Raw genomic sequence first — 72,089 nt, 5'->3', positions numbered from 1 at the left:
TAATTTATGTTATTCTGCATATATTTACAAATAAATAAATTAATTATATAATTTATTTACATATGTATATGTACATTAGGATGAGCCCATATTTATTGAGCCAGAAAAAAGTTGTCAATGTTTGAAACTGAAAGGTAGGTAAAAGTTTTAAAATTAAAAACTAGCTTTAAAACTTCAAAGATTTTTTTTCATTAAATTGATATCTGTACTCACAGCTGTACTTTAACTTAAAGAAATTGTGTTAATAATTTGTTGGAGGAAAGTTATATATGGAACCGAAATTTACCGATTTTTTAAATTGTTCAGTTTTTTAATAGATCGTGTAACTTTTACGACTTTTTTGTCATAAATGTCTGATTTATGTAGGTATCTACGAAAGCGCTGTTAGAGCCAACATCAATAGTATTGCCAGTGTATTCTGGTAAATTTTAAAGTGTGTGTATTAAAATAGAGTGACTATTTAAATTGTTGTGTAAATTTAAATAAAGAGTCGTTACAATTTTTATACACAGCGCCATTTTCTAGAAGTCTCATGAATAATTTAACATACAAAACTCCACAATTATTTATAAGTTAATGTTGTCATACTTATAAACAATGTTAACAACTGAAAGTCGGTATTTTTTGGATCCATCCTAATTATACATAGATAAATAAATGTATAAATAAATATATTCTATGCAGTAACACAATGCACCATCTGTGGTTCTCTTTTATATATGAACACAAGTATTTAAACATGTTTATGCGTATTTGTATGTTGTAAATATTATTGTAATTATAAATTAATTTAAAAATAATGGGTATCAATATGCAAAATGTGTGTGTATGTGTGTTTTGTGTTGTACCTATTATTTCGCACTGTTTTGAATATAATTTTGTTTAAATATCAATATTTATGGATTTGGATTTATATTTAATTGTATCAGCTCGTTTATCATATTTGATTGTATCCGTGTGTGCGTACATATGTTTATGTATTTCTGTGTACATGTGAATATTGGGATCCTGTTTTATTTGTGAATTATATTAAAATGCTACGCAATAACAAATTTACTATTACACAAAATTAAACACTGATTATTTATTTTAGCAGCGGCTACAAATGCGACAAACAAAATAAAGAGCTGTGTTAAAAAAACAAAAAAAAAAACATAGAAAAAAGGCCATAATCGAATTATTAACAAGTCCTTTTCGATTAAAATTCATTTGTAGGCAGTGGTGGACAAACAAATGGTACCTTTGGTAGATCTCTTGTAAGTTCAATCCGACGACATCAAGCTGGGGACAAGCTCGATTTTTGGATTACTAAGTCATTAATAAGACAGTATTTCAAAGTCCTTTGCAACGACGTCTATAAGGTCATAGTAAGTTGGACATACAATGGGCCAAAATCGGAATTTTTGACCCGAATTTTTTAACGAACAAATTTTTTTGTCGTAAATTTTTTTTCACTAAAAAATTTTTAAAAAGTTTTGAAAAAAAATTAAAAAAAACAATAATCATACATAGAGCCAGTTGTCGGAAAGCAAAATGTGTTCCAAATTCGGCTTCATAATTTAGCGGACTTTTTCCCTTCCCAATTTTGCTTATTTATTCAGTGTAGGGTATCATATGGTCGGACTTGACCTACCTATACTTTCTTACTAGTTTTCACTTCGAAACACAAAAGAAATACAAGCTATCTGAAATCAGATTCAACGCTTTTCCAAAATTTTTGATTTTCCTCATATGCCAACATATGTATGTAAATTTAACATACATGATATCGTCTGTATAACACTTAAATACATCAGATTTGAGCTGTTGTGTATGTGTTAGATTATTAAGGATACAATCAAACACACATTTACATTTATACAAATACACATGAATGTGTATGTAAATTCATATATAAAATATAAATAAACGTTGAACGCAACATAAATCATCATTTAACAAATAATTTATGTGGGAATTATTGCGTATTTTTAGTTTGTTTGTTATTTGTTTGTTTTTATTTTATTTTATTGTTGTTTTTATTATAATAGTTTTGGTTATTTTTATACACATTAATAAATTTTGTATGCGTGTTGAAAATTTACAAATAAAAAAAAGTAGATTTTTCCAGTTAACATTTAAAGCTATTCAACACAGTGGCATGAATTTAATGAAAAAGTTCATTTGCAAAAATGTATAATAGAATTCAAATTCGATAACCAATATCTCATTCAAAATGTCGTTAATGTTAATTTAATTTGCCAAAGACAATAAGTGTGTTCGCGTACTTTCCAGTAAAAATTATCCAGTAACTTTAATTTAGAGCGTAAAAATACATTTACTCTCAATCTAAAAAAATATCCAAAAAAGTACGCGAACAACAATTTGTAAAAGTAAATTGTATTTTATTATAAATCAATTTAAAATGTTTGTTTTATGTTATTTTACTTCTTTTCATTGCAAGACTTGTAAATTGTGTTAATCTTCAACTTTCATGTTTTGTTTACATTTGCAACAATATGTTTTAAACATATTTTTTATGTTGATATTTTTTACTGGACAAAAAATGTCCAGCAAAAAATATCATGTTCTCTATCTACGAACTGTCACTTTTAACACTCTTTTGCTCTCCCATTACAAGTTTTTAAAAGTAAACGAACGGAATCCAGTAACTTCCAGTGATAATTTGTACAAATTATCAAGTACGCGAATACAACTAATGTCTTTACCATGATTTAGTTTATTAGGATTATAAAAATAAAAACTGCATGTTAAGAACAGTTTTGGTAAAATATATTAATTTGTTTCGATGTTGTTTGATATTTTATTTCATAACTTTTTTCTGTTATTTGTTGAATTTATTCGTTATGTAAACCCGTCCACTGTGCTTTGTAGTAATAAAACTACTTGCACATTCATGTGCATTTAAATGTCAGCAGTTTTATTTATTTTATCAACTATTTAAATTATATTCTCATTTAATGCACTTAATAAAATAAACACATTTAGATCAGTGGTGCGGTGCGCGTTCATATTGTTCAGGTTACGAAAATTTTCGTCAATTTACAAGTACACAACCCGAATGCAAACAAAAGATTTCATGTCAAGTTCAACCAAATTTTGAAAAAGATGTCTACCGATCCACAGTGGGGCAGAATCGAAATTTTTTGGAAATAAATCTGGCATTTATAAACGGCTGGTCCGATCGGGATAAAATTTGAATTGGGCGTAGCCAAGGAATATTCGAGTTTAAGTTATTAAAATGGGCCCTACAAATAATGGCACATGTTTAAAAATTTTACATGTCGAAGGTACCCTACTTTGAGCCCCCATTATTTGTAGGGCCCATTTTAATAACTTAAACTCGATTACTCCTTGGCTATACCCAACTCAAATTTTATCCCTATCGGAGCAGCCGTTTAGAAATGCCAGATTTATTTCCAAAATTTCGATTCTCCCCCACTGTGCATTGGCTTGACATACTGGTTACATAGCCTCAGTTGCCTTACTAGATTTGTAACTGGTTACTTGATTAGCTACTACACGTGCATGTCCTAAGCTGGGGGTCAATTGACCCTTTTGATTATAATATGACTATCTGATAGCTGATCCAAAGTAGTCAACGTGGGTAGTCTGGTGGGTAAATAAAGTGCAGTACAAAAAAAAATCTGCAGTGACTTCACTATAGGTTACTAAGAGACACTAACGTGACTATTGACTTCATGCTATGTTACATGGGATATCAGTATACTTAAGCAAAAATTAAAATAAACTGTATGAGAATTATATCAACACAATTTGCATAAAACCAGTTTGTACGAATTACTCACAAAACGTTTAAAATGACTACACCCCAGATTACTTAGAGACACTTAAGTGTAAATTGTCTTCACGATAGATTACTTGGGATGTATAAAGTAACCAATTGTCTTCTCTCAGCACTACAGATAGCACATACCTGTCAAATGATCAAAATATATAAATTGGAGTCAGCCAAGTGATAAGACATTTGTGACAATTACTGTCTTTAAGGGATACATTGACTACTTGCTTAACTGCTGGGAAAAGTAATTCCTTTATTAAAAGCAAGGATGTTGATAAAAGTTTTATTTGAAATTATGTTACAAAAGAGTATTAAACTTGAGGTGTTACTAATTGTAGTTTTTCGTTGAACTATGAAATTTCAACATCATGCAAATAGTAATTTCAAAAGTGTACAAAATATATGTATAAAAACTAATTTTCATAAATAATTAAATAGTTTATAATTACAATAATTATATGTACAATGTATGTATTTATGTATGTGTTTAGTATGTGTCATGTAGTTGGTTGTTGAAGTTTTATATAGAGATGACTTTAATGTGGCATAAGCAGTTTTTAATTTAAATAATCAACGTAAATCTGTAATATTTACCAAACTAACATGTGTAATAATACCAAATACATATAGAACTTATTTAAAATAACAACAACAACAAAAAACGAAACTAATTACCATGTTTTTAAACAAACAAATAAACATTTTTTAATTAGCTTTGTAAAAATTAATTTGGAATTTGTTTAAAACCATTTTAAAATTATATACATACATACATACATTTTATGTAATGAATTTTATTCCAGCTTTTTTTATTTTATTTAATGTATAAATGTTGCAATATTTAAAAATTCGAGGTTATAATTATGTTGTAATAAGCTTTAATGTTGTATTGAGTTCTTCCAACTAAAGCAATAAATGTTGCATGGCAAATAATTGGCAGTCATTGCTTAGAAAAGGGGAAAATAACATCTATATTTATTTTCTTTTGCTTTGTATACACTTTTATTTATGTTAGAAGCCGCAGTGTTGGAAATTTATGGTAGAATTTCTTAAAAACTTTAACTTACAGTGAGAGAAATATTTAAACTTTTTCAAAATGTTGTTTTTAAACATACATTTTAAAAAAATATATCGGCATATTCATCGCCTCTTCAATAGCCAGTATACATATTGCGATTCCTATTCCTATATATTCTACGATTTCCGAAGTTATCACAAATGATCGTGTGCCGATTTCCACTGCACAGTGGGGCAGATTCAACATTTTTTGGAAATAAATCTGGCATTTCTAAATGGCTCATCCGATCGGGATAAGATTTGACATGGGCGTAGCCAAGGAGTATTCGAGTTTAAGTTATTAAAATTAGCCCTACAAATGATCCAGGGCCGGCGCTATGGGGGCTCAACGTAAGGTACCTTCGACATGTAAAATGTTTAAACACGTGCCATTTTTTGTTTCCCATCCGATTTCAAAGATTTTTATACGTTAGGAAAGCGATCGGCTAGGTCTTAAAAAACTTGCTTGCATATTCTATTTATCTCTTATAATTTCCGCGTTATAGGCATTTCAAAATTTAAATTTAAAAATTTTGCCATAAAAAATCCGCTTTTTTAAAAATATAAGTCGGATTTTTGGACCGAATGGACTCGAATTTATTTTGTTGGTTAGACAACTAAATTATTAATAACATACAAAAGATTTCAGAGCAATATCAAATATGGATCCAAAAATAAACGATTTTCAATTTAAGTATTAAAAAACAAGTAAGAAAGTATGGTCGGTCAAACCCGACCATATAATACCCTACACTAAGTAAAAGAGCAAAAAAAATGTTTCTTTTAAAATTTCAATAATTTATATTTTTGAGTGATTTTTGGAAGTGGGCCTTATATGGGGACTATGACCAATTATGGACCGATCACCATGAAATTAGGTCATGTGATTTATGTCTATATTAAAGTTAACTATCTTGAATTTTGTGTGTTTACCAACATTTTTAAGCGATTTATGCACGTTAAAGTGATTTTCGGAAGCGGGTCTATATGGGAGCTATGACTAATTATGGACCGATCGTAACAAAATTTGGTGACATGAATTTTGTATATATAAAACTTATTTGGAGCGGTATTTGTGGAGATACATATATAAATTAAACATTTATGACCGATAAAGTCCAATTTCGGGAGGACATTTGTATGGGGGCTAGGTGAAATAATGGACCGATTTCAGCCAGTTTCAATAGGCTTGGTCCTTGGGCCGAACAAATAATATGTACCAAATTTGATCGAAATATCTTCAAAATTGCGAAATATCTGTACTCTGCGCACAAGGTTTACATGGACAGCCAACCGACCAGACGGACGGACGGACGGACATCGCTTAATCGACTCAGAAAGTGATTCTAAGTCGATCGGTATAGACTAATATTTTTGGGCGTTACAAACATCTGCACAAATGCATAATACCCTCCCCAATATGGTGGTGTAGGGTATAAAAATAGTTGATTTTTGCTGTTTTTTTGGTCGAAAAGGTGACTTAACTCTATTTTTATTAAAAATAAACTTTCTTTATGAATATATAACAATTTTATTTTTTCTGTAAGGTATATTTACGAGGAACATTTCGGTATATAAAATACGTCCTACTTTTCTAGTATGTCGCCCCTACGCCCTTCGGAATGTGACCTATTTTTTATAAAAATTTCATCTTTAGGCCACATGTTCTAAAATCCCAAAGCTGGGATCAAAAAACGCGAAGCAGTTTTAGAAACCTTGGTGTGTTCCCCATTTATACCCAAAGTATTTTCCCAGCCCCGAAGGAAATGTGGACCCTATGGGCGAAATTGTAAAAAATACTATTTTTGGGAGTTTTTCTCAAATTTTTAGGAATTGTAACTGGAGGGGTATCACTCTTTTGAATATGCTGTTTAAGGTTATTGCCCACATTATCAAGAAAAGGGTTTGTGATGCAATCTCTCCCGGTATGAGGAGGGAACAAGCCGGTTTCCGCCGTGGAAAATCCTGTGTTGACCATGTCAACAGTCTCAGGATAATAGTCGAGCAGTCCGTTGAATGGAGATCCCCATTATATCTCCTTTTTATAGATTTTGAAAAGGCGTTTGACACGCTCAACCATACAGCAATTTGGAACGCGTTAGCCTGTAAGGGAGTGCCACAACAGCTGATCTCTCTCATAAAATCTATTTATGCTAATGCAACATGCAGAATATTGCATGAAAATGAACTATCTGATAAGATAAACATCGGTAAAGGAGTCCGCCAGGGATATGTGCTCTCGCCACTTCTCTTTAATATTGTGCTAGATGTCATTATGCAACAAGCTACAACATCAAGAAATGGAATTGTGTGGGGCCTTCAAGATAGACTTGAAGACCTTGACTATGCTGACGATATTTGTCTCCTCACACATACACATGCTGGTATGGAACACAAGTTGCGCAAAATTGTCGAACATGCCCTGACTGCTGGTCTGAGAATAAACATCGGTAAAACGAAAATAATGCGCATTTTTACCCTTTTCACATTGGTGGCACACAACTTGAGGAGGTAGAATCCTTTTGTTACCTTGGAAGCATAATTGACAGGCAGGGCGGCTCCAGCGCAGATATTTCGGCGCGCGTAAAGAAAGCAAGGCAAGCATTTGGAATGTTGACTAACGTGTGGAAATCGTCCAATTATTTCACAAAGGACGAAGCTCAAAATCTTTAACTCCAACGTAAAGTCAGTTCTACTATATGGTTGTGAAACATGGAATGCCGCCAGCTCTGATGTTCAATCTATGCAAGTTTTCACCAACAACTGTCTTCGTAGACTTCTTAAAATATATTGGCCAAATACAATATCCAACTCTCGTCTTTGGGAAACAACTCACCAAATTCCAATACAAACGGAAATATGTAAACGCAAATGGAAGTGGATAGGTCACACACTTCGTAAAGATGATAATGATATTGCTAAGCAGGCAACCGAATGGAATCCCCAGGGAAGCAGGCGTAGAGGTCGACCTGCTCATACATGGAAGCGGCAGATTGATGTGGAATTGACGAGAATTCGTAAAAGCTGGAGGGAAACTAAAGCCATTGCATACGACAGATCCGAATGGAACGAACTAGTTACGGCCCTATGCTCCTTATAGGAACAACAGGAATTAATATATATATATATATTTAGAATGACAAATTTAAAAAAAGTTGAAAATTGCATTGAGTTTCGTTAATAAATAAAGATTTTATTACATAATATATATTTATTGAGATTCTAAAACTTAAATTTGTATCAAAATTTGAATAGGATTGCAAATATTAGGAACAATTTGATCCACATTTATTCCGAGTTATATTTTTTTGTTTAGATAAGTTAATTTTTGGTCTTACAAAAACAAATTTCAAGTCAATATCTCAATTACATTCAAAAATATGCCACTTTAAAAATCCGTTCATCAAAAATATTGCACTTTTTCGTACTAAAAAATTTGTATAAATTTTCTTAATATTTTATTCAACACAAGCCATTCAGTTAGTCACATTAAGAAAATTTATAAAAAATTTTTAGTACGAAAAAGTGCAATATTTCTGAGTGACGGAGTTTTAAAGTGGCATATTTTTGAATGTAATTGAGATATTGACTTGAATTTTTTTTGTAAGACCAAAAATTTCTTATCTAAACAAAAAAATATAGCTCGGAATAAATATGGATCAAATTGTTCCTAATATTTGCAATCCTATTTAAATTTTGATATAAATTTAAGTTTTTAAAAAAGGTATAACGAAATTATAAAATTTAAATTTTAAAATGGCTATCACTCGGAAATTATTAGAGATAAATAGCACACGCAACCTAGCCGAGCGCATTCCAAAAATATAAAGGTCTTTGAAATCGGATAGGAAACAAAAAAATTGCACGTGTTTAAAAATCTTACATGTCGAAGGTACCCTACTTTTAGCCCCCATAGCGCCGCCCCTGGATCATTTATATGGCCCATTTTAATAATACTCCTTGGCTACGCCCACGTCAAATTTTATACCGATCGGACCAGCCGTTTAGAAATGCCAGATTTATTTCCAAAACATTTTGATTCTGCCCCACTGTGCATTGTCAAATATTAGGACAATATGACATGACAGGAGACTTTGTAAATTGATCAGCTGTATTTTATTTTAAAAATTTATCAAAAACCAATAAATACACCTTAATTATATTATAATCGACCCTATTTTTGTTGCAGTGTAGCCTATATAGAGAATAAATATATACACACATACAATATTGTTGCAGTTTATAAATATTTGACAGCTAAAATATTACCTTGTTACTACTAAATATACATGCAACATACAACTACTCTTCTACACACTATTTCTTAGCAGACTTCTTTGCAAAAGCTTATTAGCATTTTTATAACTTTCTTATACTTACTACGAGTATTTACAAAAACAAAAATGCAACAGCAACACTTTTGTGGCAATCTCCCCAATATCAATATGTCGGTTTGTAGAAAATATATATTGTACTTTCTTACAGTACATATTTTCTATTATTGTATGTATTTCAAGTTAAACCATAAACTTTTACAAGATTTTACTATAAATTCTGGTAAAAAAAAAAAACAGAATTTATAGTAAAAGAAATAAAACTTACAGAACGAGTAGGTACTCGTAAAATACTTAAGAAAACCAATGGTCCAAAGCCTATATATAAATGTACTCGTATTTTTTGAAATTCAAAACAAATATGGGCATTTCCACGCAAAGGTGACCGAAAATAAAAATGTTCACAAAAATATGTTTATTTATAAAAAAAAACAAGTAAGAAAATATGATCGGTCAAGCCCGACCATATAATACCCTACACTAAGTAAAAGTGCAAAAACATTTTTCTTTTAAAATTTCAATAATTTATATTTTTGAGTGATTTTCGGAAGTGGGCCTAACATGGGAGCTATGGCCAATTATGGACCGATCACCATGAAATTAGGTCGTGTGATTTATGTCTATATGAAAGTTTACTATGTTGAATTTTGTGAGTATACCATCATTTTTAAGCGATTTATGCATGTTAAAGTGATTTTCGGAAGCGGATCTATATGGGAGCTATGACTAATTATGGACCGATCGTAACAAAATTTGGTGACATGAATTTTGTATATATAAAACTTATTTGGAGCGGAATTGCGACCTGTACTCTACGCACAAGGTTTACATGGACAGCCAGCCAGCCAGACGGACCGACGGACATCGCGATGCATCGTTTAATCGACTCAGAAAGTGATTTTAAGTCGATCGGTATACTTTAAGGTGTTAGACTAATATTTTTGGGCGTTACAAACATCTGCACAAACGCATTATACCCTCCCCACTATTGTTGTGTAGGGTATAATTATAATATAATGTATTTTTAGATAATCTTAGTTGTTATCATGAGAAAATTGGACTGAAAACTGAAAATAATAACATCTTCTCTTTATGAATGCACTCATCCCACTTAATCAATCAATAAGAAATTATTACACAAAAATAAAAGAGACCGAACAAAGCTCGATCAACAGTTTGATTCTGCTCATATTCCAATGTCGCGTTCCGAAACCTAAATCATCTTTTATTAGCAGTACTCCGAGATCGTTCTTATAAAGTGGCTGAAAACTTCAATTCGAATAAAACATTAGTGGTTTTAACTAAAGAAACATGTTACAGGATGTAAAAATTACACTAAACATTTTATTTTGATTTTCAGGTTGTAAATTTTCTCAAAAATAAATATTTTTATTATTTTAATATTTATATTTAGCAGAGCAGTAAATGAATCATTCTTTTTTTTGATTTTAATTCATTATGAATTAGCTAAAGTTTGAATTAATTCTTTTCACGACAAAAACTAATTGAATGAAATTTGAATCAATTCAAACGAATTAAGCAGAAATGAATTTCAATTCATTTCCAATTCATTTGAATTGAATTGATTTTGAATTCATTCAAATGAATTAGAACAATGCAAAAATAAAAATTTAAGTTTCTTTTAGCAAATAAACAAACTTGATAAGAAGTTTCGCCGATACCAAATAATTCAGTTCCTATTCTGCCGCCATCTGACAATTCCAGTATATCATGGAAATTTCATATCTAAGAATCAATTCAAATGAGTTAGAAATTAATTGCTAATTCTTTTTATACCCTCCACTACCACAAGTGGTGAATGAGGGTATATATAAGTTTGTCATTCCGTGTGTAACATTGAGAAATATTCATCTGAAACCCAACAAAGTATATATTTTCTTGATCCTTATGAAATTCTAAGTCGATTGAGCCATGTCCGTCTGTCTGTCCGTCTGTGTAAAACACGCTCACGTCCAAAATACGCAAACAAAATTTGTAGACTTGCTAAAAATATGTTTATTGTTGTCCTAAGCAGTTTGGTATTGAAAATCAGCAAAATCGGTTCTGTAGATCCAAAGCTATGAACCAAAATGTGAGACAACCTAAAAAAAAAATTGACAATTTTCACATATTTTTGGTTATTTGTGTAAATATATTGCAGATAATACCATTAAACTTTACACACGTTATTTTTATAATTAAAGCACTAACTCTGGTGAAAATTATAAGAATCGGTTCATGATTTATCCTAGCCCCCATACAAATTTCTTCCCGAAATATGGTGCTATGGTCTATAAATGCCTTCAGAATTGCAGTATCCATACAAAATTCGGCAAAAATAAGTTTCGTGCTAAAAGAAATCACAACACTAAATTTTTTGTGAATCGGCCCATATTTGACCATAGCCCCATATAACGTTCACTTCCAAAAATCTCTTAAATTAGCATAAATATCTTATAAATATCGCTATTAAGTTGAAATTCGTCATAAATAATCCCCATATATACCAAAATCGCTATAGCTAATTATATGATGATCGGCCTATAATTGGTTATAGCTCCCATATATGTATATCAACCTAAAAAATATGTATGTAGGTGGAGGGTATTTAAGATTCGGCAAAGCCGAATATACCGCACTAATTTGTTTCTAATTCATTTGAATTAATTCAAAATCAATTCAAATCAAATGAATTGGAAATGAATTTTAATTCACTTTGACGAATTCATTTGAATTAGAAACGAATTCTTTAATTCATTTGAATAGGAAACGAATTGCAATTCATTTTTACCAAATTCATTTGAATTGACTCAAATTTCATTCAATTAATGAATGATTCGCGAATTAATTTAAAAATTAATGATTCATTTACAGCTCTGGTATTTAAATGGGTAAAATATATGCCGAATAAAAGAGCCAGACAACATTACGGTACTAGATAATGAACAAAGAATATATTTCGATAAAAGGGCTGTGAATCGCATGATTTTCTTTTTGATATATTATTTCAAATAGCTTTGACATGCAAAGAAGTAAGCTAATAGATCTATAGGTACTGTCAAAAATGTTTAATAGGAAGACAAAAATGTTCTGATTTCTTTATTTTTTTTCACTTCAAATGCGTACGAATGTCACGTTCGGTATTGTGGAAATTCCCATATAACTCTAGTGCTGTAACTACTGTTACCTTATAATTTATTTTCAATATACATACATATTTATTTAAGCAACAAAAAGTGGTAATAATACTTTACAGAACAGAAGAAAAAAAAAACTAAAGTAATAAAAACAAGCAATATATTTATGTATAAATTAGTTTGTGGGGACAAATGTGTACGAAATAAAACTAAATTACAAAAAAAAATTGTGTTCATTTTCCCACAGAAAAAAAACAAATATTTTACTTAAACTACAGTAAATATTTCAAAGGGATTTTCAAAATGAAAAACAACACTTTTTAGTAGCATTAATATTATTTATTTGATTTCCGCTTCCGGAGGTGTTTGCAAAAAATGCAAGTTTGTTGTTTATTTGTAATTGCAAAAAACCAAACTTCTTTTGCAATTTAAATAATAATGATGAGGGTGGCTGTATGTGTGTGTGTTTGCATTTATGTTAATTTAGTTTTAAAAATGTTTATAGAAGTTTATTTCGCCTCAATACAATTCCCAAACTCTTACATAGCCAACTCGTATTTGCACTTATTCTTTATTTTTTCGTGTAAATTTTCATTCAATTTTTCAAGCATTTTATTTTGTTGTTTTTGCTCAATAATAAATAAAAGTCAAACAAGCCGCCAACCACCCAGTGTGCAATTTTCGTTAGTTTTAATAGAGTTTTGGTACTTTAATTTGTTTACAACTGGAGACTTTGGAAATTGAGTTAAAATAACAACAATCTCTTCGGCAACCAAACAACAGCAGGCAACAAACAACTATGTACATGCAACTTGGTGCACGAATAGTTAGTTATTGTACTTGCTACACTGATTGTTACTTCGAGCACTGCGAAAACGAGGAGTACTTTTACTAACGACTTTAAACAATGTGCAATAGGCTGGCACTTATTTTGCAATTTTTCCATTGTCGATGCTCACAAGACCTAAAAAATCGAATAACATTCAAAGGTTGCATATTTTATTTCAAATTTCGTGTATTCCAAAAAGTTATTACATACATATCCATCATTTATTGTAGGCATTACTCCATGAAGATTGTTGTAAAACTCAACAAGAGCATGCAAAATCATTGGCAGCAATTTCAAAACGTTTGCGTGCAGCAGGATTAACCAAAAGCATGTAAATTGGGTAACACACGAATTGAAGCCGAGATACATTCCTTGAAAGGCGATTTTGTATTTCAGAAATGCAGCTTGAACGCCGACCAACCAGCCAAATCGAAGCCAAAGTAAAATATCCATGGCACTAAGCTAATGCTCTGTATTTGGTGGGACCAAAAGTGTCATATCTATTATGAGCTGCTGAAATCTGGCCAAACCATCACAGGGAAACTTTACCGAACCCAACTGATTCATTTGAAGCGAGAAATGGTGGAAAAACGCCCAGAATATGTGGCCAAACGCTAGGCCACATGTTGCAATATCAGTTAAAAGGTATTTAGAATTAAGTGGTTGGTAAGTTTTGCCTCACCCGCCATATAGAACAACCCTACACTTCAGTATCTGAGTATCCAAAATTGAAATTTTTTTTCAAAACAAATACACCCAGAGTATCTGGCGGGAATCGAACCCGCAACACTCAGATTAATAGTTCTTGGCCTCAAATAATGGCGCGGAATGCATATGCTGCCAAAAGGTTGGGAAAAGGTCATAGCTAACAATTGCCATTACTTTGAATAAATTTTTTATTGTACAAATGTTTCAAAATAATATCTACAAATTTGAAAAAAAAACTCGCTTTTTAACGTTATTCCATTGTATTTTACACAATTAATTTTTATTTTTTTTATGTTGCTGCTTGACCGAAAACTTGAAACATCAAATAAAATGTGCAACCTCTTAACGTTATTAGATTTTGCTCAAACAATTTAAGATCTTGGATGCATAGAAAATCCAAAAAGTGCATAATAAGAGCCACCCTAATGTGGAACCTCAGGAAAAAATATACAGCTGAAAATAAAATTAACATAAACATTACATTGCGTTTTACATTACATTTTCCATACAATTTTTATGTGTATGACATACACCAATACACACATATACTCTCACACATATATACATCCAACCTGATTAAAATAATAGCAGAGGCTTAACAAGTTCTTGCATCTTTATTATCCTTTCACACTGTTTCCAAAGGAAAATAAATACAAACAATTTTACAAAAACTTCACTCCAAATATTTAAGTACCAATTCACTCACATTGTGTTTGAAGAGAAGACTTTAGAAATTCTTTATACCGAAATAACCAATCATATGCGATGGAATGGAAATTTATGTTAAATCTGGACTTAAGTTAAAATATGCTGCACTAGCATAGTTTGAAATACGTTTATTTCGTCCAACTACAATAATATTTATCCATTAACAAATATTATTTCTTGTAGCATTTGCAAAACTCCAATTTATAGAATTCTTCAAATTGTTTGAAGAATTCATAGAAAAATACACATAGAGCGGAAACTAGAAAAAAACTCTATCAAAAATATTACTCAAAATAATCACACATACGAGTATTGCTTTCATATCGACCTCTTTGCGCGAAATTATCGTATGTTACATTTTTAGATAGTAAAATAATATACCGATATTCGCTGTATTAATTCAAGTTAATTTTATCGTATGTGCCAAAGCAAAGAAATGTAATAGCTATATTCGGCTATGCCGAATCTTATATACCCTTATACTTAACAATTTATTTTTTTAATCAAGTAGCTGATCAAGTAACCAGTTACAAATCTAGTAAGGTAACTGACGCTATGTAACCTGTATGTGAATCCAACGCGTTGCCTACTTTGGACCAGCCATTAGACAGTCCCATTGTAATCAAAAAGAGACAATTGACCCCCTGCTTAGGTCATGCCCGTGTTAAAATGACTAGTCACGTGGCTATTGTAGTAACTAGCTCCCACCATAAATGATGGGTAAAATCACTAGTTCGGTACTGTCTCCTAGAACTGGGTGGAGGCGCTACGAACTAAGTCCCCAATGAACAAAGTCCCCAAACCGCAAATGAATTAAGGCCCCAAAAAAGCAACAACGAAATTTAGGGACTTGGTTCATTTTTTGGGGATTTATTTAATTTCTAAAATGTGTATCAAAAATTGGCTTCGCTCAGAAAAGTTGTTTTGCATTAAGGGCCTTTGGCCGGACGCAAAGGTTTCCTCCTCTGGGGTGAATCAAAAACTGGCTTCGCTCAGAAAAGTTGTTTTACATTGAGGGCCTTCGGCTGGACGTAAAGGTTTCCTCCTTTGGGGTGAATCAAAAACTGGCTTCGCTCAGAAAAGTTTTTTGTATTGCGCATTCTGGGCGAAGCCAGTTTTTAATACACCTCAGAGGAGAAAACCTTTGCGCCCGGCCAAAGGCCGGCAATGCAAAAAGTTTTTAGTATACGAAGACGGTTTCTTTATCATTTTGGTTGGGGGTTTAGTTCCTTTGGTTGGGGATTTATTTCATTTAAAACTTTTAGGTTTTAATTCATAATGAATTAAGCCCCCATTTTGGGGTTTTAATGCATTTGTGGTTTGGTGACTTTGATCGTAGCGCCCTGGGAGGAGAGTTTCCAAAAAAAAAAACGCAGTGACCATTAATTTGATATCTGTACTTATCGTTTTTAACTTTCATATTTCATTCAGGACTTAACAGTTCCCACCTAAAAAACTAATATTTTTAATAAACAAAAATAAATACAAAATGTTGTTGGAAGCAGTGTTAATTATTAAACGTTTTTCAATTTGTTTTCATGGTTTGCAAGCAATTTTATGTCTACATGTACTCGTAACTATGAAAGTATGTGTGTATGTATGTATTTGCAACTATTTTTTTTAACGTTAAAACTATTTTTGTAGTTGTCATTGTTGTTACTAAAAATTTGTTGCAAGTTATATTTGCATTGGCTTTTCACGGAAAAACAACACCGCATCGCATTGAGAGTAAAGTTACACAGAGTTTTTTTTTTTTTGTTTGTCATTCTAATAAACTTTTAATTTAATTTGTTTGTGGTTTGGATATTCGTTTGTTTAATAAATAAATAAAGTTGTTTATAGTTATTCACTTGCTATTTACTTTTTTATTATTAAAAAATCCGCTACGAATTGTATTTTCTCTTCAAATTTTTAAACAATTTTATTCCTTGTATTAACGAGTATTCAGAATCTTGTAAACAAAAGCCAAAGAATAGTGAAGGAAACTCATTCATGCATAAACAATATTCTTTATTTAAGTACCGTTTTTTATTCAAATTTTTATTTTTTTGTACTGGAGCATTGTATCGAAGATTAATTACCCTTCTCATACATAATTACTTGCGAAAACTCAATGTCAACCATGTATTTTATCTTTACGTTTATGAAGGAAAATGAAAACAGTTTAATAAATTATTATTAAATATTCGAGGTCAGTGTAATAAGTAGTTAAAATACATGAGGACGGGATTTATCTGCCGAAAAATACTTTAGTGGCCCATAAATAGCCTTTTTAGAAATATGTATGTGTTTGTGAAATTGAAAGTTTAGCTCTAAGCTGACTATAGCAATATATTTCTTGCTTTTGTAATTAAGCAGCATGTTTTTAGAGTTCGGCAATATGTTGCTAGAATCCATCAATATGTTTTTTTTAGTTAGCCACCTGTTTTTAGAGTTCAGCAACATGTTACTAGAGTTTATAAACATGTAGCAAAAGTTTTGCAAAATGTTGCTAGAGTTTGGAAAAATGTTGCAAGAGTTCAGTAACGTATTGGCAGAGATTAGAGACATGCTCCTACAATTCAATAACATTATACTAGAGTTCAGTAACATATTGATATTGAGTATGGCGACATGTTGCTAGACTTTGTACACATGTTTTTAGAGTCAACATGTTGCTAGAGTTTGGCAACATGTTGCTAGAGTTTGGCAACATGTTGCTAGAGTTTGGCAACATGTTGCTAGAGTTTGGCAACATGTTGCTAGAGTTTGGCAACATGTTGCTAGAGTTTGGCAACATGTTGCTAGAGTTTGGCAACATGTTGCTAGAGTTTGGCAACATGTTGCTAGAGTTTGGCAACATGTTGCTAGAGTTTGGCAACATGTTGCTAGAATTTGGCAACATGTTGCTAGAGTTTGGCAACATGTTGTTATAGTATGGCAACATGTTGCTAGAGGTTGGCAACATGTTGCTAGACTTTGGAAACATGTTGCTAGACTTTGGAAACATGTTGCTAGACTTTGGAAACATGTTGCTAGACTTTGGCAACATGTTGCTAGACTTTGTAAACATGTTGTTAGAGTTCTGCAACATGTTGCTAGACATTGGACATATGTTGGTAGAGTTTGGCAACATGTTGCTGGAGTATGGCAACATGTTGTTGGAGTATGGCAACATGTTGTTGGAGTATGGCAACATGTTGCTATAGTATGGCAACATGTTGCTAGATAGAGTATGGCAACATGTTGCTAGACTTTAGACACATGTTGCTAGAGTTTGAACACATGTTGCTAGAGTATGGCAGCATGTTGCTAGAGTATGGCAGCATGTTGCTAGAGTATGGCAGCATGTTGCTAGAGTATGGCAGCATGTTGCTAGAGTATGGCAGCATGTTGCTAGAGTATGGCAGCATGTTGCTAGACTTTAGATACATGTTGTTAGAGATCTGCAACGTGTTGCAAAAAAATGTTAGCTAGAGTTCAGCAACATGTTATACTTTTGTCAAAAATCTGCTTCACGAGAATTTTGTAATGTATGTATGTCTTTATTCTCTGTTTTATACCATCTTCAATAACGCATTTCTCCAATAGCACCATATCTGTATGTTTATACGATTTGGCTCTGTCAAAATAAATCTTGTTCAAAATTTCAAAACTTTCTTCCATGAATATTATTAAACAAAATACATAGATACATTTTAGTTGTTTTTCAAGGACTTGTTTATAAAACTAACTGAACAACGTTTTAACAATGTTGTTAGAAATTAATCAAATTTCATCAGTATTATTCATACAAATTTCTAATGTTTCAAATTGTTCCAGTTTACAAAATGAGGACCTTTGAGATATAAATTAAATAAAATCAAATTATAGTCACTACAAAATATAAAAAAATTGTTTTGGAATTAAAATGGGCTTAAGTCTAAGAAAATTGCGTAAGTTCATATAATTCAGAATTTTTACGTTTGAAAAAGTTTTTCATAGTCACAGACATCCGCCATTTTAACGGTTATAAATAGTAGCGTAAGATATGGCAACTCTTCGCTGTTTTATTGATATTGAACTGGCAATGCCGTCAATTAAAAAACAGCTGTAAAATGAAAACAAAGACACAATCTTTGTTTTCTTTTTCTGTGTGTTTGTGTTTTCATTGCAAAATTCTTAATTCTGTGAAAATATTTATTCGGGAAAATAAAAATACATGTAAACTAATTGCTTAAGTTATAAGCAATAATAATAAAAATAAGTTGTAGTGAAAATGCATCATTTACCCCGCAAAGTCGAAGTGACTATTAGGAGCTTTTATATCTTCAATACCACCTATGGTCAAAAGGAGGGACAGGTGAGTTTGCTGGATTAATACGCCCCCACACAAAGTTAATATAACCAACGGTTTTATTTTAAGGAAAAGGAAAAAATATTGTATTATTATCCCAAGGAAATCGACATAAATGCCAAAATACGTGATGTGGGTTTGAGTCAAGCCTTTACAGCATTTACGGAGTGAGTTTTTCTCTCTATTATCTATTTAGTGTTAAATACTAATATGTTTCTCTTTAGTTCATTTAGCGAAAAACCGGGTGAATGTGAAGTTATTCACACCGAGAAGACAACACAATTGTTATATCAACCCGAAGCAAACTTTTGGCTCGTTCTAGTTTTAAATGTTCCCAAGGAAATACATTCGAAAGATGGTGTAGAGTATCCCGAATATCATAAATATGAACTCCATGATGCCCTCTACAGACGTCTGCTCATACAAAGCTATAATCGCTTTTGCCTAGAAGATGGTACATTCCAAATGATCTTGGATCAGTTTTCCGACAACAAAGAAACGGCTCGTGATTATTTAACGCAAAAATTGGAGAACTTTTTCAATAAGGTAAGTAGTTATGTAGTTCATATCTTAGAACAATTGTCTAATAATAATAAATTCTATTCTTTTTCTAGTATATTACCTCCTTAAAGTTGCCAGCTAATGATATTATTGAATTTATGAATTCATTGCAATATTTACCTTTGGATAAATTTCTTTTCCTACGAGTTCACAATTTCATAGATTCCTTAAAGTCCACTTTTCCCACAATAACTGATGCAATTTTTCTCTACAAGGAGTTTGTAGTGGTGTAAGTTGCTGTAACTAACAATTACCAAAAACGAATTTTATATTAATCTCCTACTTGTGTATTTTTCAGTGGAGGCAAATTAAACTCTTCGAATTTATTCACCCTCTATCAGTATATATTTCAAAATATTGAAATAACACAACGAGATCCCATGTCTAATGCTGCACTGAATAGCCGCAATATTTTTCTTAAAACAAATGGACAACTAGTTTCCTACAAAATGATTTTGTTTCCATCGACAAATGCCTTGTTGTGCCTGTTCTTTAAACAAACTATTGAATTAACTTCTCAACTACTGGACGAATTGAGCTATGCCATAAACTCGCAGCTGTATGTTTTATCAAGAGATATTGAGGATTATTTAGCCAAGCAACCTAATGCAGTAAAGGCATCGACTGCGGCAGTCTCATCAATCGATTGTACAAATAATGCCGAGTACATGTCACCCAAGTATCTGTTTCTAAACGACCAAAGTCTAAAACTAAGCAGTAATTTGTACGATGATGAACCACAGCATAGGACACCCTTGCCACAGAATGTAACCAATCTAATAGCTGATTTATTCAACTCCGCAGACAATGAAGTTGAGAAGCCTCAAAGAGATGCTGATAAAACTAGCTACTCCGAGATTATGGTCAAGTCAACCGATGATTTTTGGATTGTAAAAAGGCGCTTCAATTGGCGCCAGCGTTTTGTGGTAATATTCAGTCAAAAGGCTACTCTACTGGATGTGACAAAAGAAGCAGAACGCATATTTGAACAAGAAATTAAAGATGGTGTATTCGCTGACAAATAAACAATATTATTAAATAAATAAACGGTGTTTTCCAATTAAAACGTCTAGTACGATCCTTTGATGGGTTACAAGCACTGTCCGTGGGACTGCGCTGTCGAAAGCTATGGGCGCAGAAAGCGCAACAGACAGCGCTTGAGGATTCTCAAGTTAACGCTGCCGTTGAGCCCAAATTGCCTTCAGACTCCACGAAAACACCATTATTTGATAAACCATTACCCGAAGAATTAGTGCCTGTTAGGCCTCCTCCAATGCCAACACCTCTAACTGCCGATGACCCATTACGCAGTTTCACAATGTAGATTCGTCTGTTGGACATACAGATGTTGTAGCTATGATCTTCGTACACAATGGAAATGCGTTCACAACTGCTGTTTGGCATAAAGTTTTCATCGACACTAAAAAGAAATAAATTGAAAAAGCAAAAATCATGAATCCCGTCTAAAAACATGGGCGTGTAACAAACAGACCTTTCAGTTAGATTTATAAAATCTAAGAAAATATTGGCACTTCTTTCATCATTTTGTAACTCGCCTCCAGATTCTAGGACAGCCCCATCTTCCTTAAGCACTAAATAACCAATTTGATTAGCTAATTTTTCCATGTTTCTCGGCAATTTCCTGAATTATCTTTCCGACACAAAATCAAAACAAAGACCAAGGTGAATTTATAGTAGGTGAGGTCGGAACTACAACAAATACAAAAACAACAGGTACTATTTGTTGTTCAAACACAATTGAACTATCAAAGTTGCCTAATTTTGGGTTTGTTGTATTTTTCGCCACAAGTGAATTGACAGTTCAAATATTTAATCAAGTGAAAAACAAAATAGTCAGCTGTTCTTCTGTGGCCACCTTCTTTAAAATTTGCCTTCATGAAAACAAACAAGAACTGAGTTGCCAGATAGTGTAAATTTGCTGTCAAATTAACAGCTGAAAGTAATTTTAATTGGCATGATTTGTTGAAATTATGATCCACATAAATATATGCATAAATGTGTTTAATATATAAACACTTAAAAATTATAAATCGAATTAATTTGTGTTGCCATTCTTGTTTTGTTTTCTCAACAAAGAATTCAACTGTTTAGTGACAACTAGTGTTAATTTTGCATCAAATTCAGCGGTTTTTAAAACATGAAACGAACTTGCATTCAATTTCTCATTCAAGTTGGTGCTCAATTTTTCATTCAAGAAAACAGCTGATTACATTTTTTTCCCCAATTTGTACTAAAATTGTTTTCAAGTTGCTTGCTGCCTACGTCACAGCTTTCAATTTTTATAAATTTTGACAAGCAGTATATGTAAAATACTATCAAGAAAAACTTGATCGTATGGCTGCAGTGTAAGGTAAAATGAAACAAATTTTAAAAAAATTTTCGAAATTTAACTATTCCTAAAAAATTCTAGTGATAGATAAAGAAAATATATTACTTTTATTTAAAACCACCATGCACAGATTATTACAGACATCCAATGAAACTTGTCAAACCGTATGGTTGGTTATATTGACGTTCTATAACCACTCTTCAATGGTTGTGATTTGCCATTAAACATGCTCTTAAATTACTATTATTTTCCATTAAAGTAATGTTGTTTTCTTTTAAATGATCCTTAACAGGAACAAATAAATAAAGACAACAATATGCCATTAAATTCCCAACTAATTCCCTTATAAGGGTTAATAACAATTTATTTCTACAACTTTAAACTAACATTTATTTCAATAAAATGACAATTTATCGCTATAATTTTAACACCAATATAAATTCAGCGATTTTTAAGATAATTTTTTTGAGTTGAGTTACCAACACTAATTTCAATATACTAAAAAATTTGACATAATTCACCATTTTGTATTTTGCTCTTGATACGGTCGGACGTGAAAATAAAGTTTTACAAGTTGGCTAAATATCTTGATACAAGAAAAAAAAGAAAATTAAACTGATAATATAAGAAATTGAAAAGAAATATTTAAGGTGTAAGTGTTTTTATTAATTAAAATAAACAAATTTCAATCATATTAATACAAATCTCAAACAAACGTTATGCGAATGTGAAAAAATCAATAAGAAAATTTGATACCACGCCACACCCTTAATTAAAACGAAAATTCTCTTAAATTTGTTTATTTTGGTTAATTAATGTTAAAGAAAACTTAAAAAGTTGTAAATATATTAAAAAATATTGATGAAATTATACATATTTTCATGAAAAATTCTGTATTTATGGAAAAAAAAATCAAAAGAAAAATATATCCAGAAGAAAGTTTTTTTTTAAAGATAAGTGTGTGTGTGAGTGAGAAAAACGACGTCATCCGTTCGTGGAGCGTATTGATTTGAATACAGAAGAAGGTGTTGTGCTCATTTCAATTTATATTATTTATCTCTTTCTTTCCTTCCACTTGTGACTTCTTCTTAATTAGAGTTTTATTTGAACTTCTATTTTTTCCATCTGTTGTTTTGGTTGTATTTTTTCTATCTCAGACTTTTACATGGTATATTGTTGAAGTTGTTGTATCTGGGTTTCCTGTGTAATGTCAATAGAATGAAAAGTATTTTGTAGATACATATTTGTTTTTTTTTTGTTTTGTCTAAATTAAATTTATTTGTTGTTGTGTACAGTTTGTTTACTAACTCAACTATTCTATTTTTAAATTAAATATTCAAGATACAAGTGAGTGATGTATTTTTTAAATAAGTTTAACAAGAAAACGATCGACCGGTGTAGTCTCATCCAACCCACTCACGAAGAGTGCATTTTTATATTCACCATCAAAACAGATGGGGTGTATGTATATTGATTTCCTCATTCCGTTTGTAACAGCTATGTCCGTCTGGCAGTTGAAAACACGATAGGGCGATGTTGACTTAAAGTAACACTTTATTGTGATTATAAAACCGTAAAAATCTTCCTAATCCCCATACAAGGTCCCCTCAGAAAACGACATGAACATTAATAGTATATTTTTTATAATAATTAATATCGTGATGAAAATGGACAAACTAGTTTTATATGAACCCTAAATCTTTCTAGCAACTTTTGTGAGAATCGGTCCATAATTGACCCTAATTGTCACATACATAAACAAGATTTGACACAGCCGATTATAACACTTTTACTTGTTTATTATGTACTTTCTTTCGAAGGAAAATTGATTTTTGTATTTGTTTCAACCTAATTTTTCCAACATCATACACTAGTTTTCCTATGATTCAATTCTTTAGCTGTGTTCGTGTTTTGCAATCATTTTTCTTCCCCCTTTAAAATTTTGTATGCGAGTATTTTTTTTTATTTAACATTTGTTTTGAAATCATCTTCTGCTGGCTGACACACTCATTGCTGGTTGTTATTAGTGGATGTGTGAGTGTTTGTATATTTTGATTTTTTTTATTTACTTTTTTGTACAATATTCTCCATGTTTGAAGAATTACGTCATTTTGCTATTTTGATAAGTAATTTTTATTGTTGGGTTTTCATTAAAACCACACTGGAATTGGGGTAGTGGAGAGAAAGAGTGTAATTCATCATTGAAAGTATTACTTAATAAAATTGAGTTGTTATTGTAAATACATACATATATAAAATATCAGTTGAACTATTATTATTTAATTGTATAAATTAATTCCAGACATAACTCTTAATTTATATATTTCATTCAAGTTCTCTTTAGTGTTAAGTGAGTGTGCACTCATTTTTTAAAGTTATTTTTATTAAGACTTTATTAATTTTGTTTATGTTAGTTTTCCATAGACTTTTATTTATTACTAGGATCGTCCGGTGGCCAAAATTCCACCACATTTAAAACGCTTTTTACCACTTTTATGGAAAGAATTTTGAAATTTTTTTTTATATTGTGCATACCTATCTACAGAAAAAACCTTTTAAAACATATATGTTTATTCAATAATTGTGGACAATAACATACTTAAAAGTGTACCACAAAAAAAAGTGTGGCCTATTTATATATAAGATTAATTTGTAAAATAATTACTTTTCAATGTACATACATATTCATAAAATGTATACAATTGAACTTGAATCTAGAAGAATATTTTTATTCAATAGGTATTTAAAATATATTACAATCTTTTGATCTAGTATAATAAAGACATGCATACATATGTATATGTACATACATATATAATTAACCAAATCAGTTATGATATTAATTTACATATATCTTTGACATATATTTTTTACATTATGGTCTATTATTAAAATAATAATGTACAAAATATCCTTGCTTAAAAGATATTGTTAAAATTTAATATATTTTTTGTGTTTGATATGTTTTGATTATTCTTTCTGCTAAATATTTATCATCTCGAGATGCCCTCATGGTCCCACTCTGAATTTTTTATGTGTTTGTAACCATACAATGGTTTATAATTGAGGAAAATCTTTAGAAAATGAAAGATATCATTGATTAAATATCCTGTCTTCAAAAGAAATTGATTGTTATGAAAATATATTGAATGTAGGGCACATAAGCATTACTATAAAAGCAATATTGTAAAAATTATATAAGAAGGTTTGAGCGAGTTTACATCATTCTTACATACAATTTTAACTTTGAACCTCGATAAAAAATTAAAAATTTTTGAACAGCTTAAAATTTGGTATGTCCATAAAGAACTTGGCTATCAAGTTTTATCAAATTTGGAAAGGCTTAGTTACTATGCCTCGCCGAACATGTGAAGGTTTTTGGATAATTTTCGTAATAATATTAAGTTTGGGACATATACAGTGGTGGTCAAAACATATGCAACCAGCAACAGAATTTTACAAAAGTGGTTTAAACTAGTTTAAGATGTAAACAAAAATATTCATTTGCTTACAATATTTTTTAATTAATGCTTTAAAAATAAGAATATGAAATTTAATTCAGAATTTTTTGCATTGAAAAGAAAAAAAATTTAAAAAACTACGTATGGGTTGATATTTCATTGGTCAAAACATATGCAACTAATAGCTTTTAAAACATTTCTGTCTATAAAACTTAATATTTCATGGCAAATCCAATATTTTCAATGACGGCCTTATATCGGCAAGGCAGTGAAGCTATCAAATTGGTAATAAAATTTGCAGGAATAGCGTTCCAAGCATCTACCAATCCTTGAAACATAATATCTGAATTAGTGCAATTTTCGGGGTCGATTCTTTGATTAACGATTTCCCAAATGTTCTCAATGGGATTTAGATCTGGTAATTGTGGTGGCCATTCCATTACCGAAACTCTTTCTTGTGCTAACCACGATTTAACAACATGTGAACAGTGCTTGGGGTCGTTATCGTGCTGAATAACTCATCAAAGAGGCTTATTATCCTCAGAATTTGGAAGCATTACTCTTTCCAAGATGTCTCTATAGATAAATCCATCCATTATTTAATTAATTTAGAGCGATGGGCCAACTCCAGCAGCAGAAAAACTACCCCCAAACGATTACGTTGCATCCTGCATGCTTCACCGACGTTTTCCCTACGCGCAAAAACCGCTTATATCAAAACGTAATCAAAAGAAACGTTTGAAGTTTGATATGGAGTATTTAAATTGGCCAGAAAACAAATGGACGACTGTCCTATTTAGCGACGAATCCGAATTTAATATCATCGGAAGTGATTTCATGTGTTACGTAAGACGACCACTTAACACGCGGCTTCAAGCACGATACTGTAAAAAGACACTGAAACATGGAGGTATGGGGGCAGTTTTTCTGCTGCTGGAGTTGTCCCATCGCTCTAAATTAATGAAATAATGGATGGATTTATCTATAGAGACATCTTGGAAAGAGTAATGCTTCCAAATTCTGAGGATAATAAGCCTCTTTGATGAGTTATTCAGCACGATAACGACCCCAAGCATTGTTCACATGTTGTTAAATCGTGGTTAGCACAAGAAAGAGTTTCGGTAATGGAATGGCCACCACAATTACCAGATCTAAATCCCATTGAGAACATTTGGGAAATCGTTAATCAAAGAATCGACCCCGAAAATTGCACTAATTCAGATATTATGTTTCAAGGATTGGTAGATGCTTGGAACGCTATTCCTGCAAATTTTATTACCAATTTGATAGCTTCACTGCCTTGCCGATATAAGGCCGTCATTGAAAATATAGGATTTGCCATGAAATATTAAGATTTATAGACAGAAATGTTTTAAAAGCTATTAGTTGCATATGTTTTGACCAATGAAATATCAACCCATACGTAGTTTTTTAAATTTTTTTTCTTTTCAATGCAAAAAATTCTGAATTAAATTTCATATTCTTATTTTTAAAGCATTAATTAAAAAATATTATAAGCAAATGAATATTTTTGTTTACATCTTAAACTAGTTTAAACCACTTTTGTAAAATTCTGTTGCTGGTTGCATATGTTTTGACCACCACTGTACCTAGAAACAAATAGCAATATGTAGTTTTATTACATATTCATTTATTTATTATATTCACTTGTACTCGAAATATCATCTGTTATAACATCTGTTATAAAATTGTAATGTTTTTACATATCTACAAAGTTCTTAATAAATTAGAAAATATTGATTTTTTTAACCAATTGTATCCATACAATAAATTTTTTAATATGCATCAGTAAAACAAATCCTTCCTACTAAAATTTCTTCATTTTCTAAAGTATGTAGTTAAATGTATGTTGTGCAAAAAGTATTTGATGTATTTGTAAAAAAAGTGATGTCATAATGTGCCTAAACAACAAAAAAAAAATAAAATAAACATCTACAAGACGAGTAGCCACTATTTGCCAAACCAACCATTCTCTTTTATCATCTTCCGTTTCAGATACCAAGTCTAACGGTAGTTGAAAAGGAGTAATGCATGTTGGATGAAACCAAACCAAACCAACCCAAACTTGCCTAGAACAATGACTAAACCCGCAGAAGAGAAACTTAAAAGTATAATTAAATACAAACTAGATTCGAAAAATCTTGAATTCCGTCAATGGTTTCTAAAACAATTTGAAGTCGATGCTACAAATCTCTGTACTATAGAAGAGTTTGCTGTATATTTTCTAAACTCGCTCAGGCAATATACAGAGGTTCATTTGAAGACAAGTGGCACCGAAACTCCAAAATGTCAAACGCCAGTGAGAGCAATAAAAGCGAATATTTGCAAAGAAGAATCGGCCACACCCAGGCGATTGTTATTGGATCTTTCGCAACCAGATACTTCTACGCCTAATGAAAATCTGAGTTTAAAAACTGATCACTTGAAGCATAATTCTTACAGCGAATTTGAATCACACTCAACACCTAGACTTAGCACATCAGTTGATCGTTTGGGTTATTCACAAAACAATTCGACTTCAACACCAGTTAGACGCAATGTATCAAAGAACACGCGAAGACTGACGACTACTCCAGGTTCGGCTAATAAGAGTGCTACTTCCAGTTTATGCTTGGGAGACTTTCTGGTCATGAATACGTCCACGAGCAGTCGTTCTCAGAAAAAGAAAACCACTCCCACAGCAAATCAACAAACGGCTCAAAAAGCGACAACAGAAAAGCCCAAAAAACGTTTGCAACCCATTAGTTTAGGTAAAAAGGCGGAACCTAGCAACAATTCATCCATTTTTGCTGGAGAAAGTTCATTTAGTAATGAAAATAATATACTTAAGATAACCAATAGTGAGTTGGTGGATAAAGATCAATGTGCCATATTGGCAGCACGTAAATCATTGGTATTAAATGCCAGTGAAATAACTAAAGAATTAAAAAATGTTTCTATACCCTTAATGCCAACTAATGCCGATACAATGGCCACTAGTAACACGACCAAAGAAACGTTAACTGAGGAAATGACTCTAGACCTAAAGAAAATGGGAAAGAATTTGTCGATTAAAAGACTGGCAGAAATTTATGCCTTAATTATTGATTTAAATTTGTGCACGAATATTTTAAATGAATTAACATTTCTTTTGAATCTTTTGAATGCCACTAATGCGAATAACCCCATAACCGAAGTCTGTACAAACATGGAGCAGTTGCAGTTACATGACATCAATACGAACGAAGAGGATGAGGGGCTGGCTTGTTTAGAGCATTTACCAAATGCAGTTTATTTTGCTTTGTTGTGCTTGGCCCACGAAAAACGTGCTCTGGGTTCTTTGGATGCCAAATCATTGGGCGTTGTCTTGATCAGCGAACGTTTCTCTTATCTAGACGATGATGTCAAATCGTACTTATTGGAAGTCTATCAACGTAAACAGCAGTTAGTCGCAGAGAAACCATTTTGTGACACATCTTTGTGTTTTGATGTCAAACCCTGCAACAATGTGTACTTTCAACAAGAACAAGATTCCAGAGAAAATTTCACTTCGCACCAGGAATTTGCCAACTTTCGAGCGCAAAGAGACTTATTTTATAAATGTTTAAAACATTGGGAATCTCATCATCTTAATCCCATGTGGAAATTTTCCTCAGAAGTCACACCCAAGATCAAGGAGATATTTCAGTTTTCTGAAAATTGTATTAATATGGCGCATTTGGCAAAACTATTTGTGTCCCAATTGTTACTATCCGCCTCGAATGCATCTTCGCCCGAGGAAATTGGCTTGGATGTGGATTTGCAAAAGTTTTCTAAACTAACACAACGTTTAATAGCTCCCAGCCAGTTTAGTGTGGACTATCAGTTTCCACGCACCGAAGCCTTCTTTCGAGATTTCATTCTAGAAGCCCGCTCTCTCGCCTTTGTCGAACAGCTAAAGATTGAACTGTACACAGAGTTAACAACACAAAATGACTCTTCATTAGATCAAATCGACATAAGTAAAGCTGACAATGATGCAGACGAACAAAACGTGTCTTTAATTGACTGCACAGCCAGCGATAATGTTGTTGTAAGACCAGATATTTTAAACTCTATGCTAATATTGGCCAAATTTCTTGGATACACCATATCCCTGCCTTACAACCTAAGCAGCTGCAATACAATGCCGGCACAAGTTGAAAAGAATCAAGTGAGACTACGCTCTTTAATGCAACCCACTTTTGATCTGTGCGTAATTCTCGAACAAGCCATTGAACAGGGCAAACTGTTGATAGCCATTCCCTGGTTGGTTCAATATTTCGGCATGTTGGATAACGTCACATTACAATTGGAAAACTATATGAAAACTTTAAAACTAATGTACGCTTTGTATACCTATTTGGGTCTGGAGAATCCCAAACCATTTAACTCCACCTCCTTGTTTATTATAAAACTCTGCTTAGGCTGGTTGTTCGAGTCGAAACAATTTATAGCTGAACAATATTATAACTATAGAGCCACACTTAAATGCCTCAACTCACAAGAGTCTACAAATGAGTTGGAGTTCATAAAATGTAAATTGAGATACAACATCGAGTCCGAAAACCTAACCCTCAACTCATATCTGGAATCCCTCTTACCTATTGCTTGCCCCTTCTTGGCTGAATTTAGAGTTTCCATAATGCCGGCGAAATATGCTCAAACTAAAAATGCTTCGAGAACCGGACGTTATCGCCACATAACCACCAGAATTGCTGAACTACCCAGAACAGCGGATGTCAAAGAAGATGGAAATACTTTGAACACTGACCAAAATAAATCCACCCAAGTGCAAACATCGTTGATACAGGCATTTTTGCATTCTCAAAATGCATCCACGCGACAAATCATAAAGTTTTGCACCGAAAGATGTTACAAAAGCGTGGTGAAAGATGGACAAATTAAGATACTGCTGCCGTCCAAAACAAACGCAGACAATTTGGTCAACGAATTAATTTCGTGTAATTATCACTTTGTCTACAATAGCATAAAAACTATTTACAATGACGCCTATGTCCAAGTCGAAAAGGAATGGAATGAGTCCATTCCCAAAATGTTGAATAAACGCATTAACAACGCCTTGGAAAGCCTTCTACCAGAGGAAACTGCATCCGTTTTAAAGAGAACTTATTTTATGATTATTGAGAGAGAAGCCAAACATAAAATATCTCAATGGTTCTGTGCTAACATTGTCAGAGAGAATTTCTTTTGTGGCAATCTTCAAGAAATGGCCAATAAAATTTGTAGTGCTAATAAAAACAAAGTACAATTGGGATCCACACAATTGACCATAATCAAAGACACACCAAGTGTATCTGATTTAATTGATGAATTGCAATACTGGTTACATTGCACCTCAATTAGGGTGGAACGATTCAATGATTCCAAACCACTAGTTAAACTATTAACAAATCTAATAAAGGCATTTGAAAATGAATTACCTTCATTTTTGTATCATTTACTGGGTGCAGGCATTATACAACTACTCCAGCACATTATAGCCAAACATTTTACACAACTCTCCGATCAACTGATAGAAGCAGCGTGTCAGGTGTGGTTGCATCCAAATATGCAAAAGGCTTTAGACAGTTTCTCCTCTTCTGACATTTGTATTTACGATGCCTTAGTCACTGTAGCATTTATAGAATCTCTGGGCACCAAAACCAACTGTTTTAATCAACTGGGCCACTTGGTTGTGATCATGATAAGAAAACATGTCATTACCGTTAATTATGCCAATAATCTTTTTGTCTCAATTTTCAAACACGAATGGCAACCATTTGTTCTTTCCGAAATTTCCAACATGTTAAAGACTATTGCGAAAGAGACCTCTGGTGTGTCGAAAAACACAAATGAAAACGATCGTGAGGATGAAGACGACAATGAAAAATCGAATTTATTTATGGAGATGTTAGCCGATTTGTCGAGAGACGTTGATTTCTTTTAAAGTTACTATTGTTTTTAAACATTTATTTGCCCAATTCACAATTGGTGTCGTAGCGTTGTATCGTTGTATGTCGTAATTTTTTTATTAATATTTTGTTTTTGTTTCGAAAAATTTGTTTGAAAAATATTTACGACATACAATGCTACAACACTACGACATCAATTGTGAATTGGGCAATTGTTAAAACTTATGTTTGTTTCTTTTTAATTTAAATAAAAATTTAAAGTGTTTACGAATTTTAAATGGTAAATCATTTGTTTTGTCTTTTAATTGAGTAAAGGGATTTCTAGAATAAGTAGCTCAAATAAAACTTGATTATAGGGATTTCTCGTATGTCTCTTTCAGTTAAGATTAGGAAAATTCAAAAAGTCGTGGACTTATTGACCCATTTTCGTACATACAAATATTTTAAAATTTTGTGGGTAAATTAAAAAAGTTTAGAATATGTGAAAAAACATCGAAACAATTTAAATCAGAAAAAATATTAGCTTACTTAAAACAAATGACAGTTTTACTTTGACAAATTGTTTCTTACTTTAACGAAATTCTTATTCTAAAGTACACATTTACTAACTAACGCAACATGACTCAGGAAACACGCATGACGTCAGATCATAATATAAACCATAATAAACATATCGTTTACATACAAAAAAAATATAAAACTTGTATAAATTTTTCATATCCAATAGAAACCAACAAGAAAATATTATGTATTCGTGAAGTTTTTCATTGAATTTATAACTACGATTACATTTTCGTAATATTCGTTATCAATTTTGAACATAGTTGCGAATTGATAAGACTTCTTTCTAGCTGATATTTTACAGTTATCAAGTGTTTGTATTTTAACAGGGTTTTTGGTTTTTTAATCAAAAGTATATGAGTGAGTGTGTCATGTTTTATTTAGATTACCCCTTTTATACCTTCTTTCTTCCCTTAACAATGACAACATAAAAATTAAAAAAATACAAATTTGTTCATTCTTTATTTTAACGCCAAATGAGTTGGGTATAGTCAGTCTTTAATTAGGGTGCGGTAATATACTAAACAAAATTTCATTTTAGGCTAGAATAAACAATTTAAAAACTCTCTCTCACTCGCACACACACACACACACTAATTCTCTACAGTTCATTTGAACATGCACTCAATTGTTTTAGTCTCTTGTGGTCTTGTAGTGGAAATTATGTAATCACTGGCTTAAAAAATTGTCATATATCACACATTCTTTGCCAGCTACATCAACACTAATGTTGTCGTCGGTCACACTATTACTTCACTCGCACTAATTGGATTTCATTGCCGTTCTGATTTAATGTTTTAATAAAATATTTTGTTTGTTTGTTTTGTAGGTTTAAAGCGAAAACGAAAAATAAGTGAAACAAGTAACAGTATTATAAACGAGAGCAATTTCTGGTAAGTAAAAAAAAAAAACAAAATGTATAAAAACTTTAAGAATTTTCTAGTCTATTATTTCCTTTTCCATTTTTGTTACAGACAAATCGATTTACAATTAATATACAAATAACGAACGACCATGGAGAATTTTACTCCTAAAGAGGTTAAAATCCTCGAAACTGTTGAAGATATTCAGGAAAGACGTGAACAGGTCTTGTCCCGTTACAATGAATTCAAAATTGAAACTCGTCAAAAGCGTGAGAAACTCGAAGACTCACGTCGTTTTCAGTACTTTAAGCGTGATGCCGATGAATTGGAATCATGGATTAATGAGAAACTACAGGCAGCTAGCGAAGAATCGTATCGCGATCCCACAAATCTCCAGGCTAAAATTCAAAAGCATCAAGCCTTCGAGGCTGAGGTGTCAGCCCACAGCAATGCTATTGTTTCCTTGGACAATACCGGACAAGAAATGATCAATCAAAATCATTTTGCTTCGGAGACCATACGCCGTCGTCTCGATGAGTTGCATCGTTTGTGGGAATTGCTGTTGAGCCGCTTGGCTGAGAAGGGTCAAAAATTGCAACAGGCTTTGGTCCTTGTCCAATTCTTGCGTCAATGCGAAGAAGTAATGTTTTGGATTAAAGACAAAGAGGCTTTTGTTACAGCCGATGAGTTCGGCCAAGATTTGGAGCATGTTGAAGTATTGCAACGTAAATTTGATGAATTCCAAAAGGATATGGCTTCTCAAGAATACCGTGTTACTGAAGTCAATCAGTTGGCCGACAAGTTGATACAGGATGCCCATCCTGATCGCGATACCATTACAAAACGCAAGGATGATTTGAATGAGGCTTGGCAACGTTTGAAACAACTTGCCATTGTGCGCCAAGAGAAGCTCTTTGGTGCTCATGAAATTCAGCGTTTCAATCGTGATGCTGACGAAACTGTTGCCTGGATTGCCGAAAAAGATGTTGTTCTTTCTTCGGATGACTATGGCCGTGATTTAGCCAGCGTACAGGCCTTGCAACGTAAACACGAAGGTGTTGAACGTGATTTGGCAGCTTTGGAAGACAAGGTTTCCACCTTGGGAGCAGAGGCTCAACGTTTGTGCTCTATTCATGCCGATCATAGCGATCAAATTCGCGACAAACAAGCTGAAATTGCCAACTACTGGCAAAGTTTAAAGGCTAAAGCTGGAGAACGTAAACAAAAATTGGACGAATCCTATTACTTGCACCGCTTCTTGGCTGATTTCCGTGATTTGGTGTCCTGGATTAACGGCATGAAGGCCATCATCTCGGCCGATGAATTAGCTAAGGATGTGGCTGGAGCCGAGGCTCTGTTGGAGCGTCACCAAGAACACAAGGGAGAAATCGATGCTCGCGAAGATAGTTTCAAATTGACCACTGAATCTGGCCAGAAACTTTTGGAACGTGAACATTATGCTGCCGCTGAAATTCAAGAAAAATTGGCTGCTTTGGAAAACGACAAGAGTTCTTTACTGTCATTGTGGGAAGATAGACGCATCTTGTACGAGCAATGCATGGACTTGCAATTGTTCTATCGTGATACCGAACAGGCTGACACCTGGATGGCCAAGCAAGAGGCTTTCTTGGCCAATGAAGATTTAGGTGATTCATTGGACTCCGTTGAAGCTCTAATCAAGAAACACGAAGATTTTGAAAAGAGTTTGGCTGCCCAAGAGGAAAAGATTAAAGCTCTCGATATTTTCGCCACCAAACTCATTGATGGCCAACATTATGCTGCTGATGATGTAGCCCAACGTCGTCAAATGCTTTTGGCTCGTCGTGCTGCTTTGTTGGAAAAATCCAATAGACGTCGTCAGTTGTTGGAAGACTCAAATCGTTATCAACAATTTGAACGAGATTGTGATGAAACCAAGGGCTGGGTCAGTGAAAAGTTGAAGTTTGCCACCGATGACAGTTATTTGGATCCCACCAACTTGAATGGAAAAATGCAAAAGCATCAAAACTTTGAACACGAACTCAATGCCAACAAATCCCGTATTGAAGACATCACCACTGTCGGCACTGAGCTCATCGAAAAAGACCACTACGCTGCTGACCAAATCAACACACGCATGCAAGAGATTGTTGTTCTATGGGAGACTTTAGTTCAAGCTTCCGACAAGAAGGGCTGCAAGTTACACGAAGCTTGTCAACAACAACAATTCAATCGCACCATTGAAGACATTGAATTGTGGTTGAGCGAAATTGAAGGTCAACTTTTATCAGAAGACCATGGCAAAGACTTGACCTCCGTGCAGAATTTACAGAAGAAACATGCTCTTTTGGAAGCTGACGTTATGGCTCATCAGGATCGCATTGAAAGCATTAAGGTAGCTGCCAACAAATTCATTGAATCTGGTCATTTCGATGCCGATAACATTCGTCAAAAGGAGGCTAATTTATCTTCGCGTTATGCCGCTTTAGCCGCTCCTATGACTGAGCGCAAACAACATTTAATGGACTCTTTGCAAGTTCAGCAACTGTTCCGCGACTTGGAGGATGAGGCTGCCTGGATACGTGAAAAAGAACCAATTGCCGCTTCCACCAACCGCGGTAGAGACTTGATTGGTGTACAGAATCTTATTAAGAAACATCAAGCTGTCTTGGCTGAAATTAACAACCATGAAGCTCGTCTTTTGAATGTTATTAGCTCCGGTGAAAACATGTTAAAGGATCAACCATTTGCCAGTGAAGACATTCGCCAACGTTTGGATGCTTTGCAAGATCAATGGAATAACTTGAGAGACAAATCCAACCAACGTAAACAAGACTTGGAAGATTCTCTACAGGCCCATCAATACTTCGCCGATGCTAATGAGGCAGAATCTTGGATGCGTGAAAAGGAACCTATTGCAACTGGCAATGATTACGGAAAAGATGAGGATTCCTCTGAAGCTCTTTTGAAGAAGCACGAAGCCTTGGTTTCCGATTTGGAAGCTTTCGGTAACACCATCCAAGGTTTGCAAGAACAGGCCAAGAACTGCCGTCAACAAGAGACTCCCGTTGTGGATATTACAGGCAAGGAATGCGTTGTAGCTTTATACGACTACACCGAGAAGAGTCCCCGTGAGGTGTCCATGAAGAAGGGAGATGTTTTGACCCTTTTGAATTCGAACAACAAAGATTGGTGGAAGGTAGAGGTTAACGATCGTCAAGGATTCGTCCCAGCTGCCTATATTAAGAAAATCGAGGCCGGTCTCAGCGCTAGTCAACAGAACTTGGTGGACAACCACTCTATTTCTAAGCGTCAGGCTCAAATCAATTCCCAATACGACAATTTGATAACATTGGCCCATGAACGTCAAAATAAATTGAATGAAACTGTCAAGGCTTACGTCTTGGTCCGCGAAGCCGCCGATCTTGCTAACTGGATTAAGGATAAGGAGAACCATGCCCAAATTGCCGATGTTGTTGGAGAAGATTTGGAAGAGGTTGAGGTATTGCAAAAGAAATTCGACGATTTCAACGATGACTTGAAAGCCAACGAAGTACGTTTGGCCAACATGAATGAGATTGCCATACAATTGACTTCTTTGGGTCAAACTGAGGCAGCCATGAAGATTCAAACTCAAATGCAAGACTTGAATGAAAAATGGAATAACTTGCAAACTTTGACGGCCGAGAAGGCCAGTCAATTGGGTTCAGCCCACGAAGTGCAACGTTTCCACCGTGACATCGATGAGACCAAAGATTGGATTGCCGAAAAAGAGAATGCTCTCAACAATGATGATTTGGGCAAAGATTTGCGCAGCGTTCAAACCTTGCAGCGCAAACACGAGGGTGTCGAACGTGATTTGGCTGCCTTACGCGATAAGATTCGCCAATTGGACGAGACTGCTAATCGCTTGATGCAATCTCACCCTGATACTGCCGAGCAGACTTATGCTAAACAAAAGGAAATCAATGAAATGTGGGATCTAATTATTACCAAGTCCACAGCCCGTAAAGAAAAACTTTTAGACTCTTATGACTTGCAACGTTTCCTCAGCGATTATCGCGACCTATTGGCTTGGATCAATTCCATGATGAGTTTGGTTACCTCCGATGAATTGGCCAATGATGTTACCGGAGCCGAGGCTCTAATCGAAAGACATCAGGTATGTTACGGTTTTCAATTTGCCACTTAACCTAAAGCTTTTGTAAAAAGCAGCTTAAAGATGAAATGAAAACACCTTTCAGATGTCTTTGTTTAGGCTAAACATTTAAGTGAATATTAAGCTTACATTTTTACAATTTTACAATCATTGATTTAAACAAATTGTATTTCTGTTTTGTTTGTCGCTTTTGAAACAACGTGGGTGACGTGTGCGATATGATTTACCAATTTCCGGAAAATCTGGAATTTGTTTTCAACAACAATACCAACCACAACACAAACACACACACGCTCAAATTCGTATTTGTTTAAATTATCATTCATTCATTCAATCATGCATTCATTGAATTCTCAATCTCTGTATTTGTGCCATTTGGAGTTGATACTCATGCATATAAATTTACATATCTTTATTTTAATGTTTTTTTTACAAAATTCATGCGTCTGTGTGTGTTTTATAGGCTCATCGTTCTGAAATCGAATATATGTATGGAAATAGTAGCGCCAAAAGCTTCTTCCATCCAACACCAAAAGAGGTAGTTTTCACCATCCATCATCAAAGTTCTAATTTTACTTTTTTCTAATTTTTGTTGTACAAAATTTCAATGTGTTTTTTTTTTCTTTATCAATGAAAAACAGTAAATTCCTAAAATGTTTGTTACGCACTACTACTACCATTTGCAAAAATAATTTAATTTCCTAATCAAATGGCTATTTTGTATTATAGTTTAATTGTGTTGATTTTTTTATTTTCCTAATACAATTGTTAAACTAATGCAAGCATTTCATATATGCCTACATTCAATCATACAACATTCATTACATTCTCTCTCAAAATGTGTACCTACTACACTTTTCATTTGTATTTATGTGTATATCATGTCATATCATAATCATAGCAAATCGAATCAAATCAAATCGTACAACAAACACACCAAACAACCAATCCACCTATATAAATACATACTTACTTGCATATCTACCCAAACATTGTTTCTAAATGAGTTGTCAGTCATTTTAGTTTGGTTCTTAGAAATACCAGATCTAATTGAATTTTTTAAAATATGTTTATAAAAAGAATTGCTGAATAATTCCTATGAATATTTTCCTATGTTACCTTTCCAATAATGACTTTCGTGTGATACAAAACTTTAAACGTTGTCTTACCCCTAACATATGTTTATTCTATCTCAAATTCTTCCTTATAGTAAAAACTAACCCAATTGTATATACCTACTTATTATGTCCATAAAATAAGGTGCTACCTTTAAATTGTTCCTTTTTGAAAAGCTAATTTTAATTTAAAAATTAACCCATTTTGTACCAGCTTTAAAAAACAAAACTTAATCAAAGATAGCTTCTTAGGCTTTCCTTTCCTGGTTTAACGTTAAGTAAATGCCAGTTTTTTATCATATCAATTAAGTATTAATTGAATTCTAAGTATGAATATATAAACTAAATCTGAACTTCACAGGAAAAAGTTCAAAAAAGTCCTCAACCCAATCTTGTCACATTTTGCATAAGTGGAGAAGTTTTTAAAATACATACCTATTTTATTACCATAAATACAAAATTTAAAGGTAAATACTACTAGATCTGCGATTACAACTTTGTTCAAATTGCTAGAATCGTTTGAGATTTTATGTCATTATACATATCACTACGGAGTCAAATGCAATTATACCCTTCACCTTGGTTTTAAAATAAATTTATTGGTATGAGATCAGACTGTAAAATACACTTCCACTCGGAGATCCATGAGATCTCCGGATACCATGGGATAAATGCAGTAACTTGTTTTTTAGTTGAAGCCACTCAATCTCTGATTTAAATTGAAATAAACTTTATTTATTGCTTAACAGTTTTATTACATAGTATGTGGAAAAGTATGTAGGGTTCCCTTATACTCTCTAAAATATATAATCAGTAAATTCAATTTCTAACTGGGGTGAAGGATATAAAACCGAATTTAAATCAACAACATACATTTTTTTTTTTCATTTTATATAAACATTGAAGGTATGAAATGGGTTAAATCGCACAATACATTTCATTGAAATGGTACATTTCACTGGGACACAAAGGATTACCAAAAATCGTTTATTATTAATCCGGTGTATACATTTATTTTCATTGCCAATCATAATAGAAATAATTCGTATACATAGCTTTAAATTGCAGTTTAATGGTTTTTAAATCAATGTAACAAGGGAGCTTCTAAAGAATTGTAAACTATAAAATTTTATTTAAAAATATTACATTTAATCATTGTGAAATAAGTCTTTCTAAATTTGAAACATTCTTTGAAACTCCTTGGTACATGTGTTTTTACATTTTAACTGGGCGCCTTTAAATCAAATTTTATCTAACACACAACCACAAGTGGTTTATTAAAAATAAAAATGAAATAAATTAATGTGATTTACATATTTTTATTATCTGAATATTGTTTATAACCAACGCTATGTTTGTATCCATTTATTATATGTTGTCTAACATTTGGGTTGTAACATTAAAAAGAAAGAAACAGTTAAACATTTATTCCAATTATTTGTACATGAAAATAACATACGAATTCTAAATCTCCCCCTCCCTCAATTCCGTCGTCGTTACACGCATTTAGGAACATCGTACTGAAATTGATGCTCGTGCTGGTACTTTTGGTGCCTTTGAACAATTTGGCAACGAATTGTTGCAAGCTAATCATTATGCGTCGCCCGAGATCAAGGAGAAAATTGAAGATTTGGCCAAGACGCGCGAAGAATTGGAGAAGGCCTGGACCGAACGTCGTTTGCAGTTGGAGCAAAATCTCGATTTGCAATTGTACATGCGTGATTGTGAATTGGCCGAAGCTTGGATGTCAGCTCGTGAAGCCTTCCTTAATGCCGATGATGTCGATGATAAGGGTGACAATGTAGAAGCTTTGATTAAGAAACATGAAGATTTCGATAAGGCCATTAATGGTCATGAAGAAAAGATTGCCGCTTTGCAAGTTCTCGCTGATACGTTGATCAATCAAAATCATTATGCAGCTGATTTGATTGATGATAAGCGTAAACAAGTCTTGGAACGCTGGCGTCATTTGAAGGAGGGTCTTATTGAGAAACGTTCTCGTTTGGGTGATGAACAGACCCTGCAACAATTCTCACGCGATGCTGATGAGATTGAGAATTGGATTGCTGAGAAATTGCAATTGGCCACCGAGGAAAGCTACAAGGACCCAGCCAACATCCAATCCAAACATCAGAAACATCAGGCATTCGAAGCTGAATTGGCTGCCAATGCCGATCGTATTCAAAGTGTTTTGGCCATGGGTGAAAATCTGATTGACAAGAAGCAATGTTCTGGCTCCGAAGACGCCGTCCAGAAGCGTCTTACCCAAATCGCCGATCAATGGGAATACCTCACCCACAAGACGACCGAGAAGTCGTTGAAGCTGAAGGAGGCCAACAAGCAGCGCACCTACATTGCTGCCGTCAAAGATTTGGACTTTTGGTTGGGCGAAGTTGAGTCTCTACTCACCACCGAAGACTCTGGCAAAGATTTGGCTTCGGTGCAAAATCTCATGAAGAAACATCAATTGGTTGAAGCTGACATTGTTGCCCATGAAGATCGCATTAAGGACATGAATAAACAGGCCGATTCGTTGGTTGAAAGTGGCCAATTCGATAGTGCTGGCATCCAAGAGAAACGCCAAAGCATCAATGAACGCTACGAACGCATTTGCAATTTGGCTGCTCATCGTCAAGCTAGACTCAACGAAGCCTTGTCTCTGCATCAATTCTTCCGCGACATCGCCGATGAGGAGAGCTGGATTAAGGAGAAGAAATTGTTGGTCGGTTCCGACGACTATGGCCGTGATTTGACCGGTGTACAAAACCTCAAGAAGAAACATAAGCGTCTCGAGGCGGAATTGGCTTCCCACGAACCCGCCATCCAAGCTGTACAAGAGGCCGGCGAAAAACTTATGGATGTCTCCAACTTGGGAGTGCCAGAAATTGAACAACGTCTCAAGGCTCTTAACCAAGCTTGGGCTGAATTAAAGAACTTGGCTGCTACTCGTGGTCAGAAATTGGATGAATCCCTAACCTACCAACAGTTCTTGGCACAAGTCGAAGAGGAAGAAGCCTGGATTACCGAAAAGCAACAATTGTTGTCGGTCGATGATTATGGTGATTCTATGGCTGCCGTTCAAGGTCTCTTGAAGAAACACGATGCTTTTGAAACCGATTTTGCTGCCCACAAAGATCGCTGTGCCTTGATCTGTGAACAAGGTACCGATTTGGTTGAGGCCAAGAATCATCACGGCGACTCCATTAGTCAGAGATGCCAACAATTACGCAATAAACTGGACAATTTGAATGCTTTGGCCGCCAGACGCAAGGGATCTTTGTTGGACAACTCCGCCTACTTGCAGTTCATGTGGAAGGCTGATGTTGTTGAATCCTGGATAGCTGATAAGGAGAACTACGTACGCTCCGACGAATATGGACGTGATCTTTCAACGGTTCAAACTTTATTGACCAAACAAGAGACATTTGATGCTGGTAAGTTTATTTTGAGTAACAAGGATTTCAAGAGATTTCTTATGTTTTTCTTTTCTTTGTGTGTGTGTGTCTCATTTAGGTCTTAATGCTTTCGAACAAGAGGGCATCCACAATATCACCAGTCTGAAGGATCAACTTATCAATGCAAACCATGCCCAATCGCCAGCCATACTTAAGCGTCATGAAGATGTCATTGCACGCTGGCAGAAATTGCGTGACGCCTCCGAGACACGCAAACAACGTCTCTTGGCTATGCAGGAACAATTCCGCCAAATCGAAGAACTCTACTTGACATTCGCCAAGAAGGCTTCAGCCTTTAATTCTTGGTTCGAAAATGCCGAAGAAGATCTTACCGATCCTGTTCGTTGCAATTCGATCGAAGAAATTCGTGCTCTTCGCGATGCCCACGCCCAATTCCAAGCTTCGTTGTCATCGGCTGAAGCTGACTTCAAGGCCTTGTCTGCTCTAGACCAGAAAATTAAGAGCTTCAATGTTGGACCCAATCCCTACACCTGGTTCACCATGGAAGCTCTTGAAGAGACTTGGCGTAATTTGCAAAAGATCATAGAGGAACGAGATGGCGAATTGGCCAAAGAAGCCAAACGTCAAGAGGAGAATGATAAATTGCGCAAAGAATTTGCTAAGCATGCAAATCTATTCCACCAGTGGCTAACCGAAACTAGGTAAGTTTTAATAAGACATTGCAATTTCAAACGAACACACACATGGATAAATGAATCTTTACACTTGTTGGTATTAAATATTATTGGGCAACTTTATTATTATTACTACATATTATTTATTTTTTAAAATTTATTTGCACTTGGCACTTTATATTAAATTTGTTTTACACACCTTTTAATTTTTCTAGGTTTTATATGCTGGGTTATAATGGTCAAGGGTAATAATTTATTTACTTTTCTTTAACTCTTCGTACTGAATCAATTTTAAACCAAGCGAAAATCTCGTTTTAAACTATGTGTTGTCTGTCTATTTTTCTTTAACTCAAGTTAACCAAAAACAAATTTTGCAAAATTGCCCAACTAACTACTGTGTGTTGTATTATACGAAAATCTTTTTGTATATAAATATTTTCGAAAATTCTTTTCGGATTTCTACAACTGTAAAGATAACTAAATGCCGCCGATTGCTTTTTGTAAAAATATAAATAATTTATAACACAAATATACTTACAGACATGTAAATCTTGAAAGGGTACTGCAAGGAGTTTGATATCTAAAAAAAACTCGACGACACCCTTTCTGCCTAACCCAATTACATATATACAAACTACGTGCGATGTATTATATAAACAAAGCTTTAAATATATACATATTTTATATTATATTATGCATGAATAATTCAAACACAATTTATAACCAAAACAAAATATCGATGGTAGCATAATTAACAATTTGTTTTCAATATAAAGTAATGATGTCAAACGATATGTTTGTTGTATCTTTATTTTATAGTGAAAATATTTTTTAGTTAAGAATGTTAACGTGTGACTATCGATATATTTTAAAATCTTTGCAAAGTAGCGAATTTGTTTAGTCTAGCGGGTGCAATATTTATACAGTGCCTCACATTGGTTTAAGAATTTTGGTATATTGTGAATGAATATTTATAAATTAATTTGTAATATTATTTACACAATATTAAATATTGACTGCCAAGTTCTGCAACGTTGAAAGAGTATTGAATCGGAAAAATTTGTATGAAACACATTCGAATGGTTTTCATATACATTTTTCGGCTCTGACGGTTTTTGTCAAGATTTCTCAATATTAACAAATTCGCAAACTTATGAGAGACATTGTATATACTATATTTAAAATATTCTAACTTTTGCTTCCAAAAATTTATTTAAATTTTTAGTTTCTTACCGAAGATTTAGTTTAGTGTTAATATAAAGTTAGATTAATTATTTTGCTTATTTAAATTATAATTTTTGAAATAATGTTGTATTGTAATTCGTGTACTTGATAAAAAATTACGATCAATTGATACAAAATCAGTTTAGAATAGGAAATCTTATCATAAACTGTCTTAAAAATATAAAAGTAGAAATTTCCATTTGTATTATAGAAATTTTAAAAGTTCTGCTTAATTTTATATGTAAAAGCTTTTTTATGTAAAGGAAACTAGTTAGGTGAAAAAACTTTATTTTAATTTTATAATTTATTGAGCTTTAGGTCAACTTTTTTGTTGACCTAAAGCTCAATAAATTATAAAATTTAAAAATAAATAAAAAGGTCGAATAAAATAGAATTACAATTTTTTATTTTAAGTTTGAATGTGAAAATTTATATTTATATAGGATCTTTTTTTGTAAAAATCTTTTCTATTTGAAAAAGTTTTTTAAACGTTTTTAAAAAATGCCAAATTTCACAGCGATTTTTAAATCGAGCTGACATATGGGTCCTTCCTATCATTATTAAATATGTAAGGCATAAACACTAAAGAGAAAATATCAAAAATATTTTTTCAGTTAAATTTTCTTATAACAACTAAGATTACCTAAAAATACATTATGTTATAAAAAATTAGAAGTTCTGTTAATTTAATGTTAGATTGAACATTTTTATTACCGCTCGAGTTGGACCTTTCTTTGAAAATGCTTATATCAGATATAAAACCGATTTAAATATAGATTATAGTTAAAGTTAAGATTTATATATATATTTAACCAGCACAATTAACCATTCACTAAATTAAAATTTTAAATAATGCTTTTTTATAAAGATAAAATTACTGTTATTTGATATCAGGTTTTAATAACACCTATTTTTTTATTGTGCATAGAACATCTATGATGGAAGGTTCCGGTTCTTTGGAACAACAACTGGAAGCACTTCGCGTCAAAGCCACAGAAGTACGTGCACGTCGTGTTGATCTTAAGAAAATTGAAGAACTTGGCGCTTTATTGGAGGAACATTTGATATTGGACAATCGTTATACGGAACATTCAACAGTCGGTTTGGCACAGCAATGGGATCAATTGGATCAATTGTCAATGAGAATGCAACACAATTTGGAACAACAGATACAGGCTCGCAATCATTCGGGCGTATCCGAAGATTCCCTCAAAGAATTCTCCATGATGTTCAAACATTTCGACAAGGATAAGAGTGGTAAACTCAATCATCAAGAATTCAAATCCTGCTTACGTGCTCTCGGCTACGATCTGCCCATGGTGGAAGAAGGCCAGCCCGACCCTGAATTTGAAGCCATTTTGGATGTGGTAGACCCCAACCGCGATGGCTACGTTTCCCTGCAAGAATACATTGCCTTCATGATTTCCAAAGAAACCGAGAATGTGCAATCCTACGAAGAAATCGAAAATGCTTTCCGCGCCATTACTGCCTCCGATCGTCCCTATGTTACCAAGGAAGAATTATATTGCGTAAGTATTCACTCGGCATTCAGCTCTTTAAAATCGAAAACACAGCATTTCATTTCTCTTTTCCTCTTTGCAGAATCTTACCAAGGACATGGCCGACTATTGTGTGCAGCGAATGAAGCCTTATTCGGAACCCCGCTCTGGACAACCCATTAAAGATGCTCTAGATTATATTGAGTTTACACGAACTCTTTTCCAAAATTAAATTATGCTTTTATATATTTCATATTTATCTTATAATTTCAATCTTAAAAAAACCCACAACAAACCAGAAAATATATATGCTTATATTTAATTTATGCTCTTAAAAAAAAAACGCAAACACTTTTCAATTAATACAATGAAAACAAAAAGAAATATTTATGAAAAACTACACACGCTCACAGCCGATACTACAGACATTATACAATGCAATATCCCTAGATATAGATTTTCAGAAGTTTAATGTTGTCTTAATTATTTTCTACTTTTTAAGCACCCCTCATAATGCATTTAATCACAACAACAAGAAAAAAGCCAAATATTTCGATTATACCCTTTCGAGTAGCCTTGATGTTTTAATGCATGTTAGCTCTAAACAAGCAAAAAAAAAAACTAAAATTGAAAACTTACTTCTTTAAAACGTGTTTTTTCAAACTTTTATAACTGATTATAATCCAATAGCAATTTGCCCTTTTATAGTTATTCGACAATATATCAATCTTAAAGATGTATATGTATTGATTCAAATAAATAATATTAAATTTAACTACACTGGTGTTTTCTATTTGATGAAACTTCGTTTCATGGGAATAGGTAGTAATTTCTAATAAATTATAAAGATTAGCCCCCGTATTCATAAAAAAATTTTAAATTTAAACAATGTTTTAAGCAAAATTTCCATACAAAATTTGATTTTAAAACGTTGTTTAAATTTAAAATTCGTTTAGAAGTTTTGAAAAAAGTCGAAAAAAAATGTATTCGCTACTGATTAAATTACATATTTTAATACTCGTCGAAAAAGTAGATTTTTTAATTTTATAAAAATAATTTTGGTAAAATAAATATTTTTGTGAAAAAATATTTATTTTATATTCCGTGAAAAAAATGTTGGTGGACAAATAAATATTTGTTGAAATAAAAATTTGGTGAAAAATAGGTAAAAAATCGATGTAGGTAGATGTTGTTTTCTTGCTATACTCAGCATATTTCCTCGATTTTTAATTGCAAATGAACCGGGACTATATATGTATTGGGATCGATCTGAAAATAAATTTTTGTTGAAAAAAAATTGGTGAAAAATAGGTAAAAAAATAGACGTCATTTTTTGCTTATATCTCAGCCGATTTCTACGATTTTAAATTGCAACCCAACCAGGACTATAACCGATATATTGATCTGGAAATTCAAATATTTAAAATTGATTTGATATGAAGTGTTTTATACAAATAAATATGAAATCTTTTAAAATACCTTCCGCAATACATAAAACAATTACTGTTTCAGCAATGAAAACAACTGTCAATTCATCGAACTTTGGTTCTATGCAATCATTTAAATGAAGAGCCGTACATTTAAATACTCGCATAAACACATGATCTCCAATGACACGCTAACGCAAAAATCTTGCACGTTTCACTTAAATCGAAACACTTGGTTATTATTTGAACCCCTGCTTAAACTACTTCCTTGTCATGTAATTTTTACGACGTCGTTTTTCTTTTTTCTCTTTTGAAGTTGCTTCTACTTCTCCCCTCTAATCCACAAACTCAAAAAATCATGACTTTAATCACGAAAAAAGTCATTGTGTGAATCCCGTGAAAGTTGTCTGAGCTGAAGCACAATAATACTAATAAATGGAGACTATATAAATCATTTTTTTCTCTTGACAACCATTTTGAATTTTATAATGACAAAAACTTAACAATTTTTTTTTTTTTAAATAAATAAAAAAATAGTTTTAGGGTCCTTCTCTAGGAACACAATCTTCGAAATCAACAGTCTCTCCCGTTCTGTATATCGAGTGCTTTCAAAGACGAATACATAATTGACAAATTGATGTTTTACAAGTCTTACGATTTTGTACATTAATTTTAAAAACAAAAATTACGTACATATACTTATAAAAATTATATATCTGTGTTAAAATGTTCCAGCTCATAAAAGACACTGAACTATTTGAAAATATTAAAATCAATTTCATTTTAGATGGATAATTTTGCCATTTTTTAAAAAAAACTCCCTTATTAGATAGTATTTTGAATGGCATTCCAATTATAATTTAACGGTTTTTTACCAATAGACTTGGCATCACTTTTTATGTTTGTTTATATATTGAATCAGCAATTTGGCAACACTTTTCCAATTTGACACTTCTGCTTTTTGACATTTGCATTGTTTCTTGCGTGGCCGATTGACGATTGGGATGCAAATTTATTATTTTGTTAGCATTTAAATAAAAATTGAATTGAAAAACTAAATACGAAAAGTCTTAAAGACCATGGAACAAACGCAGAAAAGAGAAAGAAATGGAGAACCCATTAAATTGGGTGAACTAAACATGTTGCCAATATTGGTGGCTATGATTGTGGGCTTTATAGCTGTGGGTAAGCTGGTCAAATGAAACAAATTCGAAAGATATTTAGTTTTTAATATATATGTGCTTCCCTTTAGCTTTATTTGTTATTTTACGTAAAAGATCTTCAGCGCGGCGTGACTTTGTATTGGCTGGCATAAATGAAGCAGGCAAAAGTTCAATATTTATGCGTGTTTTGCATGATAAGTTTCCAGAAACTTTCACTTCCATTAAGGAAAATGTATCTGACTATAAAGTAGGCAACATATCCGCTCGTCTTGTGGACATTCCTGGCCACTACCGAGTGAGAGAGAAATGTTTCGAACAATATAAGAAAACAGCCAAGGGTATTATATTTGTTTTGGACTCGGTTACCATTCAAAAGGATATACGTGATGTGGCAGAGTAAGTTGTTTAAAAGGAATTTTATTATGCATGATATTAATATAAAACTTTACAATTCTAGTGCTCTTTACACTATTCTAACCGATTCGGCCACTTTGCCATGCAAATTTGTTGTAATGTGCAATAAGCAAGACTTAACTACCGCCAAAAGCGTACAAGTTATTAAGACATCTTTGGAAAAAGAAATGTAAGTTCTTGCTTGGTTTAAATTACAATTTTTAATAATACTAAATTTGTCACTTCTACACAGGAATATAATACGTGATACCCGCAGTCGTAAACTGCAATCAGTAGGTGATGATGATGCTAATAAACCAGTATATTTGGGCAAACCCGGCAAAGATTTTGAATGGTCACATTTACAGCAAAACATTCAGTTTTATGAAGCTTCTGCTAAAGATGGCGACCTCAACAATCTCACCGACTGGATGGAAAAGTTACTGTAGGTTTAGCCACACCATTTAGCACACAAATGGCAGTTTGTTCATTTACTTAATCATAAGCAAGAAGCAGAATTTTTCCTATTTAACAACCAGCGCTCCCTTAAAGTAAATCATTGAAAACTAGGGAAGTTAATATTTTTGTCTTTGTAATTTTATTATTTTTTATATATTGTTTAATTTAATGCTCTGATTTAGTATTTAATGTTAAAATGTTCAATTATTCCTTATAAAACATTAATTTTTTTAGTTAAAAAATAAATTTTAAGGTTTTTTTATAAAAACAAATAATTTTAACTACATCCATGTCTATAATAAATAAGCCTATATTTTGCAAGGGAGTGTATTCTCGAATTATCAATTAAAATATGCCAACAACCTAATTTCCAGGTGATTTCAAATCACTAACCGTTTTTTAAATCACGTGTGATTCTGTTCTGTAGTAGTAATTCAGAAATTTTACTAGTATTTTTCAGTGAGTTTAAATAAATATTCAAAAAACAACAACAAACTTGTTGCCATTTTTTACAAGGTTGGCCAATTGTTGAGAATTAAGGATAATATTACAGTTTCCAAATAAGCCAATTTAATTTAGCCTTACCATTTCGAATGGGCTACCGAACGTTGATTTTTTAAATTTAGACAAAAAACTATTAAATTCAATTGTTCGTAAAATTAATTAAATTTGTTCTCTGTCAAGCAGATTTGATGTTGGCCAGGAAAAATTACAACAAATTTATTATTTTCCAACTGAAAAAATTGTCTTTAAACTTTTTTAATTCTTATTGTAATTTGTTTAGTAATATATATAATTGTGACAACAAGATATTGAAAAAATTACATAAAATTATTATTTAAAGAGATAACACAAAGTTTGGAAAAAAAGCATTTTTAAAAAGTAAAATTTTTTAAATGGTCGGCAACGAAAATGGCAACACCACCACGGCCCAAATTCATAAATAAATGTAAGTGCTGCCAAGTCGTTACATATTTCTTTCATGTCAGTCCCATGTTGGCCGTAGCTACACCAATAGTGAGTGCAGCCGTAAACAATTCTCTAATCCTAAAAGTATGCAGTGGTTGGTTGTTACGTTAGGTAGGTTTTTGAATTAAAACTGATTACAATTGGGACCTTTGTCGACAAGCGACTGTCTTCAGAACACCATTTTTGACGTTTAACTAAAAAAAATTAAATGTATAAATACTTTTGAATTCCACGACGACTCTAAATCAGGAAAATATTCTCCGTCAACAATTTTTAATTGGAATTTTTATCAACATTTAATTTATTTGTTTGACTCAAACAGAAAAGCTGAAATTATGAAAGTTTCCATTGTATTGTCACTCATTTTATGTATAGTTTTTGTTAATTGGTTTTTTATTGCAATTTTGATTTAGATTATTAAACTTTGTTTGTAAAGCCGGTTTTATATAGCGACGACATTATCAAAATTCCGTTAGAAAAATCTCAAGCAGTTCTCCAAAATAACATCAATCAATCTACATCGAACTTCATGAATATGGAGAGACATTAATTAAGAAGATATTAAGGAATTTATTGACTTATCTTTACAGCACAGTTAAGTCAATTCGACACTTTATACGTCCCATGTAATCTAGCGTGAAGACAATTGCCACCTAAGTATCTCTAAGTAATCTAGAGTGTAGTCACTTTAAACGTTTTGTGAGTAATTTGCACAAACTGGTTTTATACAAATTGTATTGATATAATTCTCATACAGTTTAATTTATTGTTGCTTAAGTATACTGACATTACATGTGAGTATTGAAGTCAATTGTCACTTTAGGGTCTCTAAGTAACCTAAAGTGAAAAAGGGTCAATTGGCACCCTGATTAGGACATGCACATGTTGTCACCCAAATTGATAGGTAAAATCATTAGTTCGGGCTAGTCTCCCAGAACTGCTGGGAGGTTTTTGACAATTATGTCTCGTATCTATGTTAATCAATACATCTTCGTTTTTGTAAAGTTATTTGCGAGTAAGAATTTAAAAATCTTTTTTGAATTTCACTAAATGAGTTCGTTATTATGAAGTGTTATGTTAACAACCATAATATTAAATGTGTTAAAATTTCTACAGCAGTTAATTGAAGAAAATCATTTTAAGAAAGAAAAAAAAACAAGCCCTATAATAAATAAATAACATACGCATGCTCTAAAAAAAATGCACATGAAAGGAAAACCTGTAAGAAACAAAAGGATTCAAATTGAAATTCATACTTTGGCAAAATGAGAACAAATTGAAAATGATTACAGTCAACACCAGTACGGGGAGAATACATAAACAAATTCTTTATTTAACGACGGCAAGATGTTTTAAAAATTACGTTTGTACTTTTACACTTACTTTTTGTTCATAATGATAGTTGTTGTCTTCCAACCAACTTTTTAACACTTCTTTCTCTTCGGGGCTTGTTGGCGCACAATACAGATTTCGTCAAAGAAACATAAATATTCACATGTTTTTCGGTGCATTGATTGAATTACTGGCGAAAGCTAAATAAATACTTCTGAACAAAAAATCGTTTAAAGTTTCTTTTACATTCACAAGCAAACCCCAACAAAGAGTGAGAAGTTACTTACTTACTTACACCTTCTGGCCCGACTGAGGCAAGGGAATCATAATCATCATCGTCATCTTCCTCATCACCAACCATTGTTAGCTGTTAATAGTTAGTTATACTTGAGAGTAGTATGTTTGTAGGTCCAATTTCGTTATTGTTGGCAGCAATTCTAGTGAAGACGGTAACGACCAAAACAACCAACAAGAAAAAGACAGCGTGCTTGCTGTTGAGTTTGCTGTTGTTGTCTTAACAAGGTGCCGCTGCGACAAGGTGCTAAATGACAGCCAATTATGTATTATGACTGCAGGGCTTTTAAAAATGCTTTCGTCGCCTCGATCATGACGTGATAATTATGGTGTAACAGCGTCAAGATTTATACCTTGTACTTGGTTTTGTAACGATGTGTTAAAATAAATTTCATTTCATAAAACATTGATGTCGTTACAAAAATCCACAAAACTTAAAATATCACCTCCTGCTATTTATTACTCACAGCTCGTGTAAGCGTGTATTGTCTGTCTGTCTGTCTGCACAATATAAACTGTCAGCACACAATTGAAAGCGAGCTATAATTTCATCGTAAGACACCATATCCACCATCAAAACGATGGGGACAAATATATAAATGAAGGAGTTGGGAGAAAATGTTCATTGAAATGGCACCCAAATACTCAATACTTTTTTACATCTTACCCTTCACCATGAGCAATAAGTTTGTCAATCCGTTTTTAATTTCCACATTTTTCATTTGCGACCCCATAAAGTATGTATATTTTATTTATTTATTTTTTTTATTTATTTATTTTCATTTATTTAGAATCAAGCCCTTAGGGCCATATATATATATGTATATTAGGCCGGGTCGAATTTTATGGACGATCAAAAAGTAAAAAATCGTATAGCAGAAACGTAATCTACGGAAAATTCTAAGAAAGTTTCCTCAAGAAACCATAGGTCAAAAAATCAAAAACTATTAAATATTGTTTGAATATTTTTTGATTTAAATATTTTTTGAGTATTTTTTGTTTGTGTAATATTTAAAAATTTTTATTTTGACAGATTATATTTGTTATAATCAATTTGTTAAACTGTTTTCCTGATGATGCTACACAAAGAATAGCGAAATATTGAAAATAAATAAATATAATTATTTATTTAAAATAAATAAAATTATTAAAAAAAATTAATACTGGAAATTTTAATTCCAAAAAATGAAAAAACAGCTTTAGAAAAAAAAATTAAATTTTGTTTACCTAAAAATATTTAAAATTTTTATTTTGAACTATAATTTGGTGAAGGGTATATAAGATTCGGCACAGCTCTAGCTCTCTTAATTCTTATTATCAATTTTCTTATATAAATAACAATGTTTTCAATTTGAATTTTTAGACAAATAAATTTCATCCTTTTTCCTCATTTTTTAAATGAATTCACTAATTACTGTTTAATATTTTACAATGTAAATGGTGTAGTAGACATCAATGTAAACATTTTATAAATTATGATTATAGGTTTCAATATTGAAAAAGAAGTGAAATGCTTCAAAAACAACAACCTGCAGCCGCACATAAAGACATATGAACATAAAGGAAAGAAACTAGGTTGATCGACAAATAAAAAATAATAACAAGGACTGATTACATACATATGCGGCTGTAGGTTTTCTAAATGACAATCATTTGTCATAATATGTATAAGATTGAACAATGTTTTAACTGGAATCGGTAATGAATTTTTCATATTACAAATGTATTTATGTATACACTAGCTGACCCGGTGCGCTTCGCCACCCCAATTAGAAGCAAGAAATAGTACTATTAAGTCTCCCTTTGTGAATCTGATTGTAAATGTCTAATTTCATATTTCTGGGTCCATTATTATAGAAAATGCAAAAGAAAGTTACCACTAAAGTCACCTTTTGTGAATTCAAATTCATTCAGAATCATGTGTGCCTAATTTTAAATTTTTGCCTAATTTTAAATTATAGAAAAACATATTTTATGAAAAAGTACCAAAAATAAACACAATTTTTATCCCTTAAGGGTTCGAATTTCCAAAAAGTACCAAACTTGTATTTTTTATTTTTTGTTAGTTAAAGAATACTATTTAAAATTTGTTTCTATATTTATTGGTTTAAAAGATACATAGGGTGCCAAAAAAAGTACCAAAATACAGTTTTTACCCGTTTCCTCCCCTAAAAGTTTCGAATTTCCAAAAAGTACGAAACACTTGTCAGCTTATTTTTTAAATGGAGTAACATGCTATTTTAAGTTTTTTTGTATCTTTATTAGTTTTGAAGATATAAGGTTACCGAATTTACCCATTTTTACCCCCTAAACGTTCGAATTTACAAAAATCCCTTCTTAACGGATCGTTTTGGGGAGGGAGGAACCTACAGTTAAAATTTCGTGATTCTAGCTTCAGCCGTTTGGGCTGTGCGATGATGAATCAGTCAGTCATTCAGTCAGTCAGTCAGTAACGTTACTCTTTTATATATATAGATAATATGTATGTATGTCTGAAATTCATACAATAACAATACAGCTTTCTAATTGATAACAGACCTAGGTTTTTGACAATTAGAATTTCACATGCTTTCTGTTGGACTCCGGCCCATGTTATTGTTAATCCAGGTTTAATATTTTCTTTACCAGTTATCAGTCGTTTTATTATTCAGCCAATTATTTTCATATTATTAATATCCTTCTGTGAATTAAATGGAGTGTTAGAGCCGATATACAACATTTCTGTACCTAAACTGAACAGTTTATTAGGCATTTCTTTGATGTAATATCTACTTGTCCTAGTGCTCAGATTATTTATTCTTATTAAGATTAAGTAACTGGACCTACGAAAGGTACTGCAGCACCTAGAGGATAATAAATACCTATTGTATTAAAAAGTAATTGTTTTATTATAAATGAAAATATGCGATGAAGGATAATGGGTATTAAGCTTTAGGAATCCAGTAGATATTTCACATAATTAGTTTCCTATAATAATCAAAACACTATAAAATTGAAAAGCACACGTTGACAGTAATTTCAAGAACTGATTTTAGTAATATCAACAAAAGTAAATATCAAAATTGTTTTGGTTTTAAAATAGGTATATTTCACTATTTCACTCTGCAAAACTCATGGTAAAATCGTTGTAAAACGTCAATAATGTTTTCTTTTGTGGTGGCATTTGACGGGTTTGTTTCTATCGAGCATGACTCAAATCCATTTTATAGTGAAAGGATACAGACAATATATTAATTGCGTCATACTTTACTGACTAGAAAACGCAAAGTAAAACTGTTCCGAGATCCTTCTCCTTCACAACGAGAAGGTGAAAGGCGTAATAATTAATGATCCCTTTGCCTATGTATACTGAGCCACATAATTCCATAATTTCAAAAATAACGTTTATTAAATAAGCAAAATATTAAATACTCTTTCCTTTTTCAACTTAAAAAAATTCCTTAAATATGATTAATCACCCTATTCTGAACTTTATTATGTATACTGATAAAATTATAACAAAACTGAATATTTAACAATATTTGCAGGGAAATTTTTATTTAAAACATACGGTGCACAGTGTCGTGATTTCATACAACGAGTGGCCAGAACTAGAAGGAGTTATCGCAAAGTAATGAAATTTGGCACACATGTTTTAATTGGAAAAATATAATCATACATAAAATTCGTCAAAATTCTGTTCAATTCAGAGGTAGGATTTCCTTACTGTTATGATTTTTAAGTAAAACCAATTCAGAATATTATAGTTCAGGTGAATTTAAACGCTAAGCCTTAAATCTTGAGGATCAAAGGTAAAAATTTTCAATATTTAGAATTTTTCATGGAGAGATAGCGAAATATTATATATTTTTGGGCCGATTTTGATGAAACTTAAGAAAAATATAAAATGAAGTCTAGTATTTTAGGTCATTACGAAAGCTTTCAGGGGGTACCGTTTCAACATTTCAAACAATTTAATTCTAAGGGACACTCTAATGTACGGCGGCATGAAATATCCCCCCACGAAATAATCCCCCAAAAATAAAATGAAATAACCCCCCAACAATTAGTACAGAGAACAACAACAACGATTTTTGGGGTGTTATTTAATTTTTTGGGGTATTATTTCTTTTTTTTAATTGGGGGATTATTTCATATGAAATAATACCCCAAAAAAATCAATGTGAAATAAGTCCCCAATATAAATTTTGGGGGATAATTTCATTTTTTAATTTATAAAGAAAACGAAAAATCTGTAAATTATGTCCCGATATATTAACAACTTGTATTTACCATTCACAAAAAAAATTGTGATATCAGTTGAAGTGATAATTTCGCAGAGTTAAGATCGTGATATTTTCGCAGTGCAAAGAATAAAGAATAAAAATTAATTTTGTAATTGAAACTGGGTTCAGAATGACTTTTTTTAGTTCAGAATGTCAAAAAGTTGGTATTCAATAGTACAAGTAAATACAGGAATAAAACTTGCAAGGCAAGAGTAAGTGTGCTAACAGCTGGTAACTGCTTACTTGCAATTATGTTTAGCACAAGAACGAAGAAGAATTGTATTAGGAGTTAAAGGTTCTTAATATATTTAAGGACGAAAGCGAAGATCTGGCAGGAATATTATGAGGCGATACCTCTGCAATGAGCTTAAAAATCGCGCGATTTTTTATTTTTTACACAATTTTTCGCCTGTGGCGCTTCATTACAAAACATTACAGTATTTCAAAATATATTTACAAATCAATATTTTAACAAATCTCATTAAACCCAAATATATTTCGTATTCAAATAGATATATATAGATATAGTCTTAAAAGGGATTTCAACACAAATTGAGAAAGCTACAAGCACATTTGTTGGATTCAAACGGTCTGCTATTAAGTTATATTGTCATAATGTCCTAATATTTTATAATAGTTTAAACAAATTGCTGTACTTTAAACAAAAAGTGTTATTTTATGATAAAACAATAAAAATATGTAGTTCAAAAAGTCTTATTAGTTTAAAACTTTTTTGTTTGAAAAACAACAAAAATGTGTTTAAACTATCGGACCCAATTGCTTTTGATCACCTTCACTGTGTTTGGGGACTTATTTAATTTTCAAAATTGGGGTTCTATTTCATATGAAATAAGACCAATAATGGGGTGTGATTTCATTTCTGTTTGGGGCATTATTTCATTTCGTTGGGGTCTTATTTCATTTTCAAAATTGTGGTTTTATTGCATATGAAATAAGTCCCCAAATTTTGGGGTGTTATTTAATTTTATTTTTGGGGGTTATTTCATGCCGCCCTAATGTACATATATACATCTATCTGTTGAAATTACGAACGTTACTAATAAAATTTACTTCTCCCAAATGTTTAAACATAATTTAATTATAGTTTACATATTTTTAATGTACAACCATGAGGGCTGTGCAAATAACTATGTATCTGTTGTTTTTTTTTTTGGAACATTTTATTCAATTTAAAATGAAATTGTTAAATTAGCATAAATTAACGGTAAATCAATTCTCAATAATGATTTCCGACTAAAAATAAGTTTTTGACCTTTTGTGTCTTATTTCAAGTTAATTTGATCCTTTTTTTTGAATCTTCTTTATTTTCATATGGACAAAAACTGGGAAAAAACAACTGTTATTTTTTCATAATTCGATGCAGTGAAGCATATTAAATATATATATATTTTTAGTTTCATTTTGTCTTTAAGCCCAATTTTAAGCTTTAAGCCCTTACTTATGTTCATCTTCTTTTCTTATCCTTTCATATCTTTTAGGTGATTTTTTTTTGTTGATTTTTTCATAAAATTGTTGTTTTATTGTACAACAACAACAAAAATACATTCAAACATATATAAAAATTTAGGGTATTGTATGTATAATCAAGTAGAATGTGCTGAAATTCGATATGGCTCCATAAAAATTGAGAGTGTGTGTGTCCTCAGATTTAAATTAATGTTCCGCAGCATAAGTTTTTTTTTGTTATTTTATAGTTTTGTACTAAAATTACGATCTTTTCATATGGCGAATATGGATGGGTGTCGATCGTTATGTCTGTGCATTGCATTGGGTTGTATTGTCATCATTATTGCTCTAAATTTAACGTTTTGAAAATAATCATTCAGGCGTACTGCAATTATTATACTGCTACTGTATTGAATTTTAAAAGGTTTTCATTACGCTTTAAATGCCACAAAAAATTTAAGAAACATCAGTTTTCGCTTGGCTTACGCATGTCAGACAAAGGCATATGGTCTAACATATGATGATGATGATGTTTAACAAAAAAAAATATGCTGCAGTCTGTTTTTTTTTAATATAGCACGTGCTATATACGATTTTTAATATTGTCACAAAAATTACATTTAGATTATTCAACTCTTCCTTTTTTCCTCACATCAGATCAACATTGAAATGACGGCTTCAAGATACATATTTTCATTTTTTTCAATTATGGGAAACATATGGCGCTAAACATAGAAGAATATAGAGAAGAAGACGCAGTAGGTTATTTGAGGCCGTTATATTATTTATTAATTGAATACTGTAAGAGATCGTCTGATTCCATTGACCAGCTTTAAATTAATCAGAATACATACTTCACGCTAGAAAACGCGGTTTCATTATCCTCTAAATGAATGAGAATTCTAGCCATGTTAAGTTCTTGGACTTAAATTATTTGCTTACATCTATCTATCTATATATTAACTTAATAAACAAAGATTACACAAGTTAACTAAAAATATTTGTTTATCCATTGAATGAAACATATATTTTCGAGAAATGCTAGGTACATATTTCTTTTTTTAATTTGAAAGCTCATAAAATTTAAAAAGATTTTAGTACAATTTGTATGCAGTTGAAGAAAACACTACTGAAAATTTTACTACTTTTACGAAATCTGCTTCATTATCCACGTTTTTGAGAGGTTCGATAACAGTAAAATGACAGATCCTTTCCAATAAATATTTTTATTATAATTTGTGAATAAATTTGAAGTGATATATTTTTTTTATTTAATGATAAACTTTGAATTTTGTTAAAAAAATCACATTTATCTATTTAATATTTTTTTATTAGTATTTTTTTAAATCTTGTTTTTATCAATATTACAAACTTTTTGGAAAATCTTTGAGATATTGAATTTACATATTTTTAACGACTTGGCGGATTCAGATATTTGAAACATGTTTTAAGGTATTATTATTATTACGAATAAGAGAATGTTTTAAGAAAACAAGTAAGAGAGCTATATTCGGCTGTGCCGAAACTTATATACTCTTCACCAAATTATATGTCAAAATTCGGTTTAAAAAATATTTTTTCCGATTTTGACCAATTGTAGGTCCAACTTATATACATACGTCGTTGCAAAGGTCTTTGAAATATCTATCATTAGATATCCGTATTGTCTATATTATTGACATAGTAATCCAGACATGGGTCAAAAATTGTTCAAAATTCGAGGTTGTCCTGGTTTTATCCTCATATCTCAGCCATTTGTGGACCGATTTTGCTGATTTTAAATAGGAAACTTCTCGAAAGCATGTCTGACAGAATTATTGAAGATTTGGATCCCGATGACATCTGGGTCTGGGGAATTGAAAATTTCAAAATTGAAACAACGTAGTCTCCTTGAGCTCTATGCTCTTTGTCCAAAGTTTCTCCAATTTGTTTATCCTTCCAAAAAATAAGATTTGTCAAGGTCATCAAAATATGTATTTTTTGTGAGATGTTTTCATCGTTAGAGTCAAATCTCTTTCCGCTGAGACATTTCTTCAGGTTTGGAAACAAGAAATAGTTACTAGGCTCTAAATCCCCAGAATAGGACATAAGAGTGAGCATTTCATAGCCTAATTCATGAATTTTTCCCATGGAAACTGCACATGTGTGTATCCTTTTCTGCAGCCGACTGTCCCATATTGCGGATAGCTTTTTCATACCCAATTGATCAATCAAAATTTAAACCACTGAGCCATGTAGATGCCTATGGCTTCACAATCTCTCGCACTTTCAATCTTCGATCGGCCAATACCATATCTTGATTTTTTTTCAATTGTTTCGGGTGAAGAGTCCTCTACTGGACGTCCAGAACGTTCGGCATCTTCCATGCTTGTACGGCCTCAATGAAATTTAGTATACCACTTTTTTACCATTGAAATTGATAGTGCAGAGTTCCCATACTATTTATCAGACATAGCCTTTATTTGAGTCATGGTTTTTTTTAATATTTTCCAAATTCTCCTCAAATCACGAGGTAGTTTGCTATCAATGTTTGTCAAACACAAACTAAATGACGAGGCTTTGACAGCAGTCAACTGCCAGATGCCTGTTGATACATCATGAACCATTGTAAATGGGAGCTATTAATGAATATTCACCAACTCTGCCTGTTCTGTGCTTTTTTTCAGTGAAGGTAAAGGGTATAAAAATTGCCATGACCTTTGAATCAAACTCTACTGTCATGACCTTTGAATCAAACTCTATATGTTGCATCACCATTGGGTTGTTTGATTATGAAAATTATCGTCTCCGGTATTTCGAGATTCTGTAGAATGCTCTTGACTTAAAAATGCGGGATTTACAATAGATACCGTATCTTTTGAACGCGGTCTTTGTTATTAATAACTTATATGTCATTTTTACGGTAACAACAAAGTTTTTTTTGGTTCGAAAATGTAGATTTTTGTACCAACGAATCGTTACTTGTTTAGTTTGAAAAAAAGTGCCGATGAAGCACTCCAATTGGTCACCGAAGCTTATGGTGAACGTGTTTGATCGGTTTCAACATGCGAGATATGCTTTGTGCGGTTCAGAAGTGGTGATTTTGACATGGAAACCAAATATCGCCCAGGCCAGCCAAAAAAGTTTGATGACCAAGAATTGGAGGCATGAAGATTGTTGTAAAACTCTACAAGAGCTTGCAAAATCATTGGGAGATACTCAAGCAGCAATTTCAAAACATTTGCGAGTAGCAGGATTCCAAAAGCAGGAAAATGGGTACCTTATAGAGACCTTGAAAGACGATTCTGAACCAGGGACCGTAACAATTATGACATTTATAATAAAAATCACAACATAATTGTTATTTTCTGAGTTTTATTTTTTTTGTCAGAAATAATTGTTATTTTCTGATTTTTATTTTTTTTGTCAGAAATAATTGTTATTTTTGATTTTTATTTTTTTTTGTCAGGAATATTTGTCAGACTTTGAGTTTTATTTTTTTTTGTCAGGAATATTTGTCAGACTTTGAGTTTTATTTTTTTTGTCAGGAATATTTGTCAGACTTTGATTTTTATTTTTTTTGTCAGAAATAATTGTTATTTTTTGATTTTTATTTTTTTTGTCAGATATATTTGTCAGACTTTGATTTTTATTTTTATACCCTTCACCACGAGTGGCAAGGGTATATATAAGTTTGTCATTCCGTTTATAATTTCTACATTTTTCATTTGCGACCCCACAAAGTATATATATTCTGGATCGTTATAGATAGCGAAGTCGATATCGCCATGTCCGTCTATTGAAATCAACTGTATGTTGAAATCAACTTTCCGTAGCCCCCAAATAACTTACAAACATGATTGATACGTCAATATATCGGGAATTCTTCCGGCTCGGTTGCCATTTAAAATCGAGAAAATCGGCCCACAAATGGCTGAGATAACGGGACAACCTCGATTTTTGGCCTATTTTTGATCTATATCTGGATAACTAAGTCATTAATATAGGCATTTTTTTTAACAAAAAATTTTTTTGGTAAAAAAAATTAATGACAAAAAAATTTTTTTGGAAACAAAAAAATTTTTGACAAACAAATTTTTTTGGTAAAAAAAAATTTATGACAAAAAAAATTTGTTGGTAAAAAAAAAATTTATGAACAAAAAAATTTTTTGTTAAAAAAAAAATTCGGGTTAAAAAATATTTTTCCCGATTTTGACCCATTGTAGGTCAAAGCCTTATATACATACATCGTTGCAATGGACTTTGAAATATCTATCATTAGATATCCATAATGCCTATATTAATGACTTAGTTATCCAGATATAGATCAAAAATAGGCCAAAAATCGAGGTTGTCCCGTTATCTCAGCCATTTGTGGGCCGATTTTAAATGACAACCGAGCCGGAAGAATTCCCGATATATTGATGTATCAATCATGTTTGTAAGTTATTTGGGGGCTACGGAAAGTTGATTTCAACATACAGCCGAATAGACGGACAGACGGATATGGCGATATCGACTTCGCTATCTATAACGATCCAGAATATATATACTTTGTGGGGTCGCAAATGAAAAATGTAGAAATTACAAACGGAATGACAAACTTATACCCATGCCACTCACAGTGAAGGGTATAAAAATAAAAATCAAAGTCTGACAAATATATCTGACAAAAAAAATAAAAATCAAAAAATAACAATTATTTCTGACAAAAAAAATAAAAATCAAAGCCTGACAAATATTCCTGACAAAAAAAATAAAACTCAAAGTTTGACAAATATTCCTGACAAAAAAAATAAAACTCAAAGTCCGACAAATATTCCTGACAAAAAAAAATAAAAATCAAAAATAACAATTATTTCTGACAAAAAAAATAAAAATCAGAAAATAACAATTATTTCTGACAAAAAAAATAAAAATCAAGAATTTAAAAAGCATGTTATTTTATGAAATTATAGTTGAAAACAATCAAAATGGTATGCTTGACTTGACTCTCCGATATTATCCTGTGATGGCTTTTTTCCTTAGAAATTTCAAGAATAATTATTATTTTCGGTCCCTGTTCTGAACACTATATAAAAGAAAATCGTTTCGAAGCAAATCATTACTTACGATGACGAAAGCCAAATATCCATGGCGCTCTTAATTTGGTGTGAACAAAAATGGTCCTATATACTATTAGCTGCTGAAATCTTATCAGACCATCACAGGAAACCTATACCAAACGCAATATTCCATCATGACAACACTCGGTCACATGTTGCAATGCCTGTTAAGAAGTATTTCGAATGAAGGAAGTTTTGCCTCGCCCGCTTAATATTCCAGATCGTGTCCCGTACGACAACTATTTGTTTCGATCGATGCAGAACGCACTCTCTGAGATAAGCTTCACCAAGGAACAGAATATCCGATATTAGCTTGATTCGTTCTTGGCCTCAAAACATGAGCAGTTCTTTTTGTTGCCAGAAAGATGGGAAAAGGTCATAGCTAACAAAGACCAACACTTTGAATAAATTTATATTATACAAATGTTTCAAAATGAAAGCTCAAAATTTGAAACAAATCACGCATTTTTAAGTCATACACCCAATATATCATCAAATAGTAAAAATATTCGAGAATTTCAATCTGCCGATTGATCTGCGATTATTTGATCAATGCAGCTTCTGTTGGGTCTGTAACTTACGTGTTCATATCTCAGAGTTAGTTATACTGTTGGCGAAATGCGATCTAGTATGATAACAGCCAATATTATGTGAAAGGTTTTGAGCAATGTTTACCTCTCCGATGTATTCATTGAAGGAGGTTGGTTACGGATGATAGGTTGCAGGCGGATCAGCATTCTGGCAGAATCGACAAAGCCATGATGTAAAGTTCGGGTCGGATATTGTCCAGACCAGCAGCTTTGTTGTTCTTTAATTTCGGAATTGTAGACATTATCTCTTCAGGTATGGTTGGCATAATATCTTTCGACTAAGTTATTGAGTGGCTGATAGGATACCTCATTTCCACAAGTTTCGTAAAACTGTCTCCACTTATTAAGTTGACTACCATCAACTGAAGTCAATGGTTTTCCATTGTCGTATGACAGACAATATACAATAGATTGTGAATTGAATAACTCTGGTATTGTTAACATTTTTCTAATTCCTAAACTAAATGGATCCTTTTGCAGCCAATCTAAAGCATAGCCGAACATAAAAACTTATATTAACTTGTTGTTTTATTTTTTCGCAAGTACATAAATGTTTGATCTATTATATGTATTTTGGATTTGGTAAAAATTAAAAAAAAAAATAAAAAATCAGCAGAAATAAAATAATATTCAAGTTAAATAGTTTGTATATTGTGATGAGAGTATTTAACTGACATGGTTGATGTTCCACCAGCCAAATAGACAGACAGATTCAGACAGAAACATATAGACATACTAAGTACATACTACTTTATGTATCCATCCATCTACATACAGACATTATTATATCGTTTATTATTATCCATGCACGGTCAGTCGTGTGCGGCGTTAAGCAACCGTATGTATCCGAATGCAACCGACCGAAATCATTGCGCTTAATAGGTTTTAGGCTAAAACTCGTAAACGTGTGTTGTATTATACACAGTGAAACAAACATAAAAACACATTCAATCGTACTTGAATCCAACAACAACAACAAGTTAAAAAACCCAGCGAAAAACATAATATTTTTTTAAACAAAACGTTGAAATCAAGGTGTGTATTTTTTGAACGAGAACGTGTGTGTTTCCATATGAATGAAAATTTGTATATAAAACAATAATTTGGTCAAAAATTGTTTCGTACAATACGAATATACGAGTTACTATATGAAAAACAAAACAATTTAACGCAAATGAGTGGTCTTAAGTCGAAACAGAAACAGAAAAAAAATCAAACAAACAAAAAAATTAATGGCATGCGCGAGAAAAATAAAATATTTATGATGAATAAAATTATTCATGCATGATTGTCGTGCAAAAAACCAAAAATCAGTCGAGGGTTGTAATTTTTGTTCATTTTTCACTATATAATTCATTGGAATTTGAAAAATACAGATTCAAATATACAATTGATTTGAAAGTGCCCCTAATCAATTTTAGGCATGAATTTTGATAAATTGAACACTTGTTGTTTCGTTCCTTTTTCTATGTTTTCTTTTTTTACTAGGAGATCTTCTGTGCTTTATTTAGAATGGCAGGCGCCTTTTAGTTCTTATAAATATTGGTTAGGATGGAAAGTAATTTCATCTCTGCAATTCATTCCATGCATTCACTATTCATTTTAGCCGAACTTTACCGAACACCCAACTTTAAATGAAAATAACTGAACAGAATATCCCGATACAATTCAGTTCTGCAACGTCAAATTTGTTATCCTCATTTTAATTCCACTTGTTATCTCTGAATCCCTTCGAATAGTTTCTGGCTTGGGAGATTAACATTCACTATTAATTTCATTCACTGTACAATTTAGTACGAATTTTACAATTTTTCATGCAAATAACTAATTAGATTAATCTCGATTTGTTGGTTTTAAACTAAAAGTCTTGGATGAGCTAAATAACACTAGTATTGCTCTTCACTCCTGTAATAGAGTTATAAAAAGACCAATGCGTGTGTTCCGAACATTGATTCCCGAGTCTACTACTCAATAGTTCGCTCTATTGATTAATCTTTGTATAAGTTAAATTTCTTAAGGAAAGAAAAGGTACCAATGAAGTCTTCTGTCTTTAACACATTATTTTTTGGCTCATGGAACTTGATTCTATAATGTGTAAAACAGTCGCTCCCTGGAAGACCGAAAATGGTCTTGCTTAATGAGCAAATAAATTCGAACTCTTCTTAAGATAGTACAACATGCCACCTTTTACACTTTTTCGAGGTGGAACTCAGACTTTAAGAAATATCTGCCGACCATCTCACAATTTTACAAAGATCTGGTCCTCAAATTTACTCACTCGCTGGAAGACCGAAAGTGTTTTTGCTTAATGGAAAAATAGAGTTAAAGAAAACATGCCACTTTTTACACTTTAACGAGGTGGAACTCAGGCTTTAAGAAATATCGAAATATCTTGGAACCATTAAGGACTCCAAACTGTCGTGCAACCTTAACATCCAAGCGAGGGCATCAAAGGAAGATATTGTCATAGAATCTCTATAGGGAAGACCTACGGTATTAGTCCAAGGAACGTAAATTGGCTATTGGTTTGGTGGCTGGCACTTGGTAAATCCACCTAGTGCTAACACCCGTTATCGCTTTCAAGCTTATATGGCACCTATATGACTGCTGTAAGTAGGCAGCTGTGATGAGGCTTACACAAGATAAGCTACGGGTTCAGATAGCTTTGTTGCCATTTAAGCAAAAGTTGTCATGATGAGGACGAGGTAGAGACACTACTACTGGTAGAGTCACTACTTTGTCAACGAACGCTTGTTCAACAGAAACAAGATGGTCCAATGGAAAGCTATGAAGTGGTCGACTTACTGAATTCCTTCGAGGGTAGATAATGTTATCAATTATTACAGGATCGCATGCTATGTATTCACTGCGGTCCAGGATACAAAATAGCACAATTTTGAAGGATACAATGTTCTCCAAAAAGATTTCACCAGAGAAAACGATGAAGTACCGTTATTTACAACACAGCACAGTGTAGAATTGACTCTAGAGACTATTAGGGTGAGATCGGTGAAAACGGAGTTAGAGCTTTATAAGGTCTATATGTGATAGATATCTACTCTGGACTTTGAAAGCCACCAACCAATAAAAAACAGACTGGTATGGACTCAGAAGAAGTCCTTCAAAACTGTAGCAAGGATCGGTTAGCGGTCATGTTGGTAAAAAAGTATATGTGGATAATTAGATAAACTGTTAGATTATTTGAAGAACTGCAAGTTGATTTCAGAATCTTCCCTTCCGGACAAAGAAAGATGATAGGTTCGCGATTAACTTCAACCATCAAAACAGCCAAAACATCCATTAGGTTTGTCAATTATGCGAGTTTTATTTAAATCGAATAAAAGTTCATAATTTTTTTTATTATTCGAGTGTTCCATTAATTTATAAAATTTCCATGATTATTCGAACGAATAACGAATGACAACCTTACTGTTGGTAGCCAGCCAGCCTTTATAATCTACTTTAATATGAAAGGTCTTCTATGTAGGAAATACAGTGGTCCTGGAGAGCTATAACTTTGGGAGGAATGTGGATTTAAACCTCTTTTAAGTGTTCATGCATAATCTTCTGTATTTGATTACAATACCATTTCGGGTTTTTTGTTGGTGTTGCGAACTTGTGAGGAGCTGCACCTAAAGCTTTTGCATTTTGAAGCAATACTGAAGGATGTTCTAAGACACTGAAAAGTTTAATTGTATCCAGAACCGTCAATATTTATTCTGTTACTAAAACGGGTTGTGACTACTATTCAATTCGACCCTAGTACCAAGCAAAGGTTCTAGGATGTGAGGGGGCATACATTTCAAATGTGGCCAAGCGTCCAGCATATCGTTTGTTACTTACTGCCAGATCACCAAATTATTCAAACTATTAAAATGCTGCGGACAAATTATGTACTGAACTACTAGACAGCGATTCAGAAAATGATGGTTGTGTCCTTTCAACTAGTGTTCTTCTCGCAAGGATATATCTAGGACTTTAATAACAATATCATATACATAGATTTCATGGCATATGGGTGACATATTGATCTTAAAAAATCCTAGTCAGCTCAATCAGCTCAATTTTATTATGACAGAAACTGCCGCTTTAAAAGTAACAACGAAATACCTTTTTGTCAAACCCAACAAAATCTATTAGTTTCACAGTTGGCTATTTGTGAATTGGCTGCTGAGGGTATGAATGGCTTCATGCTAGTACTCCTATTACTGAAAGCAATCTCAACCAATACTCAATCAATACCTTCTATGAACGATTTTTGAATATTTATTGTGTTTTATCTTGCCTAAATGTTTCAAAATTGAGTTACTGTGTGTGCTGTGGTGAAAACCTCACTTTTGGTTTAAGCCAAAAATCGATGGTTTTGTTTGACAAGCCGTGTTTAAAGATGCTCCAATGATTAATTTCTTTTGTGTCAACGTGTGAGGTACAATATCTACCTACCGGCCTAAAAGTGAAGAAAGAAATACAACCAGAAGAGCGTACTAATGGTGTGGTACAAGATTTAAGATGTGTTATTGCTATTGTTGTTGTTTCTGTCTTTTGTCCGTTTGTCTGTCTTTATGTACCAACATACGCCGCTTACATACTACATGGTACATTTCTACTTGATTTCAATGTGTTGCATGTGTTTTTTTGTTTTGTTGCCTCTTGTGTAGACAAATGTTGTATCAACACTCAATTTTAGTTGGGCTCAGCTAAAGTCTGTCTTTGTGTTTCGTTTGTTTACGAGTTGGACTTACGGTGGAGTTGTCGTCTTCGTCCATTGATAGAAATGATTAAAAAATAAATATAAAGTAAGAAATAAAATTCGAATGCCACCCAAGTTTAGGGTTGTGGTCGTACGTACGATGGATGTGGTACAAACGTATTGTACAATCATCATCCATCTGAATGGTTAGTAATGCGGTGAGTTTTTGACATTTGCCGCTGCTGCTGCTGCTTCTTAGGACAGGTAATTGTGTGCCGTGTTGTTGTGATATTTATCATTAATTTTTTTACACTCTAAACAATTTTCTACTTAAATGGGATTGGTAAAAAATACAATAGTTTTACGGTTCAAATTAAATCATTTGTATTGATTTATTTATACTTGTTTTATTGATTTTCTAATTGCTAATGATGTGAAATGAAGTGATGATTGAAACTCAAAAAATGTAATTTTATATGAGACATTCTGAAAGGATTATGAACTGCAAAATGCATGTCCAACAGAATCTTGCATTGATTAGATGGTCCAATGGAAAGTAAGTGGTTGACTTACTGGATTCCGTCGAGAGTAGATAATGTTATCAATTATTATAGGAGCGCATGCTATGCAACTGATAGCTGTGGTCCAGGAGACATGAAAAGCAATACCAGTCTGCACAATTGTAAAGGATACAATGTTCTTCAAAAATATCGCACCAGAGTCAAGGATGAAGTCATCGTCATTTATAATACAGCACAAATGACACAAATGAAATGACCTAGAGACTACACCATTTCCAATTGTATATCAGAAATTTCCAATTGTATTTCAGAAATTTCCAATTGTATTAAAGAATTTTACAAATGTATTTAAGAATTTTTAAATTGTATTTCAAAAATTTTCATTTGTATTACAGAAACATCTAATAGCAATACCAATGGAAACTTCTGAAATACAAATAGAAATTTCTGAAAAACAAATTAGAAACTTTTTAAGTACATACAAATGGAAAGTTTTGAAATATAATTGGATATTTCTAAAATCCAATTGGAAATTTCTGAAATACAAATGGAAAGTTCTGAAATACAAATGGAAAGTTCTGAAATATAATTGGAAATATCTGAAAAAAAAAATGGGAATATTCTGAAATTCAATTGGAAATTTCTGAAATTTAATTAGAATTTTCTGAAATGCAATTAGAAACTTCAGAAATACAATTGGAAATGGTGTAGTACCTTGAGGCTTAAGGCATTGGGGTCAGATCGGTGAAAACGGAGTTAGAGCTTTATAAGGTCTACAATTGCTGGTAGTCCCGATATCTACTCTGTACTTTGAAAGTTTACCGATCACAATTTTAATGATCTTTCGATACCCTCCAATGTACACGAACCAAATAAGATGTCCTGCTAAACTGTAGCTACGATGGCGCAGTTGGATTACGACACCATCAGGTTGGTAAAGCAGCACAAGTGGATAAAGACTGATGATAGGTTCGAGATAAACTTCAACCATCAAAACAGCCAAACCATTCATTAGGTTTGTCAATTATTTGAGTTAAATTGAAATCGAATAAAAGTTAAAATTTTGTTATTATTCGAGTCATCGATTAATTTATAAAATTTCCTTGAACGAATGTCCACCCTAATATCTAAGATCAAGGCGATAAAAGGCGAATGGCATTGGCGAATTCAGATAAATTGGAAACAATTCATTATTTATTTATATGTGGAGTTTGACACATTCAATAATCAGAGCGTAGTTTCGAATGTCAAACTCCATTTATAAAATATTAATGAATTCGCTCCAATTGGCCTGAACTCGACACTGCCACTCCTTGTATAAATTCGCCGTGATCCATGCTGATGTTAAAATCCTTGGCGAGCGGAGAGTTGAGGTAAAGCTTATTTTTGGCTTGTACTCGATGATATCATCCGAAAATGTTGGGGATATTAAAAATCGTAATCCAAGATATATACAAATTTTCTAAGTGTACAAACATGAAGAACTTTTGAAATGAAACGTGCGACATCACTTCGACATCAAATTGACGACTTCGCACTGTTGTTTATTTAACTTTTTTTTGTTTAATATTTTATTTCGCTTTTATTTTATTATTTTGTTTTTGTAAGTGATCTGTGAACAATGTTTATTTCTTACGACACAGACTGAATGAAGCATGATGAACAAACCGACATGTGAACGGACGGACGTACAGACGGACCACAAAGCACAACCATACGAGTACATAAATATGTATGTACGTACATATGTACAAAGATTATGTGTAGAGTTAAGCTGCAGTAGTAGTCTTCTTAACATTTAGATATATTTGAGGAATATCTCAGGTAATTATAGTCTGTGTGGTTTGAACAATCGAAACGACGAGTCATGGACGTACATACAGACGTTTTAATATATCGATATGGTCGCATGTATTGGATTTATGAAGAATGGGGTGTTATATTTTGTTGATTGAAGTTTGCCGTTTATTCACACAAGATAATACTTTCGCAACTGAAGTAAACAATAACGAAAAAAAAACCTAAAAGTTGATGGATGTCTTGCTATGTTTTGAGCTGCAAAAGACCCTTTTAACGCATTTAAATGTTTGAGTTTTTTCTTTATTGTTGGCAATTTTTTGTTTTTTGTTTAGTGATTCAGCAGCCAGCCAGCCAGCAAGCAATGCAAGCAAACAGTCTCTGGACCTTAATTCCTTTTTATGGTCATTTGAATATCCATGCATAACAATTCACGTTTTGGCTGTATGAGCCAAACAACGTCAGATTGCATCACTACTACTACTGCTGGTTCCGCTGCTATGCTTACTGATCACAACATTTGCGATTTCACACAAAAAATCACCAAATCGAAACTGCTCCCAAAAACAGCCGGTAGAACGAAACATTGAACGCATTGAAGCATCTTATTGTGATGGTATGATGGTTGCGCGTGCGCCCACCTCATCATACGAACAACGATTTAGTTTGTTTCAAATTGTTTTAAAACAACAAGATACAAATTTCAAAAAAAAAAAACAAAAAAAACTAAAACTGAAATCTACAAGAATTCTAGAGTAAAATTCATGAAAAACAAAATTCTTAAAGTTTAACAAAGAAGCCTAATGAAAACTTATGGTTTGAAAATATGAATACAAATTTTGATTTTGTATTGTGGTTTGTTGTTACACAGAGAGAAAGTAGATTTTGTAATCAAAATTTGCAATTAAAGATCAAATATCCACAAATATGTGCTACGAATCTAATAAGTAATCGATTTGCGAAAATAGTGAAATTAAATAATACATCACACAGTGGGGCAGAATCAAATTTGTTTGGAAATAAATCTCGCATTTCTAAATTGCTGGTCGGATCGGACCCTACAAATGCTCCAGGGGCTGCGCAAAGTAGGGTACCTTCAGCATGTACAATTTTTAAACACGTGCTAGGACAAAAAGTGCAATGGCATGTAAAAAGCGCCGCCCTGGAGTATTTGTAGGGCCCAGATTAATAAATTAAACTCGAAACTTGGCTATGCCCACGTCAAATTTTATCACGATCGGACCGGACAAATGGCAGATTTATTTCCAAAAAATTTTGATTCTGCCCCACTGTGCACCAGTAGACCCTAGGGAAATTTTTAAAAAAGTTAAAATATATCTGTAATTTCCAAACGGATAGTTCGATTTTAATTTATAGAAGATACCAAAGTATACTTTAAGAAAAATATAAAAAATGTAAAAAAAAATATGTAAAAATTTTTGGTGAAAAAATCGCGGGTTTTTGCTTATATCTAAGCCATTTATGGGCCGATTTTCTCCATAAATGGTAACCAAATTTGAGGGGTCATGCACTGGCCCCCATTATCCCAAGGAAGCTATAAGTTTGTCATTCCGTTTTTAATTTCTTCAGTTTTCATTTGCGACCCCACAGCGGTGTCGATAAGCCATATCCGTCCGTGTGTTGAAATCAACTTTCCGTAGCCCCCAAATATCTTACATCCATGATTAATGCATCAATAAAACAAAAAACAAGGACAACATCGATTTTTATACCCTTCACCATGAGTGGCAATATTCTGCATCGTTATATATAGCGAAGTCGATATAGCTATGACCGGCTGTATGTTGAAATCAACATCAATATATCGGGAATTCTTCCGGAGCAACCGAGCTTTATAAAATCGACAAAATCGGGTCACAAATGGCGGAGATATAAGGGAACCAGGAAAACCTCGATTTTTGCTCTATTTTTTAACTATATCTGGATAACAAAGTCATTAATATAGACAATATGGATATCTGATGAAAGGCTATAAAGTTGGACCTACAATTGGTCAAAATCTGGAAAAATATTTTTAACCCGATTTTTTTTCACAAACAAAAATTTTTTTTGTCATAAATGAAAAAAAAAATTTAATACAAATTAAAAAAAAAAATTGGAAAAAGTAAAAAAAAATTTAAAAACAATTTGGAAAAAAAGTTTAAAAAAAATTTTTAAGTATAATTTGGTGAAGGGTATGAAGGGTAAGGGTAATATAGCTCTCTAAAGCTACGTTTCCGTAGCCGAAATTCCATACATTTGCACCGAAAAAAAAGTTCGTTTCAGAAGATTTGGTGTCGATTACGGTGTATGCGGAAACGTAGCTTTACTTGTTATACCCTTCACCATGAGTGGCAAGGGTATATATAAGTTTGTCATTCCGTTTTTAATTTCTTCAGTTTTCATTTGCGACCCCACAAAGTATATATATTCTGAATCGTTATAGATAGCGGAGTCGATATAGCCATGTCCGTCTGTGTGCTGAAATCAACTTTCTGAAGCCCCCAAATAACTTACATACACGAATGACCCATATCTCGATTACTAAATCATTAATATAGACAATATGGATATCTAATGACAGATATTTCAAAGACCTGTGCAACGACGTATATAAGACCATATAAAGTTGGACCTACAATGGGTTCAAATCGGAAAAAATGTTTTTTAACCCGAATTTTTTTTCACCAAAATTTTTTTCACTAAATATTAAAAATAAAATTTAAAAACTAAAAAAAAAAATTTTTAAATTAAAAAAAAATTATTAAATTTAAAAAACAAATATTAAAATTTAAAAAAAAAAATTTAAAAAACAATTCCGAAAAAACAACTGGAAAAAAAAATTAAATTTTGTTTACCTAAAAATATTTAAAATTATTTTATTTTTATTTTAAAGTATATTTTGGTGAAGAGTATATAAAATTCGGCATAGCCGAATATAGTAGCTCTCTTAC

The 72,089-nt window shown here is 32.5% G+C and overlaps 5 protein-coding genes across 8 annotated transcripts; 4 read left to right on the top strand and 1 right to left on the bottom strand.

Moving 5' to 3' along the window:
• Nucleotides 1–18,745: 18,745 nt before the first annotated feature.
• Nucleotides 18,746–20,497, top strand: Ccz1 (vacuolar fusion protein CCZ1). Its single transcript, XM_065503442.1, has 5 exons — nucleotides 18,746–18,895; nucleotides 18,959–19,056; nucleotides 19,114–19,435; nucleotides 19,504–19,679; nucleotides 19,749–20,497. Exons 1-5 carry the CDS (start codon nucleotides 18,812–18,814, stop codon nucleotides 20,473–20,475), a joined length of 1,407 nt encoding a protein of 468 aa, XP_065359514.1. The 5' UTR covers nucleotides 18,746–18,811; the 3' UTR covers nucleotides 20,476–20,497.
• Lamtor4 (Late endosomal/lysosomal adaptor, MAPK and MTOR activator 4) lies at nucleotides 20,434–21,143 on the bottom strand. Its single transcript, XM_065503443.1, has 2 exons — nucleotides 20,943–21,143; nucleotides 20,434–20,870 (listed from the first exon to the last, which is right to left on the bottom strand). The coding sequence occupies exons 1-2, from the start codon at nucleotides 21,074–21,076 to the stop codon at nucleotides 20,618–20,620; spliced, it is 387 nt and encodes a 128-aa protein (XP_065359515.1). The 5' UTR covers nucleotides 21,077–21,143; the 3' UTR covers nucleotides 20,434–20,617.
• A 1,191-nt stretch (nucleotides 21,144–22,334) lies between these two features.
• Nucleotides 22,335–31,250, top strand: dlt (codanin-1 like protein dlt). Its single transcript, XM_065505476.1, has 2 exons — nucleotides 22,335–22,452; nucleotides 27,278–31,250. The coding sequence occupies exon 2, from the start codon at nucleotides 27,321–27,323 to the stop codon at nucleotides 31,227–31,229; it is 3,909 nt and encodes a 1,302-aa protein (XP_065361548.1). The 5' UTR covers nucleotides 22,335–22,452; nucleotides 27,278–27,320; the 3' UTR covers nucleotides 31,230–31,250.
• alpha-Spec (alpha spectrin) lies at nucleotides 22,343–45,459 on the top strand. Of its 4 annotated transcripts, XM_065505472.1 has the most exons (9): nucleotides 22,343–22,452; nucleotides 32,585–32,648; nucleotides 32,730–36,759; nucleotides 37,220–37,294; nucleotides 39,382–41,305; nucleotides 41,385–41,988; nucleotides 42,177–42,206; nucleotides 44,114–44,714; nucleotides 44,788–45,459. In XM_065505472.1, the coding sequence occupies exons 3-9, from the start codon at nucleotides 32,770–32,772 to the stop codon at nucleotides 44,914–44,916; spliced, it is 7,353 nt and encodes a 2,450-aa protein (XP_065361544.1). In that variant the 5' UTR covers nucleotides 22,343–22,452; nucleotides 32,585–32,648; nucleotides 32,730–32,769; the 3' UTR covers nucleotides 44,917–45,459. The 4 variants fall into 4 exon arrangements, with proteins under 4 accessions (XP_065361544.1, XP_065361546.1, XP_065361545.1 ...); XM_065505474.1 differs by lacking the exon at nucleotides 37,220–37,294; XM_065505473.1 differs by lacking the exon at nucleotides 42,177–42,206 and having other exon boundaries at nucleotides 22,345–22,452.
• Nucleotides 45,460–47,137: 1,678 nt separating this feature from the next.
• On the top strand, nucleotides 47,138–48,493 carry SrpRbeta (signal recognition particle receptor beta). The gene is made up of 4 exons (XM_065503519.1): nucleotides 47,138–47,296; nucleotides 47,364–47,670; nucleotides 47,732–47,857; nucleotides 47,921–48,493. The coding sequence occupies exons 1-4, from the start codon at nucleotides 47,191–47,193 to the stop codon at nucleotides 48,114–48,116; spliced, it is 735 nt and encodes a 244-aa protein (XP_065359591.1). The 5' UTR covers nucleotides 47,138–47,190; the 3' UTR covers nucleotides 48,117–48,493.
• Nucleotides 48,494–72,089: the final 23,596 nt, after the last annotated feature.

The sequence above is a fragment of the Calliphora vicina genome, chromosome 3 (genome assembly GCF_958450345.1).
Source record: "Calliphora vicina chromosome 3, idCalVici1.1, whole genome shotgun sequence".
Lineage (NCBI taxonomy): Eukaryota > Metazoa > Arthropoda > Insecta > Diptera > Calliphoridae > Calliphora > Calliphora vicina.
The sequence above is the reverse complement of the archived record's forward strand: the minus strand, read 5'-3'. Positions and strand labels throughout refer to the sequence as shown.

Coding starts and splice junctions, on each gene's coding strand:
- Ccz1 (XM_065503442.1), top strand. CDS start 18,812: ATGCATCATTTACCCCGCAAAGTCGAAGTGACTATTAGGAGCTTTTAT. Junction 18,896..18,958: donor ATGGTCAAAAGGAGGGACAG/GTGAGTTTGCTG, acceptor TTTTATTTTAAG/GAAAAGGAAAAAATATTGTA. Junction 19,680..19,748: donor TACAAGGAGTTTGTAGTGGT/GTAAGTTGCTGT, acceptor TGTATTTTTCAG/TGGAGGCAAATTAAACTCTT.
- Lamtor4 (XM_065503443.1), bottom strand. CDS start 21,076: ATGGAAAAATTAGCTAATCAAATTGGTTATTTAGTGCTTAAGGAAGAT. Junction 20,871..20,942: donor TTTATAAATCTAACTGAAAG/GTCTGTTTGTTA, acceptor ATTTCTTTTTAG/TGTCGATGAAAACTTTATGC.
- dlt (XM_065505476.1), top strand. CDS start 27,321: ATGAAACCAAACCAAACCAACCCAAACTTGCCTAGAACAATGACTAAA.
- alpha-Spec (XM_065505472.1), top strand. CDS start 32,770: ATGGAGAATTTTACTCCTAAAGAGGTTAAAATCCTCGAAACTGTTGAA. Junction 41,306..41,384: donor ACAAGAGACATTTGATGCTG/GTAAGTTTATTT, acceptor TGTCTCATTTAG/GTCTTAATGCTTTCGAACAA. Junction 41,989..42,176: donor CAGTGGCTAACCGAAACTAG/GTAAGTTTTAAT, acceptor TAATTTTTCTAG/GTTTTATATGCTGGGTTATA.
- SrpRbeta (XM_065503519.1), top strand. CDS start 47,191: ATGGAACAAACGCAGAAAAGAGAAAGAAATGGAGAACCCATTAAATTG. Junction 47,297..47,363: donor TGTGGGCTTTATAGCTGTGG/GTAAGCTGGTCA, acceptor GCTTCCCTTTAG/CTTTATTTGTTATTTTACGT. Junction 47,858..47,920: donor ACATCTTTGGAAAAAGAAAT/GTAAGTTCTTGC, acceptor ACTTCTACACAG/GAATATAATACGTGATACCC.